Here is a 72,089-nt window from a genome sequence, read left to right as displayed (position 1 = left end):
CATAAATTATGCCTATTTGCCGATGATGCACTACTATTTGTCACCTCTCCACGAACCACACTCCCGAACCTAATATACCTTTTAGACAAATTTGTTCTAATATCAGGATTGGAAGTCAACCAATCCAAATCTAAGGCCCTCAACGTGTCCCTACCACACTCAGAACTAGAACATTTACGAGAATTCTTCCCCTTCACCTGGTCTACAACCACAATAGCCTACCTTGGTATCAAGCTAACTAGCGACCCGGCCCACCTACTTAGAGCCAACTACCTCCCTATGTTAAAGCACATAACAACCCTATTAGAATCTTGGCGCCCGATATGTATCTCATGGCTAGGCCGGATAGCGGCTGTAAAGATGTCTATGCTGCCAAAACTACTTTATTTATATAGAGTCCTTCCGATCCCTATTCCCTCATACTACCACCGCATTATTCAGACAAGAGTGTCCAAATATATATGGGGCTCCACTAGACCTAGGGTAGCTAAAGCTATATTACTTCGTAGTAAACTCAAGGGGGGGTTGGGTCTGCCTAACTTTTTGGGATATTATCATGCTGCTCAGCTAGCCCAGATAACTCTATACTATGCAAAAAATGAAACTCCACTTTGGGTTAGTTTGGAAGCCATAGACCTTCACCGCCTCAAAGTGTTTAACATATTATGGCTGCCCCCCTCAACGCGAGGTCCAATCAGTAACCCCATTACAGGACACTCCCTTAAGTTGTGGGATAAACTCTGAGGCCCATTCAAATTACAATCTGCTCACTCCCTGTTACTCTCGTTCCTGGAACACCCGAAATTTTATCTGTCCCAAATCAACCCAAGATCGTTTCAAATCTGGCTTAGGGCGGGACTATACCGCATATGCGATTTTGCTTCTGGATCTACCATTAAGACGTTCTCTTCGCTACAAAACCATGCTGACATTCACCCTACAGAAGTTTTTAGATATTTACAGATAGCTCACTTTATCCGTACAACTATAGGCACACACACCTCACTAGATGATCTATCCATTTTTGAAGGGATTTGCAACTCTGATCCTCATGCCCCGGGACTAATTTCCCTCTTATATACTCATCTGACCTCTCCCCCAACCAACCTTCCCTCTTATGCTGTGCAGTGGTCCAAAGACCTTTCATTGGATCTTGATGCAGAGAGCTGGTCTGATATCTGGTCCAATACGAAAATATCATCCCACAATGTAATAGCTCAAGAAGCGAACTACAAAGTACTCATGAGATGGTACTTGGTTCCTGCCAGGATCTTCAAATTTCTCCCAAATTATCCTGCTACTTGTTTCCGTGGCTGTAACGAACGGGGTACCCATATACATATATGGTGGACCTGCTCAATAGTACAGGAATTCTGGGCTGCAACATTCCGTATGGCCTCCACCTTATTTCAACATCCCATTGATCCTGACCTGGCTGTTGCATTGCTGAATCTTACCCCCTCGGATTTCACCAGATCCCAGACCCGCCTTCTCCTTCAGCTCACGACAGCAGCCAAACAGACGATAGCCAGGGCCTGGAAAACCCCAAAACTCGCTCTAGCTGAAGTCAAAAACAGGGTCACTCAAGCTATGATCCACAGTAAAATTGAAGCAACAATACTTGATAGAATTCCCCAACACCTTAAAATCTGGAATTCTTGGGCTGAACACTTTTTACCCCCGGACTTCGATAAACAACTTCTAAAACCCTAATCTGGTCACAACAACATTAGACAGACTTAAAGGTACTTCTTTGGTTTGTGCGTCCCCCCGACCATCCCTCTCCTCTCCACTCCTTACCTCTAGTCTCTTTCTACCTTTTCTTTTCCTACCTTTATCCTCACTCTACCTTTTCTACTTAATGTTTCTCCTCCAGATACATCACTGGTAATGTTTTCTACAATTTACAAAACGATTGCCAGATTCTGACTCTGCACATGCTCGCAGATTTACTTTTCGAGCAAACGAATATAACTTTAGTTTTTGTTTTTGTTTTAATTTCTCTTTAGTTATAAATCAAAACAGATATATTATGTCCACAAATATCTCTGCGAGGAATATCCTCTGGACATTTTGTTTTTGATATGTTCCTGTTGCCTGTTGTAATGCATATGTCGCAGAAAAAAAACCTGTATAATTCTTATTGCTACATGTCGCACAAATATTGCCTGTTGAATTTCAATAAAAAACTTTGAACAAGAAAAACATTCATTATTCATGAGGCCTTAAAGTTTCTGGTCAGATGGCCATATATGATTGTTATTTGTGTGTGGGCAAGCATGTTGCCTGTTTGGAAACTTGAATGTGCACCCTAGCATACAGCTTTGTGACACTATTGATGAAATGAAAAAAACACAAACTGTAATGCCCCGTACACACGGTCGGATTTTCCGATGGAAAATGTCCGATCGGAGCGTGTTGTCGGAAATTCCGACCCTGTGTGTGGGCTCCATCGGACATTTTCCATCGGATTTTCCGACACACAAAGTTGGAGAGCAGGAGATAAAATTTTCCGACAACAAAATCCGTTGTCGGAAATTCCGATCGTGTGTACACAAATCTGACGGACAAAGTGCCACGCATGCTCAGAATAAATAAAGAGATGAAAGCTATTGGCTACTGCCCCATTTATAGTCCCGACGTACGTGTTTTACGTCACCGCGTTCAGAACGATCGGATTTTCCGACAACTTTGTGTGACCGTGTGTATGCAAGACAAGTTTGAGCCAACATCCGTCAGAAAAAATCCTAGGATTTTGTTGTCGGAATGTCCGAACAAAGTCCGACCGTGTGTACGCCCTATAAGACTACAGCCGTGGCCAAAAGTTTTGAGAATTACACAAATATTAATTTTCACAAAGTCTGCTGCCTCAGTTTTCATAATGGCAATTTGCATATACTCCAGAATGTTATGAAGAGTGATCAGATGAATTGCAATTACTTGAAAAGTCCCTGTTTGCCATGAAAATGAACTTAATCCCATAAAAAAACATTTCCATAGCATTTCTGACAAGCTGACCCCCCACCCCTTCAACCTCTGCAGCAATAAAAGGGTTTTTTGGGACTTTATATGAAGCAGGGACATGGGAGCAGATTTTGGATTGTCAATCATTATGTAATATCAATTTCAAATGGAATGTAAAGAGTATTAATTTATAATAATGTGCAAATTTTTTTTTAGATATGAAATTATATGATATTATAAACCAATAAAAAGATTTTTATACATCCAATTCATTTATCTGCTCCCATGGCACTTCTCGCCTCCTTTTAAATAATGAACCAGGATGGAAGCAGAGGACCTAACAGGTCTCTGCTTCATATAAAATCCCCAAAACCCTTTTTCTTGCTATAAAATTAAGGATGGAGGCACACGGCAGTATAAAAATACCTTATTATTTTGGACAACACATGGCTGTTTTTTAGTTGACCATTCTCCTAGTCCTTATTTATTTACTTTTTTTTTTTTTAAAACCACACACAATTTTTTTTTTTTCCATAAAATTTTTATTGAAGTATATAAAACGTACAGAAATACATTTTAACAAAAGAACAGTTAGGGAGTAACTGGTAGAACAGTAAATCACATGAATTATCCTAGGACTGAAATTAGCATATATGAGACAGAAAAAAAATGAGGCAAGATATGAGTTATTATAACAAAACTGTTAAAGGCGTGAGTAAAGTTATTCCTCACTAAGGCGTGATTCATTGTGGGTCAAGTTTAAATATAAGGTATTTGTGCTTATCGTTATGATGTAGAAGGAATGTTTGAAACTAATTAATTTTCGATTCAGATTTAATTGTGTGTGGTTTTAGAAAGATAAAGAGGGAATGAGGGGATAGAGGGTGTAAAGGAAGAATATGAGAGGGAAAGGGATGGGGGGAGGATATAAGAAGGGGAGGTAAGGGTTGGGGGAAGGGGGAGGTTTCCCAGACCACCCTCTCTCTCAGTTGAGGTTGATGAGGAATAGCTGGAGAAGTAGTATTACATTATGATGTGGGTATGTAAGTCCCATTTATCCAAAAGGAATACATTAGGGACCTGACGTGGACCTGTCAGGAAGAATAGTTTTTGGGGTTCTTGTTATAGAGTGATGAATGTGTTATCCATTATTCATGGAGTATGCATCTGTAGTCTTGAATTGTTGCCAACTGTACTGTGTTGATGTGAATTTGGGTAGTGTTTGGTGGGAGATGCTGATAAGTTCTTCAATTTGTTCTATGTTATTAAGTCTGCGGTACCACTCCTCTTTCGTTGGGGCAGATGGAGATCGCCAATGACATGGAATGCATTGTCTAGCTGCGTTTATCATAAACATGTTAAGTGACTTGAGATAACGCCTCTTAGGGATGGTGGTGTGATGGAGAAAGTAAACTGATAATGATAAGATGATGAGATGATGGTGTCGTGGACTGTCCTCCAAAAAAGTCTGGATCACAGGGCACGACCACCAAATATGAAGCATAGTTCCTTCTTCTGTATCACAGCTTCAACAACTATTTATGATAGAACTCAAAAATTTGTGGAGCAGTGAGGGGGTTCTATACCATTTTGAAAGGATCTTATAACCGCATTCTTGGATAGCTACATTGAGGGAGCCCTTATGGATATATGTACAGATTAGTTCCCATTCGGAGTCTGTGTTTTTAATATCTAGATCCTGTTCCCAAGTAGTGAACACCTTGCTGGAGAACGCTGAACTATCTTGGAAAAGAGACAAGTAGAGGGCAGATATGAGATGTCTTTGGGGGGATTTTTTGGATCATAGTTCCTCCAGAGTGGTTAAGTCTCTCGTCCAATGATGTGTAGTGGCTTTTCTGGTCAAGAAATGTCTCAGTTATGTCCATCTTGGGATGTGCTTGGGAGATAATTTAACATTTAGGTCTTCCAGTGTTAGGAAAACTCTTCCTCTATTGAAGAGTTGGTTTGCTAGTATGTCTCTGTGGGGCCAAATATGAACAAGAAAGTTGTCGTTTGTACCAGGAGGGAAGTCAGGGTTGCCACGTATTGGAGTTAGCGGGCTCAGCCACGGAGTGGGATTTGTTGCCTTATTTGCGTTTTTGAATATTGCCAGTGTGGGGCCTATTAGAGGGTGATGTTTGGTTTGGGTGTGTATGTGATGTGGGTGTATCCATGGTAGGGATCTCAAGGTTTGGGGGGGTAATGGAGTGTTCTAGTGTGACCCAGTCTTTTACAGCTTGATGGATGTTCCAATCCACTATCCTGGTTAGGTGTATTGCCCAATAATACCAACGTAAATCAGGGAGAGCTATTCCTCCTTTATCTTTTGGGAGGGTGAGGTGGTCAAATTTGATTCTTGGTGGTTTGTTTCTCCAAAAAAAGGAGGAGCAGGCTTGTCTAAAGGAGTTGAAAAAAGAGATGGGAATTTGTATTGGGATGGTTTGTAGTAAATGCAGGAATCATGGAAGAATTGTCATTTTGAGTGAGGCCCTGCCAAACCAAGACACGTTAAGAACGTCCCATCTTTTTAAATCTTCCTTAGTTTCCTTTAAAGCTGGGGTGAAATTATCTTGGAAAAGGTTTAAGAGGGATTTTGGTATTTTAATTCCAAGATATGTAATTGAATTTATGGCCCAGTTGAAGGGAAGGTTCTTTTGGCATTGTGCGACTGTTTTTGGTGGTAATGTTATGTTTAATGCATTAGATTTAGAATACTTTATCTTTAGGTTGGAGAATGTTTGGAAGTGCTTTAAGTATTTTAGAAGGTTTGGTATTGAGATATGTGGGTCTGATAAAAAGAGTAGGAAATCATCGGCAAAGGCCGGAAGCTTATGTTTTTTAATTGTAATGCCTTTGATGTCAGGGTTGAGTCGTATTTTATTGAGCAGGGGTTCAAGAGTAAGTACAAAGTTTATCGGGGAGAGAGGGCAGCCCTGTCCGGTGCCGTTATGGAGTTGAAAGGCATTTAACAGGTGGCCATTGGCACAAACCCTGACAGTGGGTGAAGAGTATAAAGCTCTTATATAAGATTGCATTACATTTGGTATACCAATAGCTGTGAGGACCAAGTCAATACAGTCCCAGGCCACTCTGTCAAATGCCTTTTCCACGTACAGGGAGAGGAAGAAGCCTTGTCTATTGCATGAATTGAGCCAATGGTGAATGTTTAGGGCTTTGATGGTGTTGTCTCTACCCTCTCTTCCAGGTATAAATCCTACCTGGTCGAGTGAGATTAGGGAGGGGAGAAGAGGAAGTAAGCGATTAGCGAGGATCTTAGCGTATATTTTTACATCAACATTGATGAGTGATATGGGGCGATAGTTCTTTACTAAAGAAGCATCTTTACCTTCTTTTGGAATAACTGCTCTATGTGCTTCTAGCATTTGTGAGGGGGCCTGCGTGCTGGAATCAAAGGAGCAGAAGGCGGCGAGGAAATTAGGTTTTAGTATGTCCTTAAAAGTTTTAAAATATTGTAGTGAGAAGCCATCAGGGCCTGGGGCTTTCCCTACTTTCATTTCTTTCAAAGCATTTTCAAATTCCTCTCCAGAAAGCGGATTATTTAATTTTTGGGCCGTCTCCGTAGATATCGGGGTGGACCATATTTTGAAAGGAAATTTTGGATGATCCGTTTTCTTGTGTCTTAGTTATGGGGGCAATTGTAGTTGGATGGTATGTTGTATAGTGTCCAATGGTATTTTTCAAATTGGTGGGCTATAGCCTCGTTAGATGTATGCAAGATTCCTTGATTATCATTTATATGCTGTATAGTGGCGCTACATTTTTTGTTTTGAACTGCTCTGGCCAGGAATCTGCCAGTTTTATTTCCCTGTTCGTAATAGATTTTGGGTCTTAGTATGTATTGTCTTTTGGTTTTAATGTTTAATTCTTCCAGGAGAAGTAGTCCCTCTTGGGTTAGGTCTTGGTATGTTTTGGATGCTATATTCTGTTTGTGTGCTGCTTCTAATAAACGTATTTGGGACATAAGCGATGAAATTTTAGATTGACGTTCTTTTTTAATTTTGGAGGCGATTTTTATGAGTTCCCCTCAGATGGCACATTTATGTGCTTCCCATTGAGTTAGGGTAGATGTTTCTGGCCTGTCATTGAGTGTGCAGTAGTCATTGATACAGGTTGAGAAATGTTCTATATTCACTAGGTCTTTAAGTAAGGAGGGGTTAAGTCTCCATGTTTTTGTCCTAGAACTTGTTTCTGGGAAGACTAGAAGGATGGTAATCGGATGATGATCGGAGATTGTCATGGGCTCTATTGTGGTCTTTTTTAGTAGGGGTATGTCAGTTTGGGAACTGAAGAAGTAATCAATTTGTGAGTATTTTTGGTGTAGAGATGAGAAGTACATGTAGTCTTTACCTTGTGGCTTCAGCGTTCTCCATGTATCATGCAGCATAAGGCTTTGGAGTTGTAGTTTGATTTGTTTTAAGGCTCTGTAGGGCATGGCTGAGGTGGCTGAGGTACCTGAGGATGTTTCAAAAAGCGGGTTAAGAGGAACATTGTCCCCTCCAAGAATTAGAATACCTGTTGAAAAGGAGGACAAAAGGTTACCAATATTTCAAAAGAAAGCAACTTGTTTGGTGTTAGGGGCATAGCTGTTGGCGACTGTGACAGGCCTAGATTTTATCATCCCTTTGAGGAATAAGTATCTTCCTTCCGGGTCGTACAGCGAGTCTGTCACTTGGAAAGGTGTGTTTTTGGAAATGAGGTTGGAAACTCCCTTTGTTGTTTTAGATTCTTTGTTTGTTGAGTGGAAAGCTTGGGGAAATTCTTTATCTGAGAATCTAGGAGTTTTATATGTTAGAAAGTGAGTTTCCTGAATACATACTATGTTTGCTCTGAGTGTGTGACATTCTCTGAGAATTTGGGATTTCTTTTCGGGAATGTTTAGGCCTTTGGCATTAATAGTGGCCATCTTCAGCGAGAGAGGAGTGGGGTGTGAATTTGATTAAGTCATATTATGTTGGGTACAGATGAAGCGTTTATGATGTAGGGGTGGAAACACGCTACCAGCATGTTCTGTGTCAAGCTGAGGTTTTCTAGATATAATATAGATGTTTTTTTTTTTTTTTTTTTTTTTTTTATTTATGTAGCGCCCACCTACTTAGGTGTGTGCTAACTAGTTAGTGAAGGTTAGTGTTAGGTAAAAATTCCAGTGCATTACCATGTTGGTTTAAGCCTGGTTGGGTTTATTTTGGTTGGGAAAAATGACAGAGTAGAATTGGGGGTGTGACCACCTGCATTCTGTTGAGAGTGATGCCTTATTCGTCCAGTGAGAGGTGCTGGAGGGAAGGTAAATTGGAAACAGGATACAGTTAGTTGTATGGGTTACCCTGAACCAATCATTAATTTGCGTGGGCAGGGGCTATCAGGCTCATATAAACTGTGGGTCACATGCTCAAAGGAATCTGGCTGATGGGAAAAGATTTGCAGAAGAAGACATCATGTAGGGGAGAGGAGTGTGCCATGGAGGAGAGGAGTTTGCCATGGGGGAGAGGAGTGTGCCATGTGGGAAAGGAGGTGGCTAAAGACACTTAAAGAATTTCCAGGAGTCATGGATCAGACATTACCGTATGGGATGGTTCTGAACATGTGAAGCAGGAAGTGACTGTCAAGAGGATGCGGTAGATCAGGGCTATCTCAGACTTTTCCTGAACCAACCAGGGAGGATTGCGGAAGTCAAGATGGGCAGGTGAGGCCTAACACTTCTTAAAAATCTGAGACCCAAGGTGTCTTTCATAGGGGTGCTGTTGGTTCATCAAGGGAAAAGGTTATGACTACCATTACAGGAACCAAGTTTATAAAGGCAGCTCATACTTCTTGAGGATACAGCTTGTACATATCACACATTCTTTTCAGCTTAGCACCACTGGAAAAGAATAAAGTTTCACGTTTATCTGTTTAAGACTGTCTGCTGTGTCATCAGTTCAAGGAAGGGGGGTACAAGAACCACACTAGCGAATAGGAATGAACTAAACAGCAGCTCCTACGGGAGTAGTGCGCTACATGGAGGTTCCACCGAGATTTTACCTTTTCTGCTAGTCTGTTACCCCTAGCAACCTTGCAGACAGTAACCGGCAAATTAGTGACTGTATCCTGGATAGTCCCAAGGGACCATTGCAGGCGGCACCTTGCCATTGTACAGAGATGCCTGGCGTGGGGATAGCACCAGCATCGCCACTGTTTGCTAAAATTATCCTGCTACACGGTTGAAAATGTGGAGGGAGTTGTAGATGTCGCTGTTGCCCTTGGAAACATGGACAGGGGGGGTGAGGCCGGAGATTATGCAGGGACCATTTCTCTTACAGTTGGGACATCGCAGGGAAACATTTTCACTGTGAAACAGTATTTGTTGTTTAACTTGCAATTCTATTGTGCCTGCCACCAGGGGTCGCCGGCGTGCATGATAGAAATGAAGAGCTACAGTTCCTTGTGCGCTGGATCAGCGAGAGGAGGGGGTGGAGTCACGCCCCAGAGGAAAGTTTACCAGCGTCACACACGTTGTGCTCTCAGCAGTGGAAGATGGCATGGCATTTTACCAGCCCGCGGCCATGCAGCAATATACTGAACTGCAGGAACGGATCCTTGTAGACACCGGCATCCGCCTGGAAGTTACCGGTGGGCTAGTGTTGGGAGTAGTGGATGGAGTGGAGAGACTGTGTCTGATCTGAAACCCACCATGGGAGTCACCGCTTGGGCCTGGTGTGGCCACTGCAGCTTGCAGCTAACGCGGATGGGATCTGAACAGCAGGAGTTAAGCTACTACCACGTGGACAGTGCCACCGGACTCTGCATGCTGCAAGCCTCAAACCTCCAGAGGGCCGGAGAAGGCCGAGATACCACTGGAAGTACAGCGGGGAAATTCCGTCCAGAGTCCTTAAAACCAGAAACGCCGGAGGTCCAGGTAGGATCCGTAGGGGAGGCCTGTGGTGTGGTCGGGGATCCAGGGGTTGTTAGAGTAATTGAGCAAGCCCCGGGAAACCTCCCTGAAATGCCGACCTGTGCAATTAAGCCCCTCATTGAACCTGTCCAGAGGGAGCCACTAGTGGAAGAGCGTGATCTCTCAGGTGAGCTGGGCAGGGGAAGCAAGGGCCGGGCCATAGATTGGGGTTCCCCCAGAAGTGCTGGAGAGGTAAGGATCTCTTTAACATTTGTTTGTCTGGTCCTCTCCAGAGGAAGGTGGTTCCAGTGATGAGGAGGAGTGGTATGTGGAGAGCTCCACTTCATTGAGTGCTATTGCCACCTTCTTAGCACCCCCAACACTCCTAAACAAGACGTCCACGGACGCATTGCACAAACGGGTACCTAAATGCCAGCAAAGGGCTGTTAAGGCCCCAGACTCTTGTGTGTTGCCTGGAAGAGGAAAGCCTAAGGAACTACCAAGATTATCAAGGTTCCACAAGGGACATTCAAAAGAGGGTTGCACAAGAGTATGGGTTAGATTACCCTTATGTTTCACAGAAAATTATGGACATTGTGGAAGCTTCCCGGGAACAATGGGAAAGGGACCTTATTTGGGACTATTTGCAGGTACCTAAGCCCCAAAGGACACCTGACCATTCAATGTGGGTGAGGTTCCAGGACATTTTCAGAGAATGGCAGGGACGGGCCATTTATAAAAATCGTGTTCTGGTTCAGAAACCTGGTCAGCATACCAGGAGTTTTTCAATTTCAGTTAAAGGGGAAGGAGACACATGGATATGATTGCCGGACCCTCGGTATTACCTGTAGGGTGTTATCACAGGTATGTTGGACTAAGCCTTGAACTGCAAGTGCGCAGACGGGTTAGGTTGGGCTATCCCCTGGACTTCCTTCACAGGAAAACAATTTCAGTGCCTGTTTGGCCAGCATAAACACTATCCCATTGTTGTTCCTGTCAGTCCCTTTGCTGTTTCAAAAGTTCAACGTTATAAACTCCCGTTGGAGTCACTCGGAAAGTATGTGGTTCATGGACTAGAATGCAATTGCCCTGGCGTGTCTACTTTGAGGGGATGGTAGTCCTGGTAGAGTTACCCATGCCAACAACATGCTTGTGGTAGTTAGAATATAGAATAGGATGTCTGCTCTGTGTTTTTCTACAGGTATCGTTGGAGAGACGGCATTTGAACTTACTGAAGATCACAGATGAAGGCTTAGAGTAGCCAAAGCATTACTCTTCCGAGAGCAGTGGCTTGGTTCTCTTTGGATGAGACATAGTGGTAGGGATCAATAGATTAGATCATATTCATATTGTGGAAACTGTAAAACATTGTTATATGTTCTTTCATTGTAAAGTTTTGTGATACCTACACAGCACTACACACCTGGACATATGAGATGCCTTGTGTTAGGTGGGGAAACTGTTCTCTAGCTATGGATTCCTTTTCCACAACTGGGGACAGTTGTGTTTTCAGGAGGGGGTGTATGTAGCGCCCCCCTACTTAGGTGTGTGCTAACTAGTTAGTGAAGGTTAGTGTTAGGTAAAAATTCCAGTGCATTACCATGTTGGTTTAAGCCTGGTTTGGGATCTCTTTCCGGGAATTTTTAGGCCTTTGGCATTAATAGTGGCCATCTTCAGCGAGAGAGGAGTGGGGTGTGAATTTGATGAAGTCATATTATGATGGGTACAGATGAAGCGTTTATGATGTAGGGGTGGAAACACGCTACCAGCGTGTTCTGTGTCAAGCTGAGGTTTTCTAGATATAATATAGATGGTTTTTTTTTTGTTTTTTTTTTTATTTATGTAGCGCCCACCTACTTAGGTGTGTGCTAACTAGTTAGTGAAGGTTAGTGTTAGGTAAAAATTCCAGTGCATTACCATGTTGGTTTAAGCCTGGTTGGGTTTATTTTGGTTGGGAAAAATGACAGAGTAGAATTGGGGGTGTGACCACCTGCATTCTGTTGAGAGTGATGCCTTATTCGTCCAGTGAGAGGTGCTGGAGGGAAGGTAAATTGGAAACAGGATACAGTTAGTTGTATGGGCTACCCTGAACCAATCATTAATTTGAGTGGGCAGGGGCTATCAGGCTCATATAAACTGTGGGTCACATGCTCAAAAGAGTCTGGCTGATGGGAAAAGATTTGCAGAAGAAGACATCATGCAGAAGTTGGTGCAGCCTAGGGTTCTATCCCCTCAGGGGGAGAGAAGTGTGCCATGGAGGAGGGGAGTGTGCCATGGGGGAGAGGAGCGTGCCATGTGGGAAAGGAGGTGGCTAAAGACACTTAAAGAATTTCCAGGAGTCATGGATCAGACATTACCGTATGGGATGGCTCTGAACATGTGAAGCAGGAAGTGACTGTCAAGAGGATGCGGTAGATCGGGGCTATCTCTGACTTTTCCTGAACCGACCAGGGAGGATTGCGGAAGTCAAGGTGGGCAGGTGAGGCCTAACACTTCTTAAAAATCTGAGACCCAAGGTGTCTTTCAGAGGGGCACTGTCGGTTTATCAAGGCAAAAGGTTATAACTACCTTAACATGAACCAAGTTTATAAAGGCAGCTCATACTTCTTGAGGATACAGCTTGTAGATATCACACATTCTTTTCAGCTATGCACCAATGGAAAAGAATAAAGCTTCAAGTTTATCTGTTTAAGACTGTCTGCTGTGTCATCAGTTCAAGGAAGGGAGGTAATAGAACCACACTAGCGAATAGGAATGAACTACCCAGCAGCTCCTACGGGGGTAACAATGAGAGAGAGGGCTGCCTGGGTGAAAAGAGGGGAGTTGTTTTTTTTAGGGGGGAAGAAGAGGGGAAAATTAGGGAAGGAATGTTAGGTTTTAGTTCTGTGGAGAGGGAGTTGTTAGGTAAGGGGGTGGGGGTTAATAATCCAGCTATTCTTTCAGATGGATTTACTAAATCCAGGTGGGCCAGAGAGGAATAATCTTTCCCTCTGAGTGGGTTCGGGGTTATGCTGAGTGTGATGGGAAACAGGATCCTGCATTTTTGGAGCTGTGCTTATACAGCTTTAAAGAAGGGAATTTTCAATGCAAAGTGTGTGTTGGGTTAAATGAGATGGGATATGTTTTTATTTATTTTGATTTTGGTGGGAGTGCTGGACTTGACTTGATCATTGGACCTCTTGGGGTTACTGGTGTGAGTGATCTAATGTTGAAACAGATACCAGGGAGTAATATAACCTAAGCATGCCTTACGTGTAAGGGTCAACAATTAGGAGTAGAACTTTGGGAATAGCATATTAGAGACTGATGGTGAGTTGGGAGGATTTCCCAATCCCTTTAAACATAAAATTCGCAGTCTAAATCTTACAGCTATTTCAACAGGATAAATTTCTAACGTTCTGGTAAAGAAACGAAAAAAATGTCATAAGTTCTAGAACCGTTTATGTTTCTTATATAGTTTCTCCTCTTCATTTTTCTTTTTTCTTTTTCCTTTCCCTCCCTGTTCCCTAATTTATACCTTTGCTCTATACTTTTGGGTGCTGCAAAGTGTTGTCACATTAATTATCGTTTAGTACACAGAAATTATAGATTGGGCCTAAAACCATGTAATTTCTCTATTTTCCAATTATGTTACCCATGTCTTATTTTCCTTTTAAGCTAACCTGTTTAGTAAAGCAGGTAACTGATAATATCTGTATTAACAAAATTAGGTTTTTATTAGATCAGTAAATAAAATTTGAACTTTGAGATGTGCCCCAAGGAGACATATAGGGAATAGATTTGCCTACATCCAATATCTTCTGTTAGATAGATCCTGATGGGATGATTCTAAAAATTAGATATTTGTAGTTACCCTATGTAACCGAGGGGTACTAAACATCAAAGGAGCTGGAATCTTATATCTATGACTGGCAGTAGTTATTTTGTACTATTAGAATGACCGTCAAATATTGTAATGTAACATTAACTTGCAACATGAACGATTCTCATCTATGTGATTAACCAGCAAGTCTCTATATGTGAAAGTAGGATTTCCCGACAAAAAAGAAAAAAGGTCGCCTGGCATATAGTTGCTATGTGGACAGTTTGTATAGCAGTTACTGGTAATAAACTATAAAGAGCAAGGATATCAGATGTATGCTTGCTGTGGGTGCGGATGGCACAGTTCTGGGTGGTTGAGAAGGTGTGTTGGATGCTTTGCGGTTCAAAGAGGATTGTTCTGTTCTTCTTGAAGAAAAGGCCTCTTGCAAGCACTGTGGAAGGGTAGCTGGGTAAATAGAAACTTAGCGTCTGTATTCAAGAAAATGCAAAACAGAGAGGAGAAAAAAAGTTGTGGTTAAGAGAGACACTTATTTGGTTGTTAAAGCGAAGGTGTACAGCAAGGACATTGCCCTTAGTTCATTTCTGGTGAGTAAGGGTGGTCTGTGAGGGATAGCTGTGAGTTCTAAGTGCAGGTATCCATATGATCTCTTCTCCTTGGGGGTGACCTGGGCTCCTGGGGTCTTCTCCTCTGCGGTTTGGGGTATGGTTTGAAGATGAGGAGTTGTTTCTGTTTCTGTGGTGTCTCTGTGCTTTTAGGGTGCAGTTGTTGGAATCTTCAATCCAGGTTTCTGAGATGGAAAAGGAACTATACCACTCTGGAACCCCAGTTATTGGGATAGTCAGTGTATTACAGAATGATTGTAGTTCATGAGGTGTGCGGAGATGGGCTGTGTGGTCTCTCCACTTGGCAGACAGACAGAAGGGGAATTTCCATCTGTATGGAATGCCTCTTGTGCGGAGTAGATCCAGCAGGGGGCGCTGGGCTCTCCTATACTGGAGAGTAATGGTGGATAGGTCTTGGAAAAGTTTTAATTCCGTTCCATTCAGCAAAACTCAGTTGCATTCTCTAGCTTTCCTGTGGATTGCTTCTTTTAATGGGAAGTTTACCAGGCAACATATTTTGTCGCTTGGAAATCCGTTAGACATAAGGAGTGAGAGTAAGTGGATGCAGCAGTCGGGCCTCCGCTGTCCTGCTGTGTTGTTGCATGGGAGTTGGTTGGGCAGGCCTGGTCTGTCTCTGAGGCCGCATGGCCTTTTCCCATTGCCCGCTGATTTCGAGACTGGGTCTTTAAGGCCTCCGTGAGCCATGGGATTGTGGTCGTTCTTTTCCATGGTTTGAGTGTATTGGCAGCTCGTTTGGTCCCTTTTTTAGCAAGAGAAAGCTCCATGATACAGAAGAGCTCTGTTTAGGCAGCTCAGAGCAGAGCCAAACCACGCCCCTATTTACTTTTATACAGTAGGTTTTTGCTATAGAACAGGATATTCCCTGCTTATTTTTCCACACATTTAGTAATTTTTATCATTTGCTCGACATGTGCTGATTGGTGGTTGTGGTTTTGTTTTGTTGAGCCATTGCCTTTCTCATCTCTTTTGGGAGCTGCAATGCGCACTGTGGGCTTCCTCTCTCCCTCTGCCTTGCATTGATGCGGGGTGGGCGGGACCACCATCACTGCTCATCGACGCCACGTCTCACACGCCGGGCGTGCAGCATCCTTGTGGTGCTGCAACACCGGCGGAGTGATTCACATCTGCTAGCATACAGGGGAGTTTGGTTTGGTGCTAATCCCCGGGTGGCGTAACCGCCCAGGTGATGGTGCCTCCCTTCCACTTTGCACGCCAGTGTGATGTTGGGTGGTTGGGCTGTAGCGGCGCTCCTTATATGGACCTCACCCCTAGCTGGGTCCTACACACAGGACATGCCATTTTATTTTTTCACCTTGAAACATTACACACCATTTAATCATTGCTCCCATCCATTTCACAACAGGTATACACTTACCTCCACGATTCACTTTTAGTTTGGTCTTTCCTTACTTTCTGTTCTTTTCTAGCTTTTCACTCTCTGTCTCCTCTTTTCCTTTTCTTTTTTTCCTTCCTTTCTTTGCACTTATCCTTTCATCCACACTCTTCATTTTTTACACATTTGTACATATTTTTTGGTTACACTTTCTTTTACAGAGGTCCCTTCCCTTGGGGTCACCATATTAAGCATATACTAGTGTCACTTCATAAATTTTGACCCACTTGGGGTGTTGTTTATGTTGGTTGTTGTCGCCCTGCACGCCGCCTCAGTTCCTGGGAATGATGTCCTCGGCTGGCTTGCGATTCCCAATACCGCTCCGCCAATACGCAGATGTGTCTGTAAGTTTCAGGTAACACAAAGGGGTTTCTCCTATCCTATATTTACTTATATATTTTATTATAGTAAATATAGGATATTATATTTATATATTATAGTATCATTTTGTTTTATTTCTACATTTATTTTTATTTTTTTTAAGTTTTTTAGATCATTTAGATAAATTATCTTTCTTATTTATAGATAATCATTACGGTTCTGCTCGTGATTAGTGGCTATAAGGCCGCAAAATGCATTGAGCTGATCACTACCGTATCCAGTAACAATTGTGGGCCATCAAGATTCCCCTATGATTCAATACATTTATTGTTTATGGACGCTTTTCCAATATATTATTTTTTATTTCATCTCCATCAAGAGATATCCTATTAGGTCAACAATTTGCACAGACATTAACTGCTATGTATGTATGTATATATGTATATGTATCAATTACCCCATGTGTTTGTAAATATATTAATTTTTTGCTGGATTGTCAATCATTATATAATATCACTTTGGAATGGATAGTAAAGAGTATTAATATATAATAATGTGCAAACATTTTTTAGATATGAAATTATATGATATTATGAACCAATAAAAAGTTTTTTATACATCCAATTCATTTATCTGCTCCTGTGTGCTTCATATAAAGTCACACTTCTCACCTCCTTTTAAATTCTGCAGCAATGCTGGCAAGCACTCATACGTCCAGGGCTTTTTTTCTCAAACAATAGGTGCTGGAACTTAACCACGGCCCCACAAACCGCCCCCCCCCCACACATACACACCCTCCAAATCACATCAAATAATGGGTGTGTTCAGTCAAATTTCACAAAAACAGTAGGAGGGTCTTAAAGGGGCATTAAATACGAGGATTGCATTACATACAGAGTGCAGAGCTGTCACTTGTAAACACAGAAACCAGACTTCTGTGTTTACAAGTGATTGTGGTGAGCAGGCACCAAAGGATCTGAGCCAGAGGTGGTGGAACTGAGTTCCACCAAGTTCCTCCTGAAAAAAAGCCCTGCATACATCTATTTTCCAAAGACAACCTCTGGACATGACTCTGAGCACCTGCACTCAACTTCTTTGGTTGACCATGGCAAGGCCTGTTCTGAGTGGAACCTGTCCTGTTAAACCACTGTATGGTTTTGGCCACCGTGCTGCAGCTCAGTTTCAGGATTTTGCCAATCTTTTTATAACCTAGGCCATCTTTTTCTTTTTATAAATTCTTTATTTCACAAAAAAAGACAAGAAAACATTTCTCACAATCATGACTTGCCAATCCCATGGCTAACAAAATTTGCTATTAAAAATACTGCTATACTGTATTGTCATTAAATTGTGTAATATTTTAACGCGATTACCCTGTAGACCACATCATTTCTCCTTTTATATTTTCCTTAACCAAGTAGCGTCTTGGCTAAGACCAAAGACTAGAAAAACAAAGGATATAAAAAATAAAATATAAAAAAGGGAGAGAAGAAGGAAAAAAAAGCCCCAAATACAATAGCCTGTTTGCCCCTCTATTCCCTGTTAACTTATCTGAGGGAAGCCAAAATCCTTATGGGAGAATGTGCCTTGGACAGACGAAACAAAATGACAGCTTTTTGGTAAAGCCCATCATTCTTCTGTTTTGAGAAAAAGAAATTAGGTCTTTAAAGAAACAAATACAGACCCTACAGTCAAACATGGTAGAGGTTCACTGATGTTTTTGGGCTGCTTTAATGCTTCCTGCACTGGATATCTTGACTGTGTGCATGGCATTATGAAATCTGAAAACTACCAAGGAATTTTGGGGTGCAATCTAGGGCCCAGTGTCAGAAAGTTGGGTCTCCGTTAGAGGTCATGGGTCTTACAGCAGGACAATGACCCAAAGCACCCAGAAATGATTTAAGACAAAGTGCTGGAGAGTACTGAACTGACCAGCAATGAGTTCAGATCTAAATCCTATAGAGCTCCTGTGGAGAGATCTCAAAACAGCAGTTGGGAAAAGGAGCCCTTCCAATCTGAGAGACCTGGAGCAGTTGGTGAAAGAAGAGTAGTCCAAAATTCCAGTAGAGAGGTGTAAGAAACGCATTGATTTCAGTTTTTTTTTTCTAAGGGGTGTGCAACCAAATATTAAATTGAGGGTGCCAATAATTTTGTACAGTCCATTTTTGGAGTTTTGCATGGAATGTGTCAGATTTGGCTTTTTGTTTCTCCACTTTTTTGTGTCATACCAATACAAACAAAAGAAATAAAACATGAGAATGCCTAAACATTTGTAATTGCAACAATTTTCTGGACGAAGTGGTGCATTATCTGACAGAAATGCAGGGGTGCCAATATTTTTGTCCATGACTGCGTGTACTAGTTGGCAATTGCAAACTAACCTATGATGTAAGGAAAATGTAATGCCGCGTACACACGGTCGGACTTTTCGTCTACAAAAGTCTGACGGACGCCGACGGACTAAAGCTGGCTGACAATCCGATCGTGTGTGGGCTTCCCCGGACTTTCTGCGGACTTTCAGCTGACTTTTCCAGCCTCAAATCTGACGGACCTTAGATTTGGAACATGCTTCAAATCTTTACGTCGTAACTACACCGGACCCAGAAATCCGCTCGTCTGTGTGCTAGTCCGACGGACAAAAACCCACGCTAGGGCAGCTATTGGCTACTGGCTATCAACTTCCTTATTTTAGTCCGGTGTACGTCATCACGTACGAATCTGTCGGACTTTTGTGTGATCGTATGTAGGCAAGTCCGTTCGTAAGAAAGTCTGCCGCAAGTCCGCCAAAAGTCCGCCAAAAGTCCGTCGAAAGTCTGTCGGACAGGCTGTCGGACTTTTGTAGACGAAAAGTCCGACCGTGTGTACGCGGCATAAGTCCAATGCTCCTTTCCTGTATGGCCTGATTTTCGTATCCAGTTCCAAGTGCTTTGGTGTCCTACTATAAGAGAGTTCAGCAAATCTTATTGGAGGCTCAGTAGACATGAGCTTAGTGGCAAATCCTACTTGTAATTTCTGGCAATGTGTAGAGGTATTAGGAAAACAAATGTAAAAAAGGCACAGGGAGCTGGGCGATTCCACTGGGGGCATGTACCAATACAAATTTTCAAAAAAATACTATACAGGCAAAATGGACCTTTCATGCTTCTTCAAGAGCATCGTTGACAACACACAAATCCTTTAAATAGCATTCTTAGGGGATTCCCCTAAACTGTAGGTGGTGTTATAGAACAGTGTATTTTTAACCAACAGTTCAGCATATTTGAGGAAAGTGTAAAAATAGCTCTGGACTGGTAAGGTTATTTCATTTTTATTGCTATGTTAAAGTATTGATGTTGATGTAAATAATCTGGTTCCCGGGCAGGCTGTTTCTACACAGTGTAATGTAAGAAGGCAGGCGACCATTACCCCTAATCTGCAGCTATACAATTCTTTGACCACCTTGTAGGCTGCACATGCACAGTACAATATGAATATAGTCTTCTTTGGATCGAACGCTAATGGATTGGTGTGCTTTGGTTTATCTTCATAATGCACAGTGTTGGTAAGGATGGGTGGGATTGTTCAGGGATTGTACAATAGATTTTATAGTGTATGGCTCAAGTACACATTCATTTTTGGATATTTTACTGATATATTCTCATTAGGTCCATATTTTAATGAGGATGTATTATTTTTATCATTAATATTATTATTATTTTCATTCGTTTTTATTATTATTATTATTACATTTCTATCACTACTGGTTTTTAACCCATTTGGCAAACTGTGTTTTATTTGCGGCTCATTTCTTTGCGTTCTTTTTTTATTTTAGTTTCCAAAAAAAAATAAATTCCTGTTAGTTTTAGCAGCAACACATTCATTAAACGTTATTAGGCAGCCTGGCAGATAGAAACTGGCCAGTAGTTTGTTGAGGCTTTCCCTGTTCTCACCGATGCAAAATTGTCTTTATGTTTGTTTTTATTGAGCAATACTAGAAATGTACTAAAACCCATACCTCTCAACTTTTTGAGATGGGAATGAGGGACACCTATCAGCAAAAGTATGCAGGCATAGGACACACCCCTTGCCATGCCCCCTTAAAGGAGAATTGTACAAAAAAAAGATTGGTTAAACCCACAAGTGCTTTTTTTTTACCACTACTATTCCTTTATATTGACATTTGGAATTTACAAATGCAGCAATTTAGTAATCAGATGAAAGGTTTAGGGCTGGAAAACACTTTTTGATAGATAAAAAGTGCATTTTATATACAACTATATAGATCAGACCAAAATGAGGGACAAATGAGGAGGAATGAGGGACAGAGGGACATTGCTCCAAATCAGGGACAGTCCCTCAAAATCAGGGACAGTTGGGAGCTATGCTAGAACCTACCCCCACAGGATCCAGTAGAGTTTTCTATGTTGTTTTGCCTTGACACAGTGAATGGCCTTAGCTCCTCTGGAACAACAGATGTATTTTCCATATATCAACTATGTAAAATTCTTTAAAGGGAGGAAAAGAAAAGGTCACCATATTTTTGGTCTTCTTCAATTTCATCCCATTCTCTTTTACTTTTCCTTTATTTCACTGATTTTCCTCACTAAACTATTCCTTCTGTGAAATCTATTTTCTTCATAGTATTGATTTTTCTCATAAGGAAGCAAAAAATATCATTCTCTTCTATCTCCGCATTCAAATGTTGAATCGCCAGCTTTGACGTGGATTAGTCTAATTTTTCTAGCTGAGGGAAGCCGAAGAAGGATGGTTTCTAAAATTGTCATTGATGTTTTTTTTGTTTTGTTTTTTTTTTTTTACACTTTTTAATGATCTCTATTAGCTTCTTATACATTGAGCAGAGAGAAACATAGGCAAATCATCAATACACTTTGAAATGAAAGTCCAGATTCCTAAAGCAATGTTATATCAAGCCCACTAAGGTTCTTTGAAATCAATAATGTGTGTTCCATTGCTCTGAACTTAGAAAACATAGGGAATAAAATGTAAACAGACGAAATGAAAGGGATTTTTAACAAAAGAGTATGTTTACCACCCTGCACAGCCAGGCACATGAATTTCCAGTCACTCAGAGACAAGGATCAGTCCTCCCAGCTTTGTTTGTTTGTTTTTTTATTTAGGGGAATTAAACTTGGATGGGGAAGGGTGCATATGGGATTCCCATTTGATCGATGAAACTCTGTAGGGACTTGAACTATATACATTCCAGTATATACATTCTATCCTCTTATACATCCAGCACACACTTGCTTGCAAATTATCATTCCAAGGACAAGCTAGCACAGGTTTCAGACTCAGCATTATCTCAACTGGGTCTGGATGAATGCCCGTTGCAGGAAGGGACCGCGGGCCCCTACGGTGTATCAAAAAAGCCTTTGGTGCTAGCTGTCCTATCTGGGGCTACTGCTCCCAGTACCACCTCTTCAGGCACTGTCAGCCCTCCTGGCTGCAGCTGTTCCTTTCCACTGCCCGTGCCACCACAGTCCTCCTGACTGGCTCTGCACCCATCCCAGACTGCACCATCCCACTTCTCTCAGGCGTGCCTCCCAGTCCTCCTGACTGTGTGTCACTCACCAGCCCTCTTGGCTGTTCCTCCTGGAGACTTGCCTAGAAGTGTTCTCCCACTGTCCTCTCCTTGCTCCTGTGCCTCCTGGCTAGAAAACCTCCTTGTGTCTTAAAGAGGGTCCTGTCTGCACCCGAGCCCAGGCCCAAGGTCACGCCCTGGACTGAGGAGCTCCCTGAAAGGCCACGGCAGCCTAACACTCCATCTCTAGCTTCCACCAAAACTCTCCTCCCCAGCTGGGCTGACCCAGAGTATTTGAGGGGGCCTGACCCCTGCCAGCCCAGGTTGGGGATTGGTCAGGGCCCTCAGAATACTCCAGGCAGCTCCACCTTACCTTCCCTCCCATTCTTCTGGAAGTTTTCAGTAAGTTCGAGAAGTAGGAGGGAGGTCTCAGTGATGCTGACTTTGCATCATCCAGCTCTCCCTGGATCTCTGCCCAACCCAGGAAAAACACAGACAGGCTTGGCTGTCAGCCAAGCCTGCACAAATTTACCTACACTAAGCAAAAAAAATCTGTGTACACTTCAAGCACACTAGAGGTTGCTACAAGTAAATTAAACAGTTTAAACCTTCTGGTCTTCCCCAGCGTCACGCCTTTCTTTTGGTGTGTGAAAAGTTTGGGCTCTTTGTCTTTGCAGATATTTCATTGTTTTTCCTCACCACACAATAATAACACTTGATGAATGTTACCTTATAACGATGTGAAATGTATCTCCCATTTCAAAATATGGTCTACCAATCTAGACATAGCAATAGTTACTCAACAGTTTGAAAATGAGGAAATGACTTGAGGTTACAAGGGAAAATAGCATTGGAGGTTTAAGCAGTAGGAGCATGCAGGTCAACTTTTTGAATTTCCCATACCAGGAGTCAAACCCATGCTGCTTGGGTGAAAACCATGAATTCTAATCACCAGACTATATGGAATACTTGCCAACAGGACCTGGGCAATTTTTTTAAAAAATCACAAAAATGAAAAAACACAGTGTTACTATCAACTTCTATGTGTGGCAGCCATCTGTGACTAGTAGTTGCTATGCCTCCTTAGCGCAGTAGGTAGCATGTCAGTCTCATAATCTGAAGGTCATGAATTTGATCCTCACAGGGGGTAATGGTCCCTTAAAGTTTTGTGTGATATGTATTCCTTAATCTCTAAAAATTGCAATTTTTAATCCCATAAGACACCACAGCTATTTAAAGGCAATGAGAAAGTTTTGCCCTGCAACATGTTCCTTAGAATCTGAAATCCTTAACTCTTCTTCTAACAGAGCTTAACCGGTTCCCAACTGACCACTGCAGTTTTACTGCGGCAGGTTGGCTCCCCTGGGCGAGTCGCCGTAACTCTACGTCGGCCCTTTAAGACGCTGTAGGAGGAGTGCTCAGCCCGGAGCCGATGAAAGTGCCCGGCAGGCGCAATGACCGCCGCCACCCGCGATTGCTTGTGACAGAGCGAGACCTGGGATCTGTGTGTGTAAACACACAAATCTCAGTTCTCTCAGGGGAGAGGAGAGAGATCGTGTGTTCATACTAAGTATGAACACTGATCCCCCTCCTCCCCTAGTCAGTCCCATCCCCCCTACAGTTAGAACACACCTAGGGAACACAGTTAACCTCTTGATCGCCCCCTAGTGTTAACCCCTTCCCTGCAAGTGACATTTATACAGTAATCAGTGCATTTTTATAGCACTGATCCCTGTATAATTGTCAATGGTCTCAAAAATGTGTCAAAAGTGTCCAATTTGTCAAAAAGAAGAAGAAGATATCCCCCGTGGGGCTTTAAAGCAGCAAAAAATTATGAAAATAATAAGTTGTAACTTGAAAGGGTTTTTTAATTAGCAGGACTTAACCGTAATGGTTAAAATAGGAGCTGTGCTACAGGAGATAATACAAATGAAGCTGGCACAAGCTTATACAATGATCAAGCGCTATAATGGGGTGATAATTCTGACGCGTTTCGACCCCGTTGGGTCATCTTCAGAGGATTGAGGCGCTGTGACAAAATTTACGTATTAGAGTTCATGGATGTGACCATAAAAATATAATATATTATATATATGTTTAACAGTATAATTACCAATCACATTGTGTTTGAGCAGTTTCTCCTGAGCTTATAATTCTCCGACGTCTTCCCCACCGGGTCCCGACAGGGGTCCCCGGCCGTCCACCACGTCAGCAGGGGAAAAGGGGGGGCTTCACTCGTCCCTGCGTGTCTTACAAGGAGTCACACCAAGTGGATATCACACACAATGTGATTGGTAATTATACTTTTAAACATATATATATTATATTATATTTTTATGGTCACATCCATGAACTCTAATACGTAAATTTTGTCACAGCGCCTCAATCCTCTGAAGATGACCCAACGGGGTCGAAACGCGTCAGAATTATCACCCCATTATAGCGCTTGATCATTGTATAAACTTGTGCCAGCTTCATTTGTATTATCTCCTGTAGCACAGCTCCTATTTTAACCATTACGGTTAAGTCCTGCTAATTAAAAAACCCTTTCAAGTTACAACTTATTATTTTCATAATTTTTTGCTGCTTTAAAGCCCCACGGGGGATATCTTCTTCTTTTTGACATTAATCGGGGTGTGCAGCACTCTATATCTTCTCAGTATATGTCTCTCCCCTTTTCTTAAAGTGTCCAATTTGTCCGCAGCAATATTGCAGTCCCTATAAAAATCGCAGATCACCGCCATTACTAGTAAAAAAAATAAATAATAAAAATGCCATAAATCTATCTCCTATTTTGTAAACACTATAACTTTTGCACAAACCAATCAATATACGCTTATTGCAATTTTTTTTTACCAAAAATATGTAGAATGCATATCAGCCTAACCTATGGAAATTTTTTTTTTTTTAATGTGGGATATTTATTATAGCAAAAAGTAAAAGTTAATGGGGGTTATTTACTAAAAGTAAATCCACTTTGCACTTTCAGTGCACTGCAAGTGCACTGAAAGTGCACTTGGAGGTGCAGTCACTGTAGATCTTAGGGGTAGATCTGAAATGAGGGGAAGCTCTGCTGATTTTATCATCCAATCATGTGCAAGCTAAAATGTTGTTTTTTATTTTCCTTGCATGTCCCCCTCGGATCTACAGTGACTGCACTTCTAAGTGCACTTTCAGTGCACTTTCAAGCGTAGTATTGTAGTATTGTAGTGCATTTGCCTTTAGTAAATAACCCCCATTGTGTTTTTTTCAAAATTGACAGTCTTCTTTTGTTTATAGCGCAAAAAATAAAAACCGCAGAGGTGATCAAATACCACCAAAAGAAAGCTCTATTTCTGGGAAAAAAGGGACGTCAATTTTGTTTGGGTACAGCGTCCAACGACCGCGCAATTGTCAGTTAAAGCGACGCTGTACCGTTATGTAAAAAATGGCCTGGTCATTGAGCAGCCAAATCTTCCTGGGCTGAAGTGGTTTAACAATGGAATGCCTGCTCACCTTTTTTGGGGGTTTCTTAACAATATAGTATCTATATATTTGTTTTTTTATAAAATACATATCGTTATTCAGTAGGAATGGCAGGCACTGCTGTCAATTTGACAGTGAAGATTCCAGTTTGTTTTGCAAAGCTGCTTTCCGTAATGATCGGCAGAAGTTTCAATGTCAGCTAAAATGTTACTAAAATTCTATTACTAGAACATTCACAATGACATGGGATTGACGTTTTCTCAATTAAATCCACTAGAAAAGTCTGATCAATGTAGATGAAATTGCTGTATTTTTTCTGATTTTGAACAATTTTTTCAATACCTTGTATTGAAGTGTTCAACTTGTAGCCCAGTTAAATCATTCCACTTCAGGTGGTTGATCTAACTCATGGGTGCTAGATTGCTTGGTTTCAGGTAATTACTATCAGTCATGTGTTTGATTCCTAGTCAATCACAAATGTATATTGCCTGAAAGGTATTTTGTGTTTGGACAGTTTATGCTTATGTCCTCAGTAATGTCCTTTTCTCTTGAAAACTAAAGTCATTGTCTATGAAAAATTCATTCCAACTGGCCAACACCACTCCACCACATTATCTCTCCACCACATTATCTCTTAGAACATCTTTTTTTTTAGTTTTGGGTAGAGTAATAAATGCTTACAAGTAGAACCCATGATAGATTTTATATTTGCTATCTCTCTCTCAATTCCTTTCCTGGCAACACAATGGAAAGTGGACAAAAATCAATCTACAGTTGAGAATAGGGATGAGCCGAACACCCCCCTGTTCGGTTCGCACCAGAACATGCGAACAGGAAAAAAGTTCGTTCGAACATGCGAACACCGTTAAAGTCTATGGGACATGAACATGAATAATCAAAAGTGCTAATTTTAAAGGCTTATATGAAAGTTATTGTCATAAAAAGTGTTTGGGGACCTGGGTCCTGCCCCAGGGGACATGGATCAATGCAAAAAAAAGTTTTAAAAACGGCCGTTTTTTCAGGAGCAGTGATTTTAATAATGCTTAAAGTCAAACAATAAAAGTGTAATATCCCTTTAAATTTCGTACCTGGGGGGTGTCTATAGTATGCCTGTAAAGGGGCGCATGTTTCCTGTGTTTAGAACAGTCTGACAGCAAAATGACATTTTGAAGGAAAAAACTCATTTAAAACTACTCGCGGCTATTGCATTGCCGACAATACACATAGAAGTTCATTGATAAAAACGGCATGGGAATTCCCCAAAGGGGAACCCCGAACCAAAATTAAAAAAAAAAAAATGACGTGGGAGTCCTCCTAAATTCCATACCAGGCCCTTCAGGTCTGGTATGGATATTAAGGGGAACCCCGGCCAAAATTTAAAAAAAAAAATGACGTGGGGTTCCCCCTAAATTCCATGGTATGGATTTTTGGGGGGACCCCACGCCGTTTTTTTTTTTTTTTTTGGCGCGGGGTTCCCCTTAAAATCCATACCAGACCTGAAGGGTCTGGTATGGAATTTAAGGGGAACCCCGCGCCAAAAAAAAAAAAAAAACGGCGTGGGGTCCCCCCAAAAATCCATACCAGACCCTTATCCGAGCACGCAACCTGGCAGGCCGCAGGAAAAGAGGGGGGGACGAGAGTGCGGCCCCCCTCCCTCCTGAACCGTACCAGGCCACATGCCCTCAACATTGGGAGGGTGCTTTGGGGTAGCCCCCCAAAACACCTTGTCCCCATGTTGATGAGGACAAGGGCCTCATCCCCACAACCCTGGCCGGTGGTTGTGGGGGTCTGCGGGCGGGGGGCTTATCGGAATCTGGAAGCCCCCTTTAACAAGGTGACCCCCAGATCCCGGCCCCCCCCCTGTGTGAAATGGTAAGGGGGTACATAAGTACCCCTACCATTTCACGAAGAATGTGTCAAAAATGTTAAAAATGACAAGAGACAGTTTTTGACAATTCCTTTATTTAAATGCTTCTTCTTTCTTCTATCTTCCTTCATCTTCTGGTTCTTCTGGTTCTTCTGGCTCTTCTGGTTCTTCCTCCGGCGTTCTCGTCCAGCATCTCCTCCGCGGCGTCTTCTATCTTCTTCTCCTCGGGCCGCTCCGCACCCATGGCATGGGGGGGAGGCTCCCGCTCTTCTCTTCTTCTTTTCTTCTCTTCTTCTCTTCTTCTTTTCTTCTTTTCTTCTCCGGGCCGCTCCGCAATCCATGCTGGCATGGAGGGAGGCTCCCGCTGTGTGACGGCGCTCCTCGTCTGACAGTTCTTAAATAACGGGGGGGCGGGGCCACCCGGTGACCCCGCCCCCCTCTGACGCACGGTGACTTGACGGGACTTCCCTGTGGCATTCCCCGTGATGTCACAGGGAAGTCCCGTCAAGTCACCGTGCGTCAGAGGGGGGCGGGGTCACCGGGTGGCCCCGCCCCCCCCCATTATTTAAGAACTGTCAGACGAGGAGCGCCGTCACACAGCGGGAGCCTCCCTCCATGCCAGCATGGATTGCGGAGCGGCCCGGAGAAGAAAAGAAGAAGAGAAGAAGAGAAGAAGAGAAGAAAAGAAGAAGAGAAGAGCGGGAGCCTCCCCCCATGCCATGGGTGCGGAGCGGCCCGAGGAGAAGAAGATAGAAGACGCCGCGGAGGAGATGCTGGACGAGAACGCCGGAGGAAGAACCAGAAGAGCCAGAAGAACCAGAAGAACCAGAAGATGAAGGAAGATAGAAGAAAGAAGAAGCATTTAAATAAAGGAATTGTCCAAAACTGTCTCTTGTCATTTTTAACATTTTTGACACTTTTTTCGTGAAATGGTAGGGGTACTTATGTACCCCCTTACCATTTCACACAGGGGGGGGCTGGGATCTGGGGGTCACCTTGTTAAAGGGGGCTTCCAGATTCCGATAAGCCCTCCGCCCGCAGACCCCCACAACCACCGGCCACGGTTGTGGGGATGAGGCCCTTGTCCTCATCAACATGGGGACAAGGTGTTTTGGGGGGCTACCCCAAAGCACCCTCCCAATGTTGAGGGCATGTGGCCTGGTACGGTTCAGGAGGGAGGGGGGGCCGCACTCTCGTCCCCCCCTCTTTTCCTGCGGCCTGCCAGGTTGCGTGCTCGGATAAGGGTCTGGTATGGATTTTTGGGGGGACCCCACGCCGTTTTTTTTTTTTTTTTTTGGCGCGGGGTTCCCCTTAAAATCCATACCAGACCTGAAGGGTCTGGTATGGAATTTAGGGGGAACCCCACGTCATTTTTTTTTTTTAATTTTGGCCGGGGTTCCCCTTAATATCCATACCAGACCTGAAGGGCCTGGTATGGAATTTAGGGGGACTCCCACGTCATTTTTTTTTTTTAATTTTGGTTCGGGGTTCCCCTTTGGGGAATTCCCATGCCGTTTTTATCAATGAACTTCTATGTGTATTGTCGGCAATGCAATAGCCGCGAGTAGTTTTAAATGAGTTTTTTCCTTCAAAATGTCATTTTGCTGTCAGACTGTTCTAAACACAGGAAACATGCGCCCCTTTACAGGCACACTATAGACACCCCCCAGGTACGAAATTTAAAGGGATATTACACTTTTATTGTTTGACTTTAAGCATTATTAAAATCACTGCTCCTGAAAAAACGGCCGTTTTTAAAACTTTTTTTTGCATTGATCCATGTCCCCTGGGGCAGGACCCGGGTCCCCAAACACTTTTTATGACAATAACTTGCATATTAGCCTTTAAAATTAGCACTTTTGATTTCTCCCATAGACTTTTAAAGGGTGTTCCGCGGCATTCGAATTTGCCGCGAACACCCCAAATTGTTCGCTGTTCGGTGAACTTGCGAACAGCCAATGTTCGAGTCGAACATGAGTTCGACTCGAACTCGAAGCTCATCCCTAGTTGAGAATATCATCTCTTAAATATCTGTCACTGCAACAAATGTCCCCATTTGGAGGATTTACACTCCTACTGTTACTGTGTAACTAACTAAAAGAAATGTCCATCTGGTTTAGTGACATTGGTCACCAGGAGAAATAAAGCAAGTTGATTTTCCAGGGACATTAATAAATATCTGACTGAGGTTATAATCCTTTCCTAAAAAAATGTTTTTGGTAGAAATATGCTTTCATTTATCGGTTTAAATATTCTGCAAACATAGAAATTTCAGTAAAAAAAATAAATGGAAAAAACAAAACATTGAGCGTATTGAAAATAAATTTTGATGGCGTTCCTTTAGAGCTGCCCAGGAAAATTTCTTAGGCATCCAGAACTTGTCCAGGTTCTCAGCATGAGCTCGGTATCAGAAATTTATGTTTAGTGTGTTAGTTCCTACTTTTGTCCTCCATGACAACCTAAAAAAAAAAAGAAAAATGTATATATATATTAATATATATATATATATATATATATATATATATATATATATATATATATATATATATATACAATATACATAAAGTTTAACAAAGAAACATTTATTTCCTATCCTTTCTACATATCCAACTGGTGTTTTTTGTTTTTTTTTTAGAGTAAATACTTACCTACCGTAAAACATGATTCCAGGAAACCTGAAAATTCCCACTTGCAGTGGAAATGATCTCACACTGCAAGGGTTACCTACTCTTTTAGATCTAGAGCACATGTGTCAAACACAAAGCCTGAATCCTGCCCTTCCAGGCCATTGTATGTGGCCCTTGCACCTCTCCTGCAGCCCCCTCATCTCTGCCAGTACCTTATCTCAGTAGTCAGCATCAGCGAGGAGGACAGAATGCCTCCACCAGATCCTGCACTTCTCCGTGCAGCTGCCAAAAGGTTCATCTCTGTCCCCCCCCTTGTCTCAGCAGCCATCAGCAAAAGGGAGGACAGCACTCCTCCTACAGACCCTGCATCTCCCTGCAGCTGCAGCGCCCTCTCATCTCCGACTCCCCTGGTCTCAGCATTCAGCAGACTCCATCCCTCCTTCAGACCCTGCACTTCATGTTTCCTAGCTCTGCCGCAGCTTCTTCCCAGCAGCAACACAAGGAAGGGGGGTGCACTGTGATGTAAGGAAGGGTGGGGGGCTCGATGTAAAGGGGGGTGGGGTACTCTGGACATCTGCTTATAATTATTATGAGAATAGCCCAATTCTATGCCAGTTGAAAGGGAGGGTCACATACCATTGGTATCATTCTCAAGAATCTTTATCGGAGACTGCCCAGACAGAAGACCATGGCAGAACCATGCTCTGTCTGAGCATTCACCAATAAAGTTTCTTGTGAATGATACCAGCAGTTTGCGCCCATTGCATCATCTGCTACAGGAGTGTGAGTGGGCTTGGTACTGGTCTGCATCTGCTCTCCACAGCTTAAGTTTATACTAAAACCAGTAATGATCGAATGCAGAGACATTCATTTAATTTGATAAAGAGTAGATACATGTATATAGTGTTGCAGATACAACCGGCCCTTTGAGGGCAACCATAATGCTGATGGGACCCACAATGAAATTGAGTTTGACACCCTTGGTCTAGGGGACATAGAAAAAATTTGCTTATGAGGTGAATACTGATGAGGGGACGCACTGGACACATTTGCTGACATTGTGCTATATGCTGAGTGTCCAATGTGCCCCCTGTGCCTTTAGGGAGGGGTGGGCTCCCCCCCAGGCTCTTCTGCCCTCTGCCTATCCATTATAATGCATGTGCTTCCACTGTGGAGGCTCCCAAAATTTAGAGTTAGGTCTCCAGATACTGGGGTGCCCTGAAGTGGCTCTACAGCTTGCGCATGTATTTGCAAATGTGTGCAAACTAAACCCCTGTTTTTAGCACATACTGTTAGACAGGATAATTTGGTTGTTTGACATGTGTCGCCCTTCAATGTGCTCCTTGCTGCAAAAGCCAGTTAAAGGTTTGGGCAGTGGCCATTTGTTTGTATAGAAAATATTTACTTACCTGATCCTTCTCCCTGCTAGACCAGTCCCATCAGTGTCTTCTCCCCTATGCTCCACTGGTCTAAGGCCCTGACATCATCAAGACCAATGTACAGTCCATAGTCCTTTACTGGACTTGATCATGTTGAGGGACAGTCCGCCACATGGACCATTTGCTGGGGAGCAGAGGATTAAGTAATAGAATGCTTTTACCCTCTCCCAGACCTAAAAGAGCAGATAACCCTTGCAGTGCAGACCCACTGCCAGGAGGAATTTTCAGTTTCTCAGAGTTGGCATTTACCTACGAAGTGTTATTTTTATTAAAAGCTCTAGGCAAAGATCCCTATTTTCTGGGTGACATTTGGTAGTGCAGGAGTGAGAGTAAGTACCTACTCCCATCTTTACAGGTACAGCTGTTTTTTGAAGTTAAGGAAAACCTTAAGCAGGTTTTTCCTTAATTGAAAATGACTTTTCAAAATATTCAATAAATCCAACAATAAGCAGCTGAATTTTATATGCATGTTTTGATTTTTCCAAGTTGAGTTGGAAGACAAACCTGGCCTTCGACTCTACTTGCCTTATGAGCCTAATGCCACTCACTACATTAAGGCTTTTTTCACATTGACTTATGTCGCGTACACAGGAGCGGACTTTACGGCATACTTTGTCCGGCGGACTTTACGACGGACTTTCGGAATGAATGGATTTGCCTACACACGATCAACCAAAGTCCGACGGATTCGTACGTGATGACGTACGACCGGACTAAAACAAGGAAGTTCATAGCCAGTAGCCAATAGCTGCCCTAGCGTCAGTTTTTGTCCGTCATACTAGCATACAGATGAGCTGACTTTTCGACCGGACTCGAGTCCATCAAAAAGATTTGAAACATGTTTCATTTCTAGGTCCGTCAAACTTTTAGGGAAAAAAGTCCGCTTGAGCCCACACACGATCGAATTGTCCGACGGACTCCGGTCCACCAGACCAAGTATGCACACGGCATTAGCTGGTGATTCTTAATCCGTGGTAAATCGCGGTTGTCAGCAGTTAGTGGGTGACTGGTAAGAGCTATTGGCACCTGCCACCATTTACACTGAAATCCTTATTCACCTCACCACAACCACATTGCTTGGACAGGAATGCAGCTCATCCCCATTCACCTCTATGGGGCGTGGTGCCAGGGGATATTGTCTGCCAAACACAACATGCCCTATTTTTTTTACAGAACCACAAAGCACAACTTCACAGCGTTAACAATATGTAGGGCACTACCTGATGGCAATTGCCTGGTTATGACAGGCAACTGAGGTGAGTTAAAAACATGTCTCAATAGCTTGAATTTAGCACACTGATATGCCCATGTGACAGGGACCTAAAGGACCAATAAAGTAACTTGAGGTTGGAAAGGCAAGGTAAGTCTGACTTTTACAAAAAAGCTGCATCTTTACTGTATATATTATGAACTATGATCATAATATATCTATATATCTATATTATGATCTACTGATCATATTGACTCCTTGACATTTGGTTTTCAACTGAAGGTTTCTTCTGAATATTTCCTATGTTTGTGGCAGGTTTTATTTAACTTAATCATTCCTTTGGCATAATCAATGCAGAGCAAAACCTCCACTCTGATCAACGACTGTAACAAGGAAAAGAACACATTGTGCAAGTTCCAGCTCAACTTGTTGGACATCACAGAGGGTTATGGACACCTTCCATGTGGGAAGGTGAGTCGTATGCTCAACCACTAGCAAAAGTGCCAGCTACTTCACTTCCCCCATGGTGGCCCATCAGAGTGGAACAGAAGCAAAGGAAAGACTGGTATATGATGCTGGGGAAAGGCAGGCAGGGGAGTGAAGGAGACCTTTTAATTTTACCTTGCATCAGAAGAAAGGTTCAGTTTAAGTCATTCATATAAGTGTTGAATGCTGGGCCATCTAGTCTTTTTCCTAGGTACTGCTAAACTCTATATACAGTATAAAAACTGTATATGTGGCTGATCAACATGTTCAATCAACTTTTAAACATAAAAGATGGGGTAACTTATCAAGAGATAACTTTCACATTATAAAGTCATGTAATTGACCAAGATCCAAAATGAAATATAAAAAGGAATAACAAAAATAACAATGTCTTTCTTCACATGAGAATGCAGTATATTTCCATAAATTTATCACTGTTATCCACAAAATGTGCTGCTTTCTTGCTCACCTTGACAACATTTTTTTTCTCCTGGGTCCACAGTTTCTTCTTCTGGATCCACACTGAGGTTCACTTCACAACACATGGATTGTTTCTCTTCTTCATCAGAGACCTCAGAGATCGAGAAGGTGTAGATTCCACTGTCTGCTGGCACAATGTCTCTAAGTTCTAGGTCACCTTTCCCTTCTTTCCAGAATGGCAAGGATGTTCTTTCTTGGTCAACTTCCATGTTAATACCTTTCTGAGAGTGAACTGTAACATTATTGCCAGGGCCAAGCCTCTTCTCCCAAGACAGCAAGACTTCGTTAGGATTCCAAGAACTCAGGTTAATTGCACACGGAAGAATGACTGTATCGCCAGTTTCAGCCCTGACCTCAGTTTTGGGGCGTGGGCAGCAACCCTCGGCATCAACTAGATGAAACATCAACAAGAGGCAATAAATTGACTACAATGTTTTCAGAAAGGAGAGTAGAAGAGAGAGAATGTTAAGATGAGGTCCGTTAGAAAGTTAACCCTTTTTATATGCACATACAGTATGCAATGGCAGGGCTGGTGGGTCTTAACACCCTTCTGCTGCATATATGTAACACTGTGTTGTTCTGGAGCTTACTTCATCAGTGTCCCCAGAACTTTGACCAAGCAATCCAGCGGCTAATTAGCCCCAGGATGGGGTCTACATAAAAGCTGGCCGCTTGCTTCAAAAAACAATACCAGGATGATGCCTGTAGCTGCAGGCATCATCCTGGTACAACCACTTAAAGCCAAATGACGTACATGTGTGTGATTTGGCGTTAAAGTGGAACTTCGGTCATTTTTTCATCTTTCCATCTATTAAATCTTCTGACCTTGTTGTTTTAATTTTAGATTAGAAACTTTTTTTTCTCCTAATAAATACCTTATACAGCCCACTTCCTGTTTCTTGTCTGGAAAAAAGCCTAGGCTTATGACATCATGCACAGCTCCCTCTCTCACACTCGTGAGAGTTTGCCAGGAAGAGGGGGGGGGGGGGAGTCATAAAAGGGCCAATGAGAGCTGCAGAGCTGGAGGTGTGCCTCTGTGTGTCTGTGTAAATCCAGGAAGTGAACAGGCAGCAGCTTCAGCTGCCCACAGTTAAAATGGTTGCAGCCAGACTCAGTTGAGGGAGATTTCTGCAGCATATTTGGCAAGTACAGAATTACAATAAATATAAAATAATATGCAAAGTGGTTGTAGGGAAGCTTCAGAATGACAAAGATGTTTTTATTACAGATTATGTGGGCAGACTGCAGTTCCTCTTTAAGTGGATTATGTTCCACTGTGTGTTGCAGTAACACATACGGGTATGACATGAGTTACCATAATGCAACGTGTAATCACAGCCCAAAGCTCAATTCTGGGCTCCCCTTTCCTGGCTGCCATTGTTTCCCTGGACTGCTGTGTGCAAAGTTTTGTTATCCGGTGAGAAGATTTAATTTAATTTAACACTTTACTTCTGTTCATTTATTTGCTTGGCTACTTTTGGAAGCGCCCCCTTCCTTTTATCTTTTATTCTTGCCCATAATTCAATTTCACACTTCTGAACACTGCTTTCTGGGGGGGGTCTTCTTATTACAAAGCAAAGAAAAGTGGTGTTTTGTTTTTTTTGTTTTTTTACTTTGTAAGTAAATAATTACCTCCTGCCTTAAAACACAATTCCAGGAAAGTGGAAAATTTCCCCTTGCACTGGGGCTGTACCTGCACTGCAAGTTTTAACTACTTGTTTAGGTCTAGGAGGCATAGAAAATAAGATTTAATTACCTGATCCTCCGTCCTGCAGTGTCTGCTCCCCCTATGCTCCTCTGGTCTAAGACCCTGACATCATCAATGCCAATGTCTATAGTCCTGCATTGGACTTGATCATGCTAGTCCACTGCATAGGGCAGCGCCTTTTGCCAAGGAGCAGAGGATCAGGTAAGTAAAAATGTTTTAATCTTCCCTAGACCTAAAAGAGCAGTTAACCATTGCAATGCAGACTCACAGCCTCTGCAAGGAGGAATTTTCAGTTTTGCAGGGATGGGGTTTACCTTTTGAGGCACCTATTTCATGAAAAAAAAAACTTTAGGCAAAAATCCCTATTTACTGGTGTGACATCTGTGGTGCAGGCAGTGGGAGATTTAAGTACCTACTCCCAGTTTTTTTTACATTAAAGCGCGCTCGATCCAAAAGCTTTTATAGCTGCAAAGGGTGAGCCAACTCAATATTGAACCCTACGGACTAAAACTGGGATGCCATTAAAGTTCATGTTCGTGTAAAGGCAGGTGTCCCAATAAGTTTGGTAATATAGCGTACATGTTATTTTGCACTCCTAGAAGGGGTAAATCGACATTGCGGGAGCGGGTCACACTGTTTACGCCTAAGAAAGTGAAAGCAGTGTGTGCTGTGCTCTCTGCCTCCCCCTACAGTGCAGTACCCGACAGGAAGAGATAAGGTAAATGACTGCCATTTTTTAATAGGCTATCTGTTTGTACGGTAGATATAAAAAGTCTACACACCCCTGTTAAAATGTCAGGTTTCTGTGATGTAAAAAAATGAGCCAACGATAAATAATTTCAGAATTTTTTCCACCTTAATGTGACCTATAAACTATACAACTTAGTTGAAAAACAAACAGAAATCTTTTAGGGGGGAGTAAAAATAAAAAAATAAAATAGTGTGGTTGCATAAGTGTGCACACCCGCTTATAACTGGGGATGTATCTATACTCAGAATTAAGCAATCACATTCAAACTCATGTTAAATAGGAGTCAGTACACACCTGCAATCATTTAAAGTGCCTCTGATTAACCACAACTAAAGTTCCGCTGTTCTAGTAGGTCTTTCCTGACATTTTCTTAGTCGCATCCTACAGCAAAAGCCATGGTCCAAAGAAAGCTTCCAAAGCATCAGAGGGATCTCATTGTTAAAAGGTATCAGTCAGGAGAAGGGTACAAAAGAATTTCCAAGGTATTAGATATACCATGGAACACAGTGAAGACAGTCATCATCAAGTGGAGAAAATATGGCACAACAGTGATATTACCAAGAACTGGACGCCCTCCAAAATTGATGAAAAGATCCCTGGTCAGGGAGGCTGCCAAGAGGCCTACAGCAACTTTAAAGGAGCTGCAGGAATATCTGGTAAGTACTGGCTGTGTGGTACATGTGACAACAATCTCCCATATTCTTCATATGTCTGGGCTATGGGCTAGATTGGCAAGACTGGAGCCTTTTCTTACGAAGAAAAACATCCAAGCCTGGCTAAATTTTGCAAAAACACATATGAAGTCTCCCAAAAGCATGTGGGAAAATGTGTTATGGTCTGATGAAACCAAGGTTGAACTTTTTGCCCATAATTCCAAAAGGACATGTTTGGCGTAAAAACAACACTGCACACCACCAAAAGAACACCACACCCACTGTGAAGCATGGGGGTGGCAGCATCATGCGTTGGGACTGTTTTTCTTCAGCTGGAACAGGGGGATTTGTCAAGTTAGAGGGAATTATGAACAGTTCCAAACACCAGTCAATATTGGCACAACATCTTCAGGCTTCTGCTAGAAAGCTGAACATGAAGAGGAACTTCATCTTACAGCATGACAATGACCCAAAGCATACATCCAAATCAACAAAGGAATGGCTTCACCAGAAGAAGATTCAAGTTTTGGAATGGCCCAGCCAGAGCCCAGACCTGAATCCAATTGAAAATCTGTGGGGTGATCTGAAGAGGGCTGTGCACAGGAGATGCCCTCGTAATCTGACAGATTTGGAGTCTTTTTGCAAAGCAGAGTGGGCAAAACTTTGCCAAGTCGAGATGTGCCATGATGATAGACTCCTACCCAAAAAGACTGAGTGCTGTAATAAAATCAAAAGGGGCTTCAACAAACTATCAGTGTAAGAGTATGCACAGTTATGCAACCATATTATTTTATTTTTTACTTCCCTCCAGCTAAAAGATTTCAGTTGGTTGTGGAAAAAGTTCTTTGTCTCATTTTTTTACATCACAATAAACCAGACATTTTAACAGCGGTGTGTAGACTTTTTATATCCACTGTATGTGTGTTTATATATATGTGTGCGCATGTATATGTATGTGTGTGTGTGTTTATAGATGCATGTGCTTATATTTACAGTATATGTGTGCATGTGTGTATTTAGTATGTGTACAATCAGAACTGATTTTTTTTCCTGCTTGTTCATAGTACCAGCAAAAAAATTCTGTTCCTCTGAAAAGCGATCCATGCTCAGATCCCTTTTTAGAGGCATTTGACAGCCGGTAAATAGGCATATGTTGCCTCCTGACCACCTGTTGTAACCCCCTAAATGCATCATCACTATGCTGCAACTGTCTGCAATGCACACAGTTGTGGAATGGTAGCGGTGCAGCCCCATTCACCTAGGGGTATACTTCAAGGGCGCCCTGACTGGAAAAAGATTGAGGAACACTGGCATAGAGGAACCGATCTCTTCATTTTCCTCCCGCAGCTTCTGAATGCCTGTGGGATGAATAGGAGGAGAAGCGGGGGGAAATGGAGAAATCGGTACCTTTATATGCAGCCACCCACTTGCGACCGGGCCCGGGCATTCCACCAACGGGCTCGGAGGAAAGGGCCCTGTCCGGGGGTCAGGGGGACCCTTCATGGTTTCTTGCATCGGGGCCCTGAAGGTTCTAGTTACGCCACTGGGTAAAACTTTCTACAGGTCAAGTGGTTATTCAAATAAAAAACTGAAAAGATAGGTTAAATTATCAAGAGATAACGTTCACAATATAAATTTCATGTGATTAGTCAAGATCCAAAATGAAATATAAAAAACATAGCAATTACAAGAATAAAAATGTCTTTCTTTACATGAGAATATATTTCCATAAATGAATCACTGTTGACTACACAATGTACTGCCTTCTTGCTCACCTTGAGAACATTTTTTTTCTCCTGGATCCACAGTTTCTTTTGCTGGGTCCACATTGAGGATCACATCACAGCACATGGGTGGTTTCTTTTCTTTATCAGAGATCTGAGTGATCCAGAAGATGTAGGGCCCACTGTCTGATGGCACAACGTCTCTAAGTTCTAGGTCACCTTTCCCATCTTTCCAGAATGGCAGGGATGTTCTACCTTGGTCAACTTCCATGCAAATACCTTTCTGAGAGTGAACCATAACATTATTGCCAGGGCCAAGCCTCTTCTCCCAAGACAGCAAGGCTTTGTTGGGTTTCCAATGGCTCAGATTAATTGAACATGGAAGAATGACTGTATCACCAGATTTAGCCTTAACCTCTGTTTTGGGACATGGACAACAACCTTTGGCATCAACTAGAAGATGAAACATCAACAAGAGGCAATAAGTTCACTAAAACATTTTCAGAAAGGAGATTAGAAGAGAGAATGTTAAGATGAGGTTCATGTTAAGGTTAACTCTTTTATGACAGCAGTAAGCACATGTGCAGTGGCAAAGCTGGTGGACTTTAACACCCTTCTGCTGCATATATGGATCACTGTGTTGTTCTTGGTCATACTTCATCAGCGCCTCCATAACGTTGACCAAGCTGTCACTGACAGCTCTTGGTCAGCTAACCACAATCTGGTGCCAGTAGGACAGACCCTCTGGCATCAGCACCGCGCAACCAATAACATTGCCAAATGATCATTAGATCCTTCTGCCAGCCTCAGGCACCAATTTTTCACTTAAAAGGCTGGCTAACAATGTCGGTAACGGGTTAGCTAAGTTTTAACTCATATATTGGCTCCTTATATGTCTAAAGCTACAGATAGGGAAGCAAGAAACACTCAACCAATATTAAAATATTATATTTAAAAAATTAAAATCCTTACAAATTGCTTCAGGAGTATATAAAAAATAAAATTTTTACAATATCTTAGGAGAACCTTTGCACACCTTTGTGTACACAATGTGACAGTAGATTTACAACCTGCCATGCAAACTGAATACTGACCTGGAAAATAAGGTCCTGTCTTAGCCAGCTTTATATCTCTGGGATACTAAACCACAGAACTGTAAAACATGGTGATGAGACGCAAAGTCCTTCTGCTGAGTGTACATCTACCTATGGGCTTTCCAGTGACCAGCCCTCTCTCCTCCTTACGGGGCTTGGTGATGTCATATATACCTCCTGGAAACCTCAGATACAGACCAAGGTAAGTATCTTTTTAAATTTCTTTGTTTAAACTCTGTTTTACAATAGCTTTGTATTTGGGGGTGTGGGCTGTGAAGCTGTGGTTTCCATTTAGAACGTTCAGTTCAAAAAGTTACAAGAAAAAATGATAACCTAACCATTTCCTCCATCATACCTACCTAGGTGGATGCAGCATGGGTTCGATGCTGTATTTGTCTCCTGCCACCTCTACACTGAGATCTGAGCGATCGAACACCGCTGATCACTTGGTTTTCAGAGCTCCGTGAGCAGAGAGCTGTGAACTGTCAGTCACAGCTCTCTGCTCTGCTCCTCCTCGCTCACTGGAGCTCTGAGCTGTGGAGAGGGGCGGGAGCAGCCGTCCCAGGCTCTTAGGGGCTCGCTGAGAGGCTGAGCCAGGTGTCAGTCCAGGCAAATGGAGAATTCAGTCTCTGCGTTCATGACGACGCGGTGCCTGGACTGACATTGGTGACATCAGCAGAGAGCGGACTTCAGTCCGCTCTCTGTTGAAAACAGGTCACAGGAGTGCAAAACAAATTGCACTCCTGTGATCCATAGAAGTACAGCTAAACAAGCTTTAGCTATACTTCTTTAAATACCAGATTTTTTCCTTAATGCAGTCCATATGTTTCCTTAAGGCAGTCCATATATTTTTGCTGCCATTGCAACCCAGCTCTGCCAAAATGGCACCTGACTCTTTTTCGGGAACACAAAAGACAGCAATGCATGGTAGTTGCGATGCACTGCAGCACAAGTAGGCTGGGGTGCCATTCAAAGGCACCACAATGCACTAAGATGTGTGTGGTGTGTTGCGGTAGCACCACATGGGTGTCATTCAACCTGGGGGACTGAGGACCTCAGGTGGATGAAATGAATTACTGGGGGGGGGAGACAGCAACAGAGAGGAGGTGATAATTGCAACCAGAGATGTTTTTTTAATTTTAAACTCCTGCTGGGAAACATTTTTTTCAAATGCCCAGAGTTAGGCTTTAACATACACTTTTATAATATCAAAAAGCATTTGTAATACAAACACCTGTGTAGAGTAGAAAAAAAATAAGCAGGCAACTACCCCACCTTGTATAGAATAAATGTGATATGAAGGCAATCTATACACTGGGGGGAGAACCTCTGGGGGAATCTAGGATGGAAAAGGACCTGGGGGTCCTAGTAGATGATAGGCTCAGCAATGGCATGCAATGCCAATCTGCTGCTAACAAAGCAAACAGAATATTGGCATTAAAAAGGGGATCAACTCCAGAGATAAAACATTAATTCTCTCGCTCTACAAGACTCTGGTCCGGCACCTGGAGTATGCTGTCCAGTTCTGGGCACCAGTCCTCAGGAAGGATGTACTGGAATTGGAGCGAGTACAAAGAAGGGCAACAAAGCTAATAAAGGGTCTGGAGGATATTAGTTATGAGGAAAGGTTGCGAGCACTGAACTTATTCTCTCTGGAGAAGAGACGCTTGAGAGGGGATATGATTTCAATATACAAATACCGTACTGGTGACCCCCACAATAGAAATAAAACTTTTTCGCAGAAGAGAGTTTAACAAGACTCGAGGCCACTCATTAAAATTAGAAGAAAAGAGGTTTAACCTTAAACTACGTAGAGGGTTCTTAACTGTAAGAGCGGCAAGGATGTGGAATTCCCTTCCACAGGCGGTGGTCTCAGCGGGGAGCATCGATAGTTTCAAGAAACTATTAGATAAGCACCTAAATGAGCGCAACATACAGGGATATACAATGTAATACTGACACATAATCACACATAGGTTGGACTTGATGGACTTGTGTCTTTTTTCAACCTCGCCTACTATGTAACTATGTAAGGCAGCTGCCTCTTTAACCTGTTGAATACCGGGCAATTTCACCCCCTTCCTTCCCAGGCCAATTTTTAGTTTTCAGCACTGTCGTATTTTAAACGTCAATTGCGCGGTCGTGCGACGTTGTACCCAAAAGAAATTGATGTCCTTTTTTTCACCACAAATAGAGCTTTTTTTTGGTGGTATTTGATCGCCTCTGCGGTTTTTATTTTTTGCGCTATAAACAAAAGAAGAGCGACAATTTTGAAAAAAACACAATATTTTTTACTTTTAGCTATAATAAATATCCGATACGTATTCTTCTACATATTTTTGGTAAAAAAAATCGCAATAAGCGTATATTGATTGGTTTGCGCAAAAGTTATAGCGTCTACAAAATACGGGATAGATTTATGGCATTTTTTAAAAAAAAATATTTTTTTATTTTTTTTAGCGGCGATCGCGATTTTTTTGGTGATTGCGACATTATGGCGGACACATCGGACACTTTTGACACATTTTTGGGACCAATCACATTTATACAGCGATCAATGCTATAAAATTGCATTGATTACTGTGTAAATGTGACAGGCAGTGAAGAGGTTAACCACTAGGGGGCGGGGAGGGGTTAATATGTTTCCTAGGGAATGATTCTAACTGAAGGGGGAGGGGACGCACTAGGGGAGGAGACCGATCTGTGTTCCTCCGTTCTGGGAACACAGATCGCTCTCCTCAGAGCTGACAGGCTGTGGATCTGTGTGTTTACACACACAGATCCACATGCCGGCCCGGTTAACGGGCAATCGCGGGTGCCCGGCGGACATCGCGGCCGCCGGGCACACGCACCGGGTCCCAGCCACCGGTCACACGCGCGCGCCCCCTAGACGGCCTTGGAATCCCAGGACGTCATATGACGTCCACCCAGGATGGGAGATCCCATCTGTGGACGTCATATGACTATGGGCGGGTAGGGAAGTGGTTAAATGCCAATGTATATTATATGTTCATAAAAAGTCAATATGTGAATCCAATCACCATGCTCATAAGCAACTGCAATATAGTGCCCACATTTTTCCTGCAGATCAACAAACATGCTCCACCACATGCTAGTAAATCCTGCACTCACCAGACCAATCAGGTCAACAAGCAGGCTACAGGGGTCTAGACATAGAGCCAGCCATCCAGACAGACATGGCGGGTCCCGGTATCACTCATGTGTCAGATATCGAGAATAAAAAGTCCCAACAGATTTGAGGTACATAGTGTGAAACCGTTTATTTACTCAAAAACCATTAAAATGTATGTGTAGCGCCCTGGGGTTTAGTCAGGGAGCTCCTCACCAAATTCCTTAGCAGGGGTATCTTCCATAATTAAATTGTTAGAGATCCATTGATTTCTCCCTAAGTTTGGCCTTGCACTTTTCTCATCTACCACTAAGTGGCCAGGCACCTGGTGGTACTAGATATGAGACGGACAACTCAAGGTCAGGTTATGGGTATATGGGGTATCTCAGCCAATGGGGTTTTCTTGAATCCCTTGGCCTGCTGGGAGAACCTATATATTTGGGTGGAGTCAGGTGATCTGTGTTCTGTGCCACCTGGACTGCCATCTGGGTGGACGTGTGTTGTCTGCCCCGGTCTGCTAGGCCAGAGATTGGGCCTATCCCAGGGGGCATCTGGCTGCCAGGCTGTGTGAGGGCCTATCCAGAAGTAAGAGGGCAGTCCAACCAAAAGTGCCTGTTCTGGGAACCTGTTGTGGTCGGAGGTAGGAGGGAAGCCGTCGCCACTAAGGGACCAACCACCTTAACCAGGGACCACAGTTAGTAACTGAAGCAGGTACCGGAGCAGCATTCTCACCGAATGGATATGATGGAGAACCGAGAAACTTCAGGTGGTGATCAAGTCAGGGACCCAACCAGCGGAGGTGATGCTTGCAGAGCAGCCTTGTGTGTCAAGCTAGGGACCGAGCTGGTCAGCAGGGGTGAAGCTTGAAGGTATCTGAAGTGCCAAGCTAGGGACCCAGCAGAGAAGCGTGGGTGATGCTTGAGGGAGATACCACCACAAAAGCCTTGAGGAGCTCATGAGATTCAGAGTCAGTGAATCAGGGAGTCCAGTGAGAGACTAGGAGCTCAAGGGGCTGAAGAACTACAAGGAGAAGTTGTAGTAAAGCTGAGAGAACTGTTACATTTGAATTAGGAACTGTTAAGTACCGTAGCCATAGGGGACAGCAAACCTGCACGTGCAGAAATGGCACCTTGCTGGGGCCTTTCCCTATACGGCTGTCTGCCTATTGAAGCCTCGGAGTATGCCTTTTGAAATTGCAACTACTTAAGGCTGTCCTGGCCCCAACCCTCTTTCCCTTGCAAAATATAAAAGGACTGTTAAAAGAAATAAAACCTCTTTTGCATCCAAGAAATGTCTGGCGCCCAATGACTTTTACCACCTTTGCACCCACTATGCCTCACAACCTATTACATATTGAAGGATTCAGTGGTCTGTGGCCTCTAAGGTTCTCATTAGATTTGAAAAGGTTAGAGATTCTGCTACATATGTATGCACTCACATATTAGGTGTTAAGGAAAAGCACCAATACAAACAGCTCCCCCAGTCAGGAAGGTATTGCACAGCCACTCGCATCCACTGGAGCCGATGTGCATTCCACAGATCTGGGAATGATGCAAGGGAAGGACCTGAAAGTAACCCCGACCTCTCAGCCTCTATGCATTTTGTGCATCTGTGCGCCTTTAGGAAGCGAAACCCACCAGGAGAAGAGTTGACATATCTGTCTGGATAGCTGGATCTACGTTATGACACCTGTAGACTGCTTGTTGACTTGATTGGTCTGGATTTACTAGCACATGGTGGAGCACGTTTGTTGATCTGGAGGAAGCACTATATTGCACTTGTAGATCCCCCACTCCTGCTCAGCCAAGCACACCAAATCTTTACAAGCACCCCAGAGACAGAAAACAGTCCGTGACTTTGTTTTATTAGGTGTTTCAACCTGGATAGGGATGCGCACTTGGCTCCAGCAACAAAACTTTGGCAACAACTTCAGGGGCATCTTCCTATATTCAGTCTATATACAGTCTCCTTGACACTCCTTCTGCAATTCACTTGCTTGCAGAGTCCAGTTGAATCTTTGTTAGTAGATCTGACAGGCTCTCAGTCAGATTTAAGCAATGGCCCTTTACAGGCAAGAACTCAAAGCCCTTTGTTGTGTAACAAAATACAGCGATCAGCTTGTATATTCCCTCCTGTGGCTACTGATCCCAGCACCACCTCTTCAGGCACTTCCAACCCACCTGGCTGCAGCTGCCCCTTTCACAAGCCCTCCCGGCTTCTTCTCCTCAGTCCTCCCAACTGACTCTTCACCAGCCCACCTGTCTGACTCTCAGGAAATCTCCTGGGGAAGGATGAAGACTAGGGAACACTGCTGTCTTCTGGGAGAACTGGCTACATGTTGCAGTCCCCAGTGACGCTGATCTACTCACTCTGTCCTCTCTCTTGCTCCCATGCCTCCAGGAAGGGCATTCCTCTGTGTGTTGTGGCAAGATTGGCGCCTGAGCCCCGGCCCTAGGCAGGACCCCCCTCAGACTAGGGGGCACCCCTGAGGGCCACCAATAGCCTCCACAGCACTATATCTCCATCTTTCACTGACTGACCCTGCTGGGATGGCTCCTGCTTATTTATGAGGTAAGCTCTGCCCCCTGCCAGCCCACTACTGGGGATTGGTCGAGGCCTCATAAATATTCCAGGCAGTTCCTCCTAACCTCCTTCCCACTAGCTCTAGAACATTCTCCAATGTCCCAGAAGCAGGGGGAGGCATCCCCCGAATGAGTCATCCAGCCCTGTCTCATTGAACCCTGATCCAGATACAACAGCTCAGGCTTAGACCTGGGCTAACTAAATTTACCTACACTAATAAAACCTAGACTATTTCTAGCACACACTAGAGGGCAGGGGCGGACTGACCATTGAGCGACTCGGGCGCTGCCCGAGGGCCCTGGGCCACTAGGGGGCCCCATCAGGGTTGCCAGCCTCAGTAAAACCCAGGGAAAGTATGTATAAATCTGTGTTTTTTTACATCTTTCTGTGTATACTGTGTGTACATGTATGTGTATACTGTGTGATTGTATACTGTGTGTGTGTATACTGTGTGGTCCCATAATCTCTGATTGCCTGGGGGCCCCATAATCTCCTATTGCCCGGGGCCCCATGAGTTATCAGTCCGCCCCTGCTAGAGGGTGCTACACACTTGTTTATGAGCACGGTGATTTGATTCACATATTAACTTTTTATGGACTTATAATATACAGCCACTATTTATTTAGTTTTTATTGCTTGGATGTTTCATCCTTTTGCACACATTGTGTATATGGTACCTGTGTAGAGTCGTTCAAGAGAGGAAAAATAATAACGTGCACCGTTTAGGAGATATTTTCTTTAGCAGTATGCACACTATGCTCTCAATGGACAGCATGCCGTCCATTGAGAGAACTGTGCCTCATGCGCAAGAGTGACATCATTGCGGCTGGGCCGCAAGCCCGGAAGAATGACCAGATGAAGATGGAAGCTCCGGCAGTGGTGACAGCGCACCACTTGAGGGCTTAAGGTAAATCTGTCATAATATACTAGTACAATGCATACTAGCACATTATGACATTATTCGACAGTCCGCTTTTTTTTTTTATTGCGGTTTACTAACGCTTTACGTAATGACAAAGTTGTCGCTAAATAAATAGGCTCATAGCAACAATATTATAAAATGCCCTGTTCCATAAAGTGTATAGAGCTGCAAGAGCTAAAGTGGTTAATAAAGGAAGGGATAAAATTAGGGCAGTAAGTCACTGAAAACACTCTTTCTTGACCAATATTTTTTTGCCTTTGGAATGTATTGTGGTTTATATATTTATATGTTTATTTTTTGTGCTGATAGCAGATGGCTCACTTTTTACCTTTCACAAGTTTTCTTCTGTTATTTATAATGCTCAGTGCCTCAAGCTGAAAATTACACACATGGGATTCAATTAGACAGAGGTAATCAAAAGGCCAGCAGATACTGATTCTGGGAAGTTTTTGTTGTTTTTATTATTTTTTATGGAAAACATGCCTGCACAATCTGAATATTAAATATTTTGACTCCTGCTATACATAAATATTAAGCAAACAAAAAAACAACAACAACAACAAAAAAAACTAGACTGTGTATAGCAATGCCAAAGTATAAAGTCAACAGTAAAAATGTAATAAAATCGGACTGCCCCTATACAGAAACAGTACACAAACACCAAAAAAATAAAATAAATATAATGACCAATGTCACAAGCATTTGTCCAGCCGTAACAAATTTCCCCCATATTTTGTCTAATATGTTTATTTCTTATGATCATCAGCTCCATCTACTGTCATAATGCATTTTTTCCCCTAAAATAACTAAAACAGGAAAATGTCACATTATGGCCATTAGATGGAATGCATTATTATAGGAAATAAACATTAGACAAAATAAGGGTAAACTTTGTTATGGCTGGGGAAATGTGCATTCTGAATATTAAACAAATAGTGAAAGAGGACTAAAACAATATTTATGTTTTCGTGCCCAAAGAAATAAAAATAAATCATATACTTATAATAACATCTTTTCCAGACCTAAAGTAATATTTATGTGCTCATACAAAAAAATTCAATGATATACCCATACTAAAATCTTTTAATATAAATAGAATGTATGTATACAACAACAAACATATGTCTGTATAAAACAAATCAAAAACCATATGCAACAATATAACCATATATGAAATGTTCAAAATAAAGTCTCTTAAAAATATATTAAGTATTGTTATTTTTTTTTTTATTTTTTACTTTTTATTTAAAATAAAATAAAATAAAAACATTAAGAAAATGGAGTTTGTATGTTCTCCCTGTGCCTGTGTGGGTTTCCTCCGGGTACTCTGGTTTCCTCCCGCACTCCAAAGACATGCTGGTAGGTTAATTGTCTCCTGTCTAAATTGGCTCTAGTATATGAATGTATAAATGTGAGCTCCTTGAGTAAAGGGACTAACATGAATGTACATGCATGTACAATGTATATGTAAAGTGTTGTGTAGATTGATTGTAAAAAAAAAGATTTAAAAAAATTATTATTATTATTTTGAACATTTAATGCATGGTTACATTGCTGCAAATGATTTTTAAAGTTTGTTATTGTATACATACATTCTGTTTATATAAATAATTGTTATTATGAATATATATCATATCATACAGTATTTCTTGTACATGCACAATAAATTCATTTTTTTCACAATTTATGCTATATTCATAATACACATTTTGGGTGTTTATTTAAAAACTATTTAGCGCACTCGTAGAATTGACAGCACATGTTTTTAAATCTAATACGGCTGGGGGAATGCTTGAGATGTTCATCCAGTGAATTTTTTTATAAATAGACCTCAATGTGTATAGCACCGCCAAAACAGAATGTCATAAATAAAAATTGAAGCAAATATAACAATGTGGCTTTTGATCAATAAATATAAAAATGGATACAATGTCAATTCTCAAGCAAAAGTCAATGTTTCTTACAAAGGTATTATGCTATCAGTTCTTGTTTTGTTGCATTATATCATCCTGTGTAATACAGGAGACTTTATTCATAGACAAGACGTAATGTTGGTCTATACTGCATAGCACAAGGTCATATCTTATGATATTGGAAACACTATCTATAAACACAAGGCAGTATCAAGAATCTCGAAGCAAACAGTGCAGATAATCTTTTATAATTTTGAGGTTCTTCCCTTTGGGGAATTCTATTTCATTCGGTTGAAGGAATCATGAGTGGCATCAAGCGCGGCATTTTAAATTGATTTGAATATCACAGCAGAAGAGAAGAAAAAGTTATTGGTTTGATGTTGATGGGATGGAGTTTTACTTTTAAACATGGAACAGTTGAGATTGTATGCATTTTAAATTATATTGATCAAGAGGCATATTGTTATATTTGTTATAATTTTTGTTATTGACATTCTGTATGACAGCGCTCTACATATCAAATTTTATTTCATTTTGTAAATGATTTCATTTGATGCTTTGAAAGAAAAGATTGTATACATATAGTAAATGAAAAATATAAAACATCCATTTGACTACTTCAGATCTGCGCTATAGCTGAATGATGGCTACAGCGCGGATCTGCTTTGCTGGGAGTATGTCTATTGACGTCCTCCCCTTTGCAGCCTCGGCACGCCCCCTGAAGGGGGCGTGTGGCACGCGCTGTGATCACCCAAGTCAATGAGACTCGGGTGATCGCAGATCCGAGTAAGGGGCTGATCCCGGCCCCTTACCACATGATCAGCTGTCAGCCAATGACAGCCAATCACGTGATGTAAACGGAGGATCAGTAATCATTTTTTTTTCTTCTCACGGCTTCTGTTTGCAGGGATATTGGTCCCGAAGAGGAACAGCATGTTATGTGCCAACCAGTGCCACAAATCAGTGCCAAAAATCAGTACCCACAAGTGCCACCCATCAATGCCCACCAATGGTGCCAATCAGTTCCTCATCAGTGCCACCTAGCAGTGCTGCCTATCAGTGTCACCTACCAGTCCTGATCAGTGCCCATCACTGCCACCCATCAGTGCCCATCAGTGCCACCTATCAATGCCACCTATTAGTGCCACCTATCACTGCCACCTATTAGTGCCCTTCGGTGCCGCCCATCAGTGCCACCCATCAGTGCCACCTCTCAGTGCCCACCAATGCCACCTATCAGTGCCCACCAGTGCCGCCTTATCAGTGCCCATCAGTGCCGCCTAATAGTGCCCCTCAGTGCCACCTTATCAGTGCCCATCAGTGTCACCTTATCAGTGCCCATCACTGCAGCCTATCAGTGCCCATCAGGTTAGCCTCATCAGCATACATCAATGAAGGAGAAAAAATACCTGTTTGCAAAATGTATTAACAAAATATAAAACGGTTTTGTATTTTTTTAAAAAAATTCTGTCTTTTTAAATTTTTTTAACAAAAAATGAAAATCCCAGAGGTGATCAAATACAACCAAAAGAAATGTATTTCTTTATGCTCTATTTGTGGGAAACAAATGATAACAATTTCATTTGGGTACAGCGTTGTATGACCGCACAATTGTCATTCGAAGAGTGACAGCGCTAAAAGCTGAAAATTGGTCTGGACAGGTTTAGGTGCCCAGTAAGCAAGTGGTTAAAACCATACACAGTTTTTAGGCCTCTTGCACACAGCACCTTAAAAAAGCTCAGCACAGCTTATTTTTTTTTACAGAGGTAAAATACAGCCCATAATTTGTAATGTGCCTTTGCAAACAGGCGTGTAAACAAGCGTTGTGTATTCTTCAGTAAAAAAAAAATATATAGAAAAATCTGCATTTTTGGTCAGTAATTTACGCCTCATGTGCACAAATGTGCACCTATGCGCACATTTATTCGCAAATGTCCATTAACCACTTAAGAATCAGGCCTATTTTTCAAACTTGTTGTTTACAAATTAAAATCAGGGTTTTTTCTAGAAAATTTCTTAGAACCCCCAATCAGTATATATATTTTTCAGACACCCTAGAGAATAAAATAGCAGCAGTTGCAATACTTTATGTCACACTGTATTTGCGCAGCCGTCTTACAAACAATTTTTTTTTTTTTGGAAAGAAAACAGTAAAGTTAGCCCAATTTTTTTTATATTGTGAAAGATAATGTTACGCCAAGTAAATTGATACCCAACATGTCATGCTTCAAAATTGTACCTGCTCGTGGAATGGCAACAAACTTGGACCCTTAAAAATCTTCATAGGCGACATTTAAAAAATTCTACAGGTTACTAGTTTTGAGTTACAGAGGAGGACTTTTACTAGAATTATTGCTCTCGCTGTAACGATGACAGCGATACCTTACATGTGTAGTTTAAACACCGTATACATATGTGGACGCAACTTATGTATGCGTTTGCTTCTGTGTACGGCAGGACGGGGCACTTTACATTTTTTTTCCTATTATTTATTTTACTTTTTATTTTTTATTCTTACACTGTCCCTTTGAAAAAAAAAATTTGGATCACTTTTATTCCTATTACAAGGAAACATCCCTTGTAATAGAAAAAAGCATGACAGGACCTCTTTAATGTGAGATCTGGGGTCAAAAAGACCTCAGATCTCACATTTACACTTAAATGCAATAAAAAAATGTCTTTTTTTTTTTTTTTTACATGTCTTTTTTTTTTTAAATAATGTCTTTAAAAAAAAAAAATTCCCCTTTAAGGTCGATGGTCTGATGTGATGTTTGACATCGCTTCCGTCATCCAACGTTATTGAGTCGAGTGGGGGGGCCATCATTCCCTCACTCGACTCACAGCCTCTGAGGGGAAAGGATCGGATCATCTTCGCCGCTACTGGCGGCTCCGTTAAGCGGCGGAGATGACCGTAATGCGGCGGGAGAGGGGGCGGACACCTCTGCTGCCACGGATAAAAGTGATCTCGCTGCGAATAAACTGCGGAGACCCCTTAATACTCCGGTATTCCACGTCAAAGTACCGACGTAAAGCTATGGCGGTTTGCGGCAAGTAACATATTGTGAACCCGAAAAATAAGTTTACGCGAATGCAAGTGTGTGAAATTGCGCAAACACATATGCGTGAAAATATGCACAAATACCAACAAAAAAACGGCTGAAAAAAATAGATGCTCAAACAGGGGTATCGTGTGCAAGAGGCCTTAAAAGCACTTAAAATAAAAACATTATAGCTTCTTTTCCTAGTGCGTGAAAGACTGGCTATAAGTGAAAGTTAGTCCAGAAATAGGAACCTCTAGCAACCTCTGGAGGAGCCTTTGGATTCCATGGAACACTGGTAGAGAAACCCTACTTTAGAGTAATTAATAACAGAGTACAGGAAAGCCAAAACTATTGTAATTACATACCTTTATCCTTATCGAGACTTGGAGTGGGACTCATTATAAAGGTGTTGCTATACCAGGCATCCAATACTTTATAGCCCTTTGGTGCTAAAGCACACACCTTTTGTGTTGCGTTTTTTTTTTTTATGTTGCAGAACCAGTTTGAGCAAGTCAACCAGCTTCCAGTTAGTCTTGCTTAAGGAAATGAGTGTTGTCAAGATATAGACAAAGTGTAGCAACGCAAGTTATTGTAACATGTCTACCTGCTGTCCACACAGGGAAGTGTGCCAATGCCTTCCTAAAACACAAGCACGTTTGTTCAATAACAATCACTCACCTGTGTGATTTTAGCTCTAAATGATATAGTAAGGTTCTGGGTGTGCGCAGCCTATTGCATTAGGGTGTGCATCCCAAAACTCAAGCACACATGCGTGTATGTGTGTGTATATATATATATATATATATATATATATATATATATATATATATATATATATATATATATATATATATATATATATTAATATTAGGATATATATATATATTAGGGCTGAAACAACTAATCGCTTAATCGACAACTAATCGATTATGAAATTAATCGGTTATGAAAAATGGTAATCGATGAATCGGCCAGCCGATTAGTTGGCCTGCATACAGAATGCATTATTTATTTGTTTACATATCAGGAAATACTGTGCAGTACACCATCCGTACATGTCAGTAAGTGCCTGAGAACTTGTGAATGTGTGAGGAGCAATGTCTCATGGGACATGTAGTCCTGGGCAGGAAGTGAGTGTTTCTAAAGGCAGAAGTTTTCTTTACCTTGCTATTGGGGCACTCTATACTGTACTTAACGTACACAGCACTGTAGAAACAGATCAAAAGCAAACTGCATAGGTGTGTACCGAGCCTTATGCTGGCCAAACGGATCAATTTTCAGACGAGAATATTCATATGAAAAATTTTTGTACATTCCCTGAATGAAAGAATGTTGTTTGAAAATTTTCACTTGCTTTTAACATTCTATTTTAAAATTAATGTCATTTCTGAACGAAAACCACATACACTGTCTGAAAATTCCTTTGACCAAGCAGTTTTCTATTGTTTCTAAATTTTCCTGTCACTGTGGTTGAAAATGAACGTCGATTTGACCCCGCTAACGATTGGAAAACCGAACGAAACGTTCTTAAAATTAAATTTTTTTGAAGGAACACATTGTTTTTGTATGGCCAGCATATAATATGGCCAGCATATAATTGTAGCACTCACCCCCGAAGGAGCTGCTGATATTTTGAGTGGGCCTGTACTCTGCTCCTACACCCCCTCAATTTGACCCTTGACACAACTGTGGTGTAATGTTGGTGTGCAGCAAGAACTTAAAGACAATTCCACAATATGTAATATAATATACCTTTTGTCTTTACCTTTAACCTCCAACTCTCCACCTGCTCAGCAATTCAAAGGAAACAACACTCCACACAATAGTACTTAAACAAGAATAAGATTTTACTGTATCTGCTTCAAAGTAGTAATTACAGTAGTAGTTGTACTGTCAGACCAACGCAGTGTGACAACCAGGAGATTTAGTTCACAACAGTACTACACAAATAGAAGTTGTTTAACTTAACCTCTAATGCCCCGTACACACGGTCGGATTTTCCGACAGAAAATGTGCGATCGGAGCGTGTTGTCGGAAAATCCGACCGTGTGTGGGCTCCATCGGACTTTTTCCATCGGATTTTCCGACACACAAAGTTTGAAAGCATGTTATAAATTTTTCCAACAACAAAATCCGATCCTTTAAATTCCGATCGTGTGTAGACAAATCTGACGGACAAAGTGCCACGCATGCTCAGAATAAATTAAGAGACGAAAGCAATTGGCTATTGCCCTGTTTATAGTCCTGACGTACGTGTTTTACGTCACCGCGTTCGGAACGATCGGATTTTCCAACAACTTTGTGTGACCGTGTGTATGCAAGACAAGTTGGAGCCAACATCCGTCGGAAAAAATCCATGGATTTTGTTGTCGGAATGTCCAATCAATGTCTGACCGTGTGTACAGGGCATTAGGATTGCTCCTATAAAATGGGATCAATGGCAGATTGAAACTGACTTCACTATGGGCACTGTCCCACTCTCAGCACGCTCTGTTTATGTAAAAGAAACAATTGCAATTTAATAAAGCATAGCACAATTCCTAGGGAGCTCCCACTGCTTTATATTACAATAGCCCTATAGAACAATAAAAGGCAGTCCTTCTTGTCTTCTGTCTTCTGCTAGCTATGTGTAGGTTAATTTGTAATCCAGTGGTTAACAAAACCCGGGTCAAAGCAAACTGAATGTTGAACTATTGTTGTGGTGCGGCAGCACTGCAACTGTGTCCGGTGCAAGTAATTTGGTATAACATAGTGTCAAACTGTAGTGAAGTGCAGGCTTGAGGCCTATATTAAACTCAGTCTTTATCCCTTTAAATCTCCTCTGTGGGACTACAGGTCCCAGCAGCACTGTGTTATAGATGCAAGTGTGTGAAAGTGCGTCAATGAAACTTTGGGCAGCAGCCCTCTCAACCAATCAGGTCTGCAATGTAGAACAGTTCTGCTCCGGTGCACGCGGTCCGGTTTCTTCTCAGCAACCACTGCCACCCCGCTCCGCTCAACGAGATATTCCGCAGCCCTCAGGTGGCTCCAACGGGCTTCTCTGGATCCTTCCCAGCTCTGCCTCACCGTCTGTCCAGCTCACTGAAGTACAGCAGGATCGCTGATCGGGTTGCTCAGCAATGGGTGTAGGCCGCGCTCCTCTGTATACCTCTACACAGATCCTCACAGGCAGGCCACGCGTTCCCAAGAGACCTAAGATGGCCGCGCGGAGCCTTTTTATAGCCTACTCAGAATGCAATTCAGTAGTAGTCCTGCTGGGTAAATTACACGGCATGCTGGGTAGGTAAATTAATGCGAAAAGTAAACAACAGTCACTTCCTGTCATGTTCTCACATTCTTGAGAAAGGAAAATAAAATAAAGTCCATTCACAAATTTGGCTACTAGATGGTGCCACATACCAAAATATAATACTGTTCATAGGTTAACATTGTACCACATTAATAAGCAAAAATGCTGACGCTACATAATATATTACAGTTCTGTCTGAAAATTTGCAAAACAGTCTAACTTTTTTTTTTCTTTAAATAAAAAAGATCTGAGTCTGATGATATTTACCAGATGCAACCTCTAATAGTATATACAGTATATCTCCTCTAATAGTATATACAGTATATCTCCTCTAATAGTATATACAGTATATCTCCTCTAATAGTATATACAGTATATATCCTCTAATAGTGTATACAGTATATCTCTTCTGTCTGTTATTCTCAGAGTGGATTAGAGATTTTGCTCTCTAACCATATAGTTGGTTATTTATATTTACCACTGCATAGAGATACAGTGGAACCTCGGATTACGAGCATAATCCGTTCCAGGAGAATGCTCATAATCCAAAGTACCCGCATATCAAAGCGAGTTTCACCATTGAAGTCAATGGAAACGAAAATAATTTGTTCCGCATTGACTTCAATGGCATGCAATACCGCATGCGGCCAGAGGGGGGGGGGGGGGGCGCCTCGGAAATGGCCGAAAAGGCCCAAGGACACCTCGGCAAACCTCATAAAGACTCCGTTCCCAAGGTTTGCCGGGGTCAGCTGGGCTGTCCTCGGGCCTTTCCGTGCATTTCTGAATGGCGAAGATCGGCACCGCTCGGCTCCGGCTCCCCCCCACCTCAGGCCAAACGCGGTACTGCACACGCTTTGGCCTGAATCCTGCTCGTTTTGCGAGACAACACTCGCAAACCAAGTTGCGATTTTTAAAAATACAGTGCTAGTATTGCGAAACGCTCGTTAACCGTGTTACTCGCAATCCGAGGTTCCACTATATTTAAGAATAAATTGCCTTTTTTAAAAACCTTTACATATTAACTAAATTGTACACCACACTTTTAAGGTTATTAACCGATTAATCTGAAAAATAATCGGCCAACTAATCGATTATGAAAATAATCGTTAGTTTCAGCCCTAATATATATATATATATATATATATATATATATATATATATATATATTATACACAAACACTCACATATATGTACATAAAACCACCCATTTATGTGCCTGCCTGACCCAAGTGCCTTCTATGACATTCTTGTTCATTTGCTATCCAGCACTGAGAGCATTACACCCCAAGGCCTTCAAGCCTGCTACCCGATGGTCACATCTTTGCAGCTTCTCTCTGTCCAAACTTCCCAGTCAGACTTTCTGGCAAAACCCCAGGCAGAACTCCTGGCAAAACCCCAGGCAGAACTCTCTAGGAGCATGTGACCTCCACTCAAATTAATGATTGGTCCAGGGCTGTGCATACAAACTGCCTGTACCCTTGTCTCCAGCCCACCTTCCTTCCAGAGCTTTTCACTAGACGGATGTGGTATCTCTCAGGATAGAATACAGGTGGTCAAACCCCCCTCTTCTACTCTGACAAACCTCCCAACCAAATTAACCCACCAGGCCTAAACAAACAGGGTAAAGCACTGGCAATTTACCTATCACTTATCCTAACTAACTAATTAGCACTCACCTAAGTTTGTGGGCACTACATCTGCAAAACTGAAAACGCACTAAAAAATGGATAGGTGTGAACCAGGCCTAAAGTTGCTATACATGCACAGGTTTTTTTGTATAGATCACTAGCTGACAGATTCTTGAATCCACATGTCCCATGCAATGCTGGGACACTGTATTCTGATGGGAAGACCCCCCACTGTCAGAATACACTGATTAGTGCTGTAGCTGATTGGCTGCAAGCCACTAGTTGAACAAGGTTCTGTCTAACAGGGAGGGCTACACCAAAACTGAAATTTAGACCATGCCTGCTCAACTGGACTTGCTCCAGCACGCCCCCTCCACTACTGCGACTTGTCCCCTCAACACTGGGGTGCGGGCTGTGTTAGCTTTTAACTCCCGCTAGCGGCTGAAACCGGCTGAAGGATTACAACCGGCCGTGTTGCGGCACTGCTGAAGTGCTTTGCAAGGTGGAGGAGCGCTGTATACAGCCTTCCCAAAAAGCCCCAAAGATGCTGCTTGCAGGACTTTTTCTAACGGACTTTTTCTAACGTCCCGCAAGAGCACGGCCCCAGTGTGAAAGCCCTTGGGCTCTCACACTGGGGAGGCATTTTTCAGGCGCTTTACAGGCGCTATTTTTTTGCGCTAAAACACCTGAAAAACGCCTCCATTGTGAAAGAGGTCTTAAATGACTGGCTGTGGTCACACTCCAGCCTCCCCATCATACCATACTGGGTTAATGTCCCTGTATGGTATGTGATGATATCAAGGCTTTGGGGTGAAGGAAGAGAGATAAGAATCAGGTAAGTGAAAGAGGTTACCCCCTCCCCCCACACACTGCGAGGATGGACTTTTTTACTGTCCTGTATTATTATGTGAAAATTTTTTGATAGTTTAGGAATTCCTGGGACTTCTGAGGTACTACATAGATGTCCATATACACACACACACACACTATATGTTATTAAAAAAGAATGATTTTAACAGGATATAATGTGTATGTGGAATACATTTATGTAACACCTCAGAAGTCCCAGAAATTCCTAACCCCGGGCACACCCGGCACACCCCATGCGCACACCTATGGTTCTGGGTGTGATCCTTTTTTTTTTTAACAAGTATAATAAAGTTTAAAGCTCAAGTCTGGACACAAACACTTAATTTAAATATGTTCCTCCATAGCCAACAAACATTTACTCTGTGTGCACCCAGATCTTGTAAATGTAGTAGTAGTGATTTGATCACTGTGTTATACATGTCTGTGTAGAGAGCAGAGCTGTGGGAGGGGCCAGCAGGCCACACCCACTACAAGCTGCCCGGAAAAAAACTATAGGAGGGGGCGGAGACAAGACCAGTCACCTTGCACTAGGAGAGAGAGCGGTCTTTATTACAGGAAGCTCACACTGGCTCACTGCACAAATCTGGAAGAAATACACAAAGCACACCAAGATTCAAGAAAAAATATGAATAGCTTTTTTGGGGATATTTTCTGTTTTGTCTGGATTTCAGCTTTGAAGCCCAATTTTTTTAAATAATTTGAACAGTGTGAGGAAGAGTTATAAATTCTTTTAGGATTTTATTGCCATTTTTGTCCCCTTTGGCCAGATCTTCTGTCACTTACCATCAGGAAGTCTTGATAAGTATCTCCAATGAAGCAAACAAAACCAAAAGCACATTTTTAGTAGGACGAAGGGTTAGAGCTTCTGGTTTCTGTCTGTGCCTTCCTGAGCTGATGCCAAATGTACTCTCCCCACCTCCACATTCTTTGTTCAGGTGTCCTAGGGACAAGAAGCAATAATAAATCCCTCCAGTGAAGTCACATTGAGAAATAAAAGCCTTACAATAAAAAATATATACTTAAACAAATTGTATGAATGTCTTTTGTGTCAAATACACCTTCTATAGGCTTGGATGTGGACATTCTGGGAAGTTACTCCAGCATCTGGGATGGCCCTGTATGGGCACTTTGCGTAGGAGTGGCTTTGTGCCAAAAAAGGTATGCCCAAGAAGAAGACATTACAGAGAATGATGGGTAGGTAAGAAACTGAGATGGGAGGTGCTATTTCAGAATAATTCAGGAGTTGTGAAATGATGGAGTTTAGTGTTAAAGTGCAACTTCAAGTCCACAATGGACTATCTGCCAGTTTTAGCTTCTTATGCTCCCTTCAAGGCAAATAAGCTTAACTGCTCCTGTAAAAATTTAAATTTTTGTGATGAGTAATAGGAAATCCAATCGTTGAGTGACTTGGCTGGGTTTGGCCTGTTACTGGCTTTTATTTGTTACAAGGGTTCTTCAAAAGGTTACTGCACTTTTTTAAACTATATTATATATAAAAAAGTGTGGAAACTTTTTGAAGACCCCTCGTATATTTGATTAGTATATGTTGGTAAATTGGTAACAAGTGGTTCAAAGGAGTACTTACTACATTATGAAATGGACAAGTGGTTCAAAGGAGTACTTACTACATTATGAAATGTAGGGAAGCCCACACTTCAATAGATGACCCTTATGTGAAATACTGGTCAAATAAAGGAGTGCAGTATTAGAACATCTTCATATAAGCATCATACAAGCATGTACTTCTTTTTTGGTCAACAACTCCTGTGATATTACATTTTGGATTTAAATAAAAGTTAGTATTGCTTTCCTGTTGACAGGTTGTGTGAACACAATGAGTAGACGAGGTGGCCGAGTGGTTAAGGCGATGGACTGCTAATCCATTGTGCTCTGCACGCGTGGGTTCGAATCCCACCCTCGTCGCTGCTTTTTCTTTAGCCTTTGGACTAGATTCAAGTGAGAGCCAATTTAAGACTACTTCTGGGAAACTCAACTGGGTATCCCCCACGAATGGCTGGCCCCATTTAAAGCAATGGAAGGCTGACGGCACCCATGGCCAATCATTTGCAATTGTTTTGAACAGCTATTCTTGGAAGGCCCTGAAGAGTCTCCCACTGGTAATCGCAATCAATCCCATTCACAAGCGTTAACCATTTAACTGGTTGAGTGCCACCAAAACATCCTGGGAATAGACTAGAGCAGTGATGGCGAACCTTGGCACCCCAGATGTTTTGGAACTACATTTCCCATGTAGTTCCAAAACATCTGCGGTGCCATTTCTGCAGTGTAGTTGAGCATCGTAGGAAATGTAGTTCCAAAACATCTGGGGGGCCAAGGTTTGCCATCACTAGATTACAGCATAGCTGCCTATATCATTTAACCTAACATGATATCTTCTGTCCCAGCTTCTGCTCTAAGCAAGAATGATGTGGTCACACTATTATCCCACTGTAGGCAATGGAGGTGAGATCTGCAGACACAGTTATCTTGGGAGGAACAGCAAGGCACATGAAGTATTTCTAGCATAGGGCAGAGTTTTTTTGGCATAGGCGAAAGGGGTTTATGCTCATTTTCAAGACCTTCAATTTCACAAGTCAAAGTGAATGTAATCTCACACAGGGCATAGAGGAGGCTTTTAGTACATAAAAGGTAGCAAGTGGAACAATTACATTTTAGACAGAACGAAGGAAAGGTTCACTAGCACACAGTTCTTCAAGTTCAAGAGCTTTATACACTGGCAGATCTAAACTGATAAATACTTTAATTGCAATCAGGCACAATCAAATGCAAATCACATATGTAGCCACACCTGTATATTGTCAAAAGTATTGGGACACCTGCCTTTACACGCATATGAACTTTAATGGCATCCCAGTCTTAGTCCGTAGGGTTCAACACTGAGTTGGCCCACCCTTTGCAGCTATAACAACTTCAACTCTTCTGGGAAGGCTGTCCACAAGGTTTAGGAGTGTGTCTATGGGAATGTTTGACCATTCTTCCAGAAGCGCATTTGTGAGGTCAGGCACTGATGTGAATGAGAAGGCCTGGCTCACAGACTTCGCTTGAATTCATCCCAAAGGTGTTCTATTGGGTTGAGGTCAGGACCCAGGTGCCCTGGTGTGCAGTCATGTTAGAACAGGAAGGGGCCATCCCCAAACTGTTCCTACAAAGTTGGGAGCACGAAATGGTCCAAAATGTCTTGGTATGCTGATACCTTAAGATTGCCCTTAATGGGAACTAAGGGGCAAAGCCCAACCCCTGAAAAACAACCCCACACCACAATCCCCCCTCCACCAAATAATTTTTACCAGTGCACAAAGCAAGGTCCATAAAGACATGGCCTCAACCCAACAGAATACCCTTGGGATGAATTAGAGCAAAGACTGTGAGCCAGGCCTTCCCGTCCACATTAGTGCCTGACCTCACAAATGCTCTTCTGGAAGAATGGTCAAACATTCCCACAGACACACTCCTAAACCTTGTGGACAGACTTCCCAGAAGAGTTGAAACTGTAACAGCTGCAAACAGGGCCGCTGTTAGAAATCATGGGGCCCTATATAGACTACCTGATGGGGCCCCCTTGGCCCCGCCCGAAACCCAACCCCTGGCTCTGCCCCTGATCCCACACTGTCATGAAATCTGGGGGAAGGGTGGCAGTAGCTGAAACATGTAATGTTCCAAAAAGGTGAACCTTTAATAACCATTATTATTCTAAACTTTTTACACTATGATAAAGCAGCAGAGCTGTCTTATTTTAGAACTTTTTTGACAACTAATTAGTTGGGATGAGCTCAGGCGTGTTCGGACCGTAGTCTGAACCCACCTTAGCTATACCACCAGGAAGCTTTACAGCACCCCACCAATCATAACTGGATCTGAATGGGAGAGATGTCAGTGTTTGGACATCTGTGCCCATTCAGTTTGTGTCCGCATACACCACAGACTTGTGTCCATTTACATCAGGCTACCTCTGATCTGTCACATTTAGGTCTGGAAAAATAGAAAAGGATGTTCTTTTCCATTTTTTTTTTAACTGAATGGACATGGAGGTAGGTGGCTCTAAATGCACACAAGTCAATTAATATCTGGACTGCTGTAGACCTACATGGAGCTTTCAATCAGGTCTGCATGAAAAACTGACAGGCTGACCTGATTGTAAAGCTTGGATAAAAAATTCTCAAAGGGGAGTGGTTTTGGGGTGGTAAAAATGCAGCTTGGCTGTGTGTTTTTACTGTCCCTTCCCCCCAACACATGTGTAAAGTAGCATCTCACTGTGTGCTCATGGTCATCATCATTATGATGATCAGAGCACAGCATGAATGGCTCTGTCCGTGCCACATGCTCTGTGATGCTGACTTTGTTATGGCTGTGCTGTGTTATAGTCTGTAACACACATTACAACCATAAATTAAGAAAGTCACCACCCGACAGCCATGTGACACCTACAGAGCCATACAGCACCTGCTGTTCTCTGATCATCATAACGATGATGACCATGAGCACTCAATGGGGAGTCTTGGGACTGCACCTTAGCCTCAGCCTGTGTGATGTGTCAGTGTGTGTGCAGGGGGATTGTTTGCCTGTGTACCTCCTAGGGTTGCCAAATGATTCACCCAGACAGTCCGGGTTTTGAATCTTGTGTTCGGGTTTCAGGCGGACTGAAACCCGGACACATTATTCAGACCAGGCTGTGGCTCCCCAAGTAACCAAGATAGTCACACACAAATCTGTTGCCTTCCGGGAGCTGTGGGCGGCTGTCTGGGGGCAGTTTTGGCATCAATGGGGGGCAGAGCAATGATGTCAGCAAGAGCAATTTGGCCAAACCCACTGTTCGCTGTGGCACGCTATGCGCACCGAATTTCTACTCTCCTTAGGGGGCACCCAAAGTTGTCTCAGGCTGCTAAATTGTTCTGGTTTGGCTTGAAGAAAAGATGGCAACACTAGTACCGCCCGCTGGCATTACTCTTTCTGCACTACTGTCTCAGCCTCCTCAGTGATCAGTCTCTCCCTCAGGCACAAAGGCTGCAGCATCGGGGCACTTACTGAGGGAAGGGAGCCGCATTACAATTGAATCCATCTGATTATCAGTGTACATATCCCTTTAACCCAAGACAGTTATCGGCTCTCCTCTCCTCATCCAAAGGCACAGTCACACTGTGGAGATGCTGTTCGTTTTGACAACGCGATTATAGGGCATGGAGAGTCAGGGACCACTGGCTGGTATTTGTTAACCCAGCAGCTTTATTTGAGGCTCAGGTCTGCCTCTGTCCTCATTGCCCTCTATAAGTACTTACTGCCGTAATCCAATTACTGTCACACACCTGTCATCACACCGATGTGGGAACTATTCTCCTTAAGCTAATTATGCTTTTTGAATGGCGCCTTGTGCCTATCCTGACATCTGATTTTTCAAGCTCCTGATATGGAATCGCTCCAAGTGAGTTAATATATGTGACTATTCTCCATCCTGTACCCCTGACGAAGGTGTAAAAAAAACGGAAACGCGTCGGGTATTAGGGTATTCACCCATCGGAGAGCATCAGTGTCATTATGTATTCCATTTGGTATGCTTAGTTTTTTTGTGTGCACTATTAGACGCCATATGTCTTTTTATATCTGTTCACTAAAAATTTCAATATTTGTATAACAGCCTTTTTTACATTTATCCAGTGTTGGTGGTCTGTCAAAGTCCCATCTGGGGGGTATTCCTTTTTTGGTCTGTAAATCAGGGATGGGACCACCATACTTTCTTCCTGATATGGTGGAAGCCTCTTTGTTTTCCTCTCCTCATGCTGTCATTGTGTGGAAAGTAATACCGATAACTGGCTTGTGTATACATTGTGATCAGCTGTCATTGGACACAGCTGATCACGTGGTAAAGGGCTGCTGTAAGGACGCAGCGGTCACAGAGCGAGCTGCCTGTGTGCATCCATGGACGCCCTCCCGGCAAAGTAAGCCCATGCTGTAGCCATGTTTTGGCTATAGCGCAGACGGGAACATGTTATTTTTATTGTAAAAGGAGTCACTTTAATGGGCTAAAGCTTATAAGATAATAATTTCCCATGTGTCTTTTATCACTTTCCTGGGGAAATCCCAACCTGGAAAATTCAATCTAAGCATACAACAACAACAAAAAAAAACACAGGCAAAGCAAATGAAGGCATACCTTCATTGAAAAAGCAAACAGCAGGTGAATACATGTAGTGCCTACTCCCAAAGAAGCCGCTGGAAATTTGCCCAGGTTCCTCCCCAGTGGATTGCCAGGCACACTCCCACAGTCACTCGTCTAAAAAAACAGTCTAGGGGTGTTTTTGTTGTTTTTAATTTTGTAGAATTTGGATCGGGAATTGAGTGATACTCCAAAAAAAAGACAACGTACAGATTGAGGACAATCTGAAAAGCTAAAGCAGAAGTCCTTGCATATAGCAAACTGTAGAAAAATCCGCACCTGATACCAGTGTTGTGGTGTGAACAGGGCACAAAGAAAACTCGCAGAATGACGATGACTCTGCACCATGGTGTGAACGAGGCCTTAGAGCAGGGGTCTTCAAACTATGGCCCTCCAGTTGTTCAGAAACTACAATTCCCATCATGTCTAGTCATGTCTGTGAATGTCAGAGTTTTACAAGGCCTCATGAGATGTGTAGTTCCGCAACAGCTGGAGGGCCATAGTTTGAGGATCCCTGCCTTAGAGCAACAAGAGCAGAGTCCCTTCACAAGGAATCAAATAGACAGCTCTTCAGGACACCAGCCGATGTCCCCCTTTAGACAAACACACAGCTGACCTTCTAGTGCAAGAGCAGCAGTCTGTACTCACAAGATGTCCAGGGACAGTTGGTTGCCTCCTTCCAACTTCCAAGCGACACCTTTCTCCAGTGATACCAGACTAGATCTTCAGCAGGCAGCACCTCAGTCAGCTCTCTGTAGCCTCAGCACCCAGGCCCTCAGGTCGCCCACCTGAGGGCTCACGAACAGCAGGCAAATGGCAATAATAATATGTGCTTACGCTGCTAAAAACTGAATCTAATAGAATTGATAATACATTAACCCGGAAGGTTTTACCATCTTCCTGACCAGGCCATTTTTTGCGATACGGCACTGCGTTGCTTTAACTGACAATTGCACGGTCGTGCAATGCTGTACCCAAATAAAATTTAGGTCCTTTTTTATCCCACAAATAGAGCTTTCTTTTGGTGGTATTTGATCACCTCTGTGCATAATAATGGAGCAGTCCTAAATTAAAAAAAAAACCATAACCATGCAATCATAATACAAGGAATATGAACAAGGCATAAAAAGTGAAAAAAAAAATTAGCTAAAAATTATGAAAATAAATCAAATAAAAAGTCCAGTGCAGAAAAATGTGAATATCAATAGCAATAATGTGCAGTCCTTTCTTCAATAAGATGGTGAGTGCTTGACAAACCAATCCCAGTGTCAGCGATCATACATTTGTGCTGAATCCCAAAAAAAAGAGTAAACTTCGCCACCATGTGCAATGGCTGCCCACCTCAATTTTAAAGGTAATGCATATCAGACTCTCCCTAAGGTATCATCCATCAGTACATCGATCCTAGCAATGACTGAGCCCCCAGCAACAATAGATCCCCCACGAGCAACAGAAGAACTCTCCAGCAACAATAGACTCCCTTACTTTGCAAAATAGAGCCCCTCCAGCAACAGTAGATCCCCCAGCAGCCAGCATCAATAGACTCTCCAGCAACTCTTTCCATTACATACATTCAGTTCGGGAGGTGGCGGAATTGCGTTCCCCCGCATTCCCCCACGTTCCCCCGCGTTCCCCCGCGTTCCTGCTGAAAAAATGCCCTGTGTAGCAGAATAACCTTTGGCGTACATTTATGAAGAAATTCTATTTTTTGGAATATGTTTTATAACAGAAAGTAGAAAACATAATTTTTTTTCAAAATGTTCAGTCTTTTATTGTTTAGATAGCAAAAAAAAAAACCCAGTGGTGATTAGATACCACTGAAAACTCTCTAAAAAACAAAAAACTAAATAAAACAAAAATGAAAACAAACAAATTTCTTGACAGTGCACATGTCTAGAACCCACCCAGTTGTGTGAGAATAGCGAATTAATATTTCCTATTCTCACACTGAATTGCCTCTCCGCCAATCAGGAAGCACAGGTCTGAGACCTGTTTCCCGAATGGCCGAAAGAGAAGCGTTCTGATTGGTTGCTGAGGAGGAGGGAGGAGTCGGAAGCCCCTTAGCAGGGGAAGGAGAAGCTGCTTGCGATGCATGCTATGAAATAAGGTGATGCCCACAGAGGAGAGCCGGGGAAGCCGCCCATGATGGCCCCTAATGGATGGGGTAAGTGCACCGACAAAACGACTGGCCCGACCCAAAGGTGTTTGGGTTCCCAGGGTTCTGTGCTGGGACCAATCCTATTTAATTTGTTCATAAATGACCTGGAGGATGGGATAAACAGTTCCATCTCTGTATTTGCAGACGATACTAAGCTAAGCAGGGCAATAACTTCTCCGCAGGATGTGGAAATCTTGCAAAAAGACCTGAACAAATTAATGGGGTGGGCGACTACATGGCAAATGAGGTTCAATGTAGAAAAATGTAAAATAATGCATTTGGGTGTCAAAAATATGAATGCAATCTATACACTGGGGGGAGAACCTCTGGGGGAATCTAGGATGGAAAAGGACTTGGGGGTCCTAGTGGATGATAGGCTCAGCAACGGCATGCAATGCCAAGCTGCTGCTAATAAAGCAAACAGAATATTGGCATGCATTAAAAGGGGGATCAACTGCAGAGATAAAACGATAATTCTCCCGCTCTACAAGACTCTGGTCCGCCCGCACCTGGAGTATGCTGTCCAGTTCTGGGCACCAGTCCTCAGGAGGGACGTACTGGAAATGGAGCGAGTACAAAGAAGGGCAACAAAGCTAATAAAGGGTCTGGAGGATCTTAGTTATGAGGAAAGGTTGCGAGCACTGAACTTATTCTCTCTGGAGAAGAGACGCTTGAGAGGGGATATGATTTCAATTTACAAATACTGTACTGCTGACCCCACAATAGGGATAAAACTTTTTCGCAGAAGAGAGTTTAATAAGACTCGTGGCCACTCATTGCAATTAGAGGAAAAGAGGTTTAACCTTAAACTACGTAGAGGGTTCTTTACTGTAAGAGCGGCAAGGATGTGGAATTCCCTTCCACAGGCGGTGGTCTCAGCGGGGAGCATTGATAGCTTCAAGAAACTATTAGATAATCACCTGAATGACCGCAATATACAGGGATATGTAATGTAATACTGACACATAATCACACACATAGGTTGGACTTGATGGACTTGTGTCTTTTTTCAACCTCACCTACTATGTAACTATGTAACTATGTTTGCAGGTACACCACCCCCCCCTAAAGAATTACCACCAGCTGCCACTAAAGACACCCCAGCACAATAATACAGTAACATGCATAGATGGGTGCATTTTATTTACAACTGTATGGATCACACCAAAATGAGGTTCAAATGAGGGGGAAAGAGGGACAGAGGGACATTGCTCCAAATCAGGGACAGTCCCTCGAAATCAGGGACAGTTGGGAGCTATGCATAATGCACTGCAACACATTGCAAACGTGTCATTCCAAGCTAAAGATCTTGTTATTTAATCCCCATGTCAGATATGAGAAGAAAGGGAAAGGCAATGACAGGCAGTATAGAGCTAGCAGAGCTCACAATTATGAAGTATAACAAGCAAACAAGCTAAAGCCTTGAAGTCCCTCTGCCAGACAATGTAAGAAACTGCAGAATCATCATTTTACAGCAATGTTGTTTTACATTACTGTTACACCTTAGATGTAGTATTACACCCAAAGAAAATTCACCAAAGTATACAGAGTAATTATAGTATGCCTTGCTTTTCCCTCATGCTGCTTTCTACACTTCTTGGGATTCACAGATACAAAGTAACATTAGTGTTGGTTTCATTCATATGCAGATGACCCTGCGTACAATGTCCATTAAAGAAAATGTTTTCATAAATTACAATTTTACTTATTTAATATTTTTTTAAACGTTAATTAAAGTGATTGTAAAGTCTTGTTTTTTCTATAAAAATAACAAACATGTTATACTTACCTCCTCCGTGCTGTGGATTTGCACAGAGCAGCCCAGATCCTATTCTCTTCTCGGGTCCCTCTGCGGTGCTTCTGGCCCCTCCCTCCTGATGAGTGCCCCCCACAGCAAGCAGCTTGCTATGGGGGCACCCGAGCTGAGTCAAAGCTCTGTGTGTCCATTCAGACAGGAAACTGTGGCTTGGCCCTGCTCCCTCTCTCTCCTGATTGGCTGGCTTTGATTGACAGCAGCAAGAGCCAATGGCGCTTTGCCACTGTCTCAGCCAATCAGGAGGGAGAGTCCCAAACAGCTGCGACTTTCGTGTAACATTGCCGGATTGTGATGTGGCTCAGGTAAGTATTAGGGGGGCTGAGAGGGGCTGCTGCTCACAGAAGGCTTATTATCTTAATGCATAGAATGCATTAAGATAAATAAAAAAAAAACAATCACTTTAATATATTTTTATGTTATAAATAATTATGTTTATATGAATAGATATTAATATGAGTATATCATTTATATTTTTGATGCAAACATATAAATATTAATTTAGTTTTTGTTTTTTCACAATTTGTGCTATATTTAGAATACACATTTGGGTTTTCTTTTTAAACTATTGCAGCACCCTGTAGTTTAGGCAGGGATGCTCCTCACAAATTTACTTGCCAGGAGTAGTTATCCTGGTTGAATGATAAATATCTATTGATTTCTCCCTAAGTTTGGCCTTGTTGCACTTTTCTCTTCTACCACTAGGTGGCCGGGTACTTGGTGGTACTAGATATGAGAAGGGCAACCCAAGGTCAGGTTATGGGTATATGGGGTATCTCAGCCAAAGTGCGGGGGTTTTCTTGAATCCCTTGGCCTGCTGGGAGAACCTATATATTCGGGTGGAGTCAGGTGATCTCTTTTCTGTGCCACCTGGACAGCTGTCTGGATGGACGTGTGTAATATTGCCGGGGCTGCTAGGCCAAAGATTGGGCCTATCCCGGGCACATCTGACTGCTAGGCTGTCTGAGGGCCTATCCAGAAGCAAGAGAGGAGCGCAGGGTTGGGACTGTGGCTTGGAGTCCAACCAGAAGTAACGGTTCTGTCGGCCAGAGAACCTGTCATGAACGGAGGTAGAGGGGAAGCTGTCGGCAGAAGGGGACTGTCCGCCTTTATACCAGGGACCACAGTGAGTACCGGAGCAGTATTCTCACCAACCGGGGATGATGAAGAATCTGGAAACTTCAGTGGCAATCAAGCCAGGGACCCAGCCAGCGGAGGTGACACTTGCAGAGCAGCCTTGTGTGTCAACCCAGGGACCGAGCAGGCCAGTGGGGTGAAGCGTGAGAAGTATCTGGAGTGCCAAGCTAGGGACCCAGCAGAGAGACGGGGGTGATGCTTGAGGAAGATACCACCATGAAGATTGGAGGAGCTCAAGGGATTCTGTGGCAGTGAATCAGAGGGTCTAGTGAGAGACCAGAAGCTCAGTGTGCTGAAGAACTACAAGGAGAAGTTGTAGTGGAAGTGAAAGGAACTATTGAGCTTTGTGTTAGGAACTGTTAAAGACTGTTACCATAGGAGACAGCATTTCTGCACATGCAGAAGTGGCTTCTTGCTGGGCCCTTTCCCTGCAGGGCTGTCCTCCTATTGAGGTCTCAGAGTCTGCTAATTGAATCTGCAACTATCTAAGGGTGTCCTGACCCTAACCCTCTCTCCCCCAAAAATACAAAAGGACCGTTAAGAGAAATAAAACCTCTTTTGCATCCAAGAAGTGTCTGGCGCCCAATTACTTTTACCATCTTTGCACCCACTATGCCTCACAACCCACTACATACAGAAGGATGTCAGCTATCTCTGGCCCTGGAGGTCCTCATTAGACTGAAGGAGGCCGGAGACCTTGCTACACTATTTTATACATTTTCTTTTAACACTATTTTTATAGCTGCGTTTAGTGCACTGGTTGAGTTGACACTGATTGAGTTTATATTAAGTGAAAGGATGGCTATAAGTGCAAGAGAGACAGTGAATAAAGAAAGGAAAGTAAAGGGGCGTACACATGGGCCGAATATTAGGTGGCATCGGCCGGATCAATAGAAACAGCTGGTCCGACAAAAGCCCAAACTTCTGCCAAAGGGGCGTGACCAAAAAAGGTGTGCCGATCGGCATCTGCCATTGGCTTAGAGCACTGACCGGTGTGTTCTGGTGGAGGGGGGAATGTCCCCCTGTCAGAACACAATAGCTCAGTGGGGGGTATTGCTGTACTAACATTGCATAGTTAGTACAGCGGATCCTCCCGAGCTCTTCAGTTTAAAAAAAAAAAAAACGCTGGGTTGAACAAAAAAAAATAATAATACCTACATAGTTACATAGTAGGTAAGGTTGAATAAAGACAATAGACCACCACAGTCCATCCTGTGTAGGTGTACGTGTGTCAGTGTCTATAATTATTTCCCATATCCCTGTATGTTGTGATCTTTAAGATGTACATCCAAGAGTCTCTTAAAAATATCCATACTCCCCGCAGCCACCATCAATTGTGGAAGAGAGTTCCACATCCTTATTGCCCTGACAGTGAAAAACCCCCTGCGCAGTTTAACCACTTGCCGACCAGCCGCCGTCATTATACTGCGGCAGGTTGGCTCTATCCCGCAAATCGTCGTAGCTGTACGTTGTCCCTTTAACAGCTATAGCAGTTGCGCACATCCACTGCACAGCGGGGGAGCTGATGCGCATGGCCGGTGGCCACGATGTCCGCTGGCCACCCACTATCGCTCAACAGAGAGCCAGAATGGGGATCTGTCAATGTAAACAAACAGATCCCCGTTCTGTCAGAGTACAGAGTGATCGTTGGTTCCTAGTGATTTGGAACAGTGATCTCTCTCTACTCCCAGTCAGTTTCCACCCCACACAGTTAGAAACACCTCCAGGGAACATTTAACCCCTTGATCGCCCCCCTAGTGTTAACCCCTTTCCTGCCAGTGTCATTTATACAGTAATCAGTGCATCTTCATAGCACTGATCGCTGTATAAATTTCACTGGTCCCAAAAAAGTGTTAAAAGTGTCTGATCTGTCCACCGCAATGTCGTAGTCCTGCTAAAAATCGCTGACCACCGCCATTACGAGTAAAAAAAAAAATTATAATAAAAATGCCATACTGTAAATATATCCCCTATTTCGTAGATATTATAACTTTTGCGCAAACCAATCAATATATTTTTTTTACCAAAAATATGTAGAAGAATACATATCGGCCTAAACTGATGAAGACATTTTTTTTTTTTAATTTTGGGATATTTATTATAGCAAAAAGTTAAAAAAATTGTTTTTTTTTTTCAAAATGGTCGCACTTTTTTGTTTATAGTGTAAAAAATAAAAACTGCAGAGGTGATTAAATACCACCAAAAGAAAGCTCTATTTGTGAGTAAAAAAGTATGTAAATTTTGTTTGGGTACAGCGTCGCACGACCACGCAATTGTCAGTTAAAGCGACGCAGTGCCGTATCGCAAAAAAATGCCCTGGTCATTAAGGGGGCAAACCCTTCCGGTCCTTAACTAGTTAAGGTTAAATCGCTTCTCCTCCAATCTTATTGTGTGGCCCCATGTCCTCTTATGCCGCGTACACACGATCAGATTTTCCAACGTGTAATGTTGGATGTGAGCTTGTTGGTGGTAAGTCCGACCGTGTGTATGCTCCATCGGACATTTGTTGTCGGACTTTCCGCCAACAAATGTTGGCTAGCATGCTCTCAAATTTTCCGCCAACAAATGTGTGTTGTCGGACTTTCCGATCGTGTTTACAGAAGTCCGTCCGACAAAAGTCCAAGGTAGAAACACGCATGCTCGGAATCAAGTAGGAGCCGGAAGCACTCGGTCTTGTAAAATTATTGTTCGTAATGGAGACATCACGTACATCTTGTACGTCACTATGTTGGGAATTGTTGGCCAACATTTGTGTGCCCGTGTGTATGCAAGACAAGTTGGAGCCACCAACCTTTGAACAAAAATCCACGGTTTTGTTGTCGGAAAGTCCGATCGTGTGTACGGGGCATTACACTCCTTAAGACTAATGCCCTGTACACACGGTCGGACATTGATCAGACATTCTGACAACAAAATCCATGGATTTTTTTCCGATGGATGTTGGCTCAAACTTGTCTTGCATACACACGGTCGCACAAAGTTGTCGGAAAATCTGATCTTTCTGAACGCGGTGACGTAAAACACGTACGTCGGGACTATAAACTGGGCAGTAGCCAATAGCTTTCGTCTCTTAATTTATTCTGAGCACGCGTGGCACTTTGTGCGTCGGATTTGTGTAAAACACGTTCGGAATTTAAACGATTGGATTTTGTTGTCGAAAAAATTTGATAGCCTGCTCTCGAACTTTGTGTGTCGGAAATTCCGACGGAAAAAGTCCGATGGAGCCCACACACGATCGGAATTTCCGACAACACAATCCGATCGCACTTTTTCCGTCGGAAAATCGGAATGGGAGTGCCATTGAGATATTTGTAAATAACTATCATATCTTTTCTCAAGCCAGAATATATTTAGTGCGTGTACTAGGCTTTACCCTGTAGGGTAAGTAACAGTAGGGAACAGGAGAGCCAATCCTATCAAAATGAGGCTTACAAATGACATACCTTCCTCCTTGTAGTGAGATTCACTATAAACATGTTGCTATACAATCAGGTATCCAATACTTTGTAACCTATTTGTCATAAAGTGCACGCCCTTTACATTGTGTCTTTTTTTACTATGTTGCAGAACCAGTTTGACTCCAGCTAGTCTTGTTTAAACTAACTAGTTTTGTCAAGATAAACAAATCCGAAAACTTTTACAAGTGGAAAAAATGGAAGAAAAGTTCACTTTACCACTTCGAAACTGAGCACTTTCATTCCTTTCCTGCCCAGACCAGTTTCAGTTTGTACATTTCACTTTCAGAGCTGTCACACTTTGTATGACAATTGTGCGGTCATGCTACACTGTAACCATATGCAATGTTCTTGAAATTGATCCTTATCCTTCTTTGGCTCCTATTCTGCCGGCTTGCTTCTTCTTTGTGGCTCTCAGCAATTTTAGGAATTTAAATTAAATCCGGCCCCAGCTATTCTCCAACTGATACAGTGTCCATCCCTTCCATTAAAAGTGCCGGTCCTACGTTTCATCTTAATTCCAACCTCTTGGATAGACTTGGGGAGATTAAATATGTCACTCAAGTTTTTAATATTGGCCATGACATTTTAGGGAGATATAATATTACTTCCTCTCTATGTGAGTAAAGTAATGAACCACAAGGAGAAAATATTAAATTCTCCAAATTGTTGCCAACATCCCGAATTCTGACGCCTGACAAAAGGAACAATGCCCTTGCTATATTGATCCACCTTATAAGGTTTCTTTCGGTATTGCCGTGGTGGTCGTCCTATTGTGGGACCTTTGTGTGGGCTTCCCTGGGCGCAGACGGGGCCCATCATCCTTTTGATGGACATTTGGCGGCAGAAGTCCATTCCAAACACTTAAGGAAAATACATTTTTGTACACCTAACAGTGCCACCTAACAGTGCCCACAGTGCCACCTATCAATGCCCGCAAGTG

The 72,089-nt window shown here is 42.6% G+C and overlaps 1 protein-coding gene, 1 long non-coding RNA gene and 1 other non-coding gene across 3 annotated transcripts; 1 reads left to right on the top strand and 2 right to left on the bottom strand.

Moving 5' to 3' along the window:
• Positions 1-29,079: 29,079 nt before the first annotated feature.
• On the bottom strand, positions 29,080-51,140 carry LOC141133502 (uncharacterized). Its single transcript, XM_073622917.1, has 4 exons — positions 50,993-51,140; positions 37,996-38,397; positions 33,098-33,499; positions 29,080-29,325 (listed from the first exon to the last, which is right to left on the bottom strand). Exons 1-4 carry the CDS (start codon positions 51,024-51,026, stop codon positions 29,303-29,305), a joined length of 861 nt encoding a protein of 286 aa, XP_073479018.1. The 5' UTR covers positions 51,027-51,140; the 3' UTR covers positions 29,080-29,302.
• Positions 51,141-52,685: 1,545 nt separating this feature from the next.
• LOC141134729 (uncharacterized) lies at positions 52,686-71,170 on the bottom strand. Its single transcript, XR_012243268.1, has 3 exons — positions 71,135-71,170; positions 57,198-57,354; positions 52,686-53,963 (listed from the first exon to the last, which is right to left on the bottom strand). It is a non-coding gene; the product is annotated as an uncharacterized lncRNA (long non-coding RNA).
• TRNAS-GCU (transfer RNA serine (anticodon GCU)) lies at positions 58,256-58,337 on the top strand. Its single transcript has one exon. It is a non-coding gene; the product is annotated as a tRNA-Ser (tRNA).
• Positions 71,171-72,089: the final 919 nt, after the last annotated feature.

This window comes from Aquarana catesbeiana, linkage group LG03 (assembly GCF_042186555.1).
Source record: "Aquarana catesbeiana isolate 2022-GZ linkage group LG03, ASM4218655v1, whole genome shotgun sequence".
Taxonomy (NCBI): domain Eukaryota; kingdom Metazoa; phylum Chordata; class Amphibia; order Anura; family Ranidae; genus Aquarana; species Aquarana catesbeiana.
This window is presented reverse-complemented; position numbering and strand designations above follow the sequence as displayed.

Bases quoted from the DNA above. Each gene is read 5' to 3' on its own strand.
- LOC141133502 (XM_073622917.1), bottom strand. From the start codon at position 51,026: ATGAGTCCCACTCCAAGTCTCGATAAGGATAAAG. The intron at 38,398-50,992 runs GTATGTAATTAC...TTCATCTTCTAG, and splicing joins AAGTCTCGATAAGGATAAAG to TTGATGCCAAAGGTTGTTGT. The intron at 33,500-37,995 runs GTGAGCAAGAAG...TGTTTCATCTAG, and splicing joins AGAAAAAAAATGTTCTCAAG to TTGATGCCGAGGGTTGCTGC.